The sequence below is a fragment of the Physcomitrium patens genome, chromosome 13 (assembly GCF_059467195.1).
Source record: "Physcomitrium patens ecotype Gransden chromosome 13, ASM5946719v1, whole genome shotgun sequence".
NCBI classification, from domain to species: Eukaryota; Viridiplantae; Streptophyta; class Bryopsida; order Funariales; family Funariaceae; genus Physcomitrium; species Physcomitrium patens.
Window position 1 is genome coordinate 7,720,723 of NC_143422.1, and position 72,089 is coordinate 7,792,811.

Sequence of the window (72,089 nt, forward strand, 5' to 3'; positions counted from 1 at the left end):
GATTTTAGTCTTAGTGATGGCTTACTCTATTTCAAGAAAAAAAATTACATACCTAATGATGCTATATTTTGGACGTGCATACTTCAAAATAGACATAAAATTCTAATATCTAAGCATTTAGGGCATGAAAAGACTCTAGAATAAATCTCAAAGATATGATTTTGAATAGGTTTGGACCATGGTATTCAAGCTTTTGTGCACTCTTGTAAATCATGTCAACATAATAAAGCACGCAATACAATAACTTCTAGGCTATTATAACCAATTCCACTACCTATGGCATATTGGAAGCAAGTGATTATGGACATCAATATGTATTTGGCACAAGTGCTTCAAAATCATATAGCAATTGTTGTCTTTATGGACCAACTCTTAAAGCAACTTCACTTGGCTAGGATGTAATCTAATATTGATGCCCCAATACTTGTATGGATCTTCTTTGATTATATCTTTTGTCACTATAGATTATCTTGTGTCATCATTTCAGATCAAAATCCACCATTTGTAAGAAGTTTTTGACAAGTCTTATTTAAGCTACTAGGCACACGACTTGCCATATCTATGGCCTTCTATCCTCAAATGGATGGATAAATAGCACATGCAAATTAAATCTTAGAGAACATGTTACAAATATTTGTGGTAGTTCTCCATAATGATTAAGATGAATATTTGATATCCTTGAATTTGCTTACAATGATAGTATTCAAGGAAGTACTAGCTATTGACCATTCTTCTTTAACATCGGTCCACATTTAATGATTCCAGCAACTCTTATTGAGACCAATAATCCAAAACCAGAAGAGTTTATACAACAACTTACAACTATCTTAAAATAAGCATAATATCATATTGTAATTATTTATAGTATATAAAAATTAACTAAAACATATAATATTTTTAAGTCTTGATGTGTATTATAGTAGTTAGTAGGTTAATGTAAAGAAAATTGATGTAAAAAAATTTATTTTGAGGTTTATTTATATTGATTATAGTGTTCAAATTATATAGGATTTAGATATTCAATATAAAATTCAAAGAAAAGATTGGAGCTTAAAAATAAAGATCCAAACTTCTAAAAACCTTATTTGGAGGGATGAAAGCAAGATATGGATGGATATAGGCAAAAGATAAAGATCTTCATTTCCATTGATTAAAGGTCTAGCCTAATAATTATTCAATAGGTTGTTTGCATCCATAACAAGGATTTCAGTGACTTAAGAAGGGGCATTTAAGAATCAACAGCAAGAGTTATAAGATTTAGAATTTGAATTATAATTTATTTATTAATTTTAGAAGATTTTAAATAAAGATAATGAAGTTATAACCATTTGAAGTTAAGGTGTCTTTTTAAGATATATTATTGGTTCTTTGAGGATACAAGGAGTTTTACAATAAATTTTGAAAATTGAAAGATACAATCACAAGGATGATTTCAAGATCTATATCTTATGTTAAAGAATTTCTACATTTGGAGTTTTTTTGAAGGAATTATAGAGCATTGAAGATAGTACATGTAAATTGAAGGTAGTAAGTGAGTCATTTTGTTGATAGTAATAGTTAGAGCCATATCTTGAATTTTTGGACGAATTTTTGGCTCAAAATTTCTAAAAGTGTTTTATTAGGTTAAAAAGCTATATATAAAAATTTTATAATATTTAAGTACTTACTTTGTGAAATATAAAGAAAATTATATATTAATATATATAAGTAAGGATTTGAAGCTATTATTAGAATTAAAGTTAGATTGGTGATCTATGTGGGGTTTATCACATAAAATCATAGAAAAATTAAATATAATTATTTAGGTGGGATCCACCTTTAAAACCTTTTAAAAGGGCAGTTACCAAGATAAGGTCCATCTTTAGAATCTTCTACAAGAGTAGTTATTTTGGTAAGATCCATCATTATAGACATTCAAATTTATAGAAAAAGTAGAATTCATCCTTAAGTTTTACCACAAAAAAAACAAATTGCAAATTCACTCCCAATCTTTTGGCATCTAAGAAACCCTAGCAGATGCTTTAAATCCTAATTTACAAGCACTCAAGCACTATTTTCTTAATATCTCAAGAATCCAATACTCAAATGCCATCAAATTTATATAAAAAGTTTTCTAATATGAATATACACATTTTCTGAAATTTTGAGCCAAAACCTTGTCAAATTGCTCAAGATATAGTTCAAGTCACAACCACTAGTAAATCATGTCACTTACTACCCTTAGATTGCATGCACTAACTTCAAAATCCAATACATCCTTCATTCCAACTTAGAATCCAGCAAGAAATATACAAAAAGTGTAGCCACAAAAGTGCTCTCTCCAATCATCATTGCCGATGCTCAATTGCCTTCTGTATACATGCATTATGTCAAAAAGGGTGACAGTAGCTCTCAAATCAATATCTTAACTTTGAGCATGTATATCTCCTTCATATGAACTCCAAATCATACAAGATTTGTTCCAAAACCATAGAAAAAAACCTAAGCTCTCCAACTCTAGTCTTTAAAATTTGAATGGCTCCAAAAAACTAACCCTAATCTCTAATATGGCCTCGGGCAGCCTCCTCGAAGCCCATTGTTCATGATTTTTGACCAATAGGAATGGAGATTTTCATCATCCATCTCCATTCATCTATATAGATGCCCTAAACTTTCTTTTTATTATCAAAATCCCTCTTCAACTCTTTTATTTATAAGATTTACTCAATATATGCCCTAAATATCAAATTAAAGAATCAAAATAAGACTTAAGGGTCACCAATGTCTAATAAAGATGGCTCTAAATATTTAAATTTACTACCAAAAAAATCAATCTCAAAAGCCACTATCAAAAGAAAATAAAGTTATAAAAATTTTAACAATAATCTTTTTAAACAACCTCTTTTTAAAGTAGTAATTTAACCACTCTACAACCAATTAAAATTCAATAACATGGCTTTCACCATGTTGTTCAGTAAATTATACATTAAATACATAATCATATTATTTTCACATCGTAGCTGAACCACAACATGAAAATGTTATGCAACACCCTCTTCCCATATTGTTACATAGTTCCTGGTGACTAAAATATACCACTTCTGTCTATGTCTTGATGCTGGTGCAATTGATCCAACAAAATCAATTCTCAATTTTTCAAATGGTACTTGGGCCAAAATTGGTACTAACAATATTGCAAAGAAAGATTAGCTAAAGACTATTTTCACTATGAATTGGAGAACATTTGCTTATTGAATTATGACCACAACTATTCAAGTGGCAATCATCCAATATCGAATGTACTTTACTTTGAAAGATACAACATTGTAAAATGTCATTCTTTCCTTACTTATACAAAGCATCACCAATCATTGTATATGATACACTTTTCAAAATTAAGCATTTCTTAAGCTTCTCACTAAATACAGGTAAAAATGTTTGAAATGTCAAAAATTAAATTATTTCACTATACTTTAGTAAAATCACATTCACAGTAAATAAATCAAGATCGGAAAAGTATATCAAGGACAGGTTTATTGCCCAGGATATTGGACAACCAAGATAAATGGTCAGGATTTGCATAGTTCCTTTCAAGTCTTACGATAATAGTAAAATTAAATTCCTGTAGTAGCAATACCCATTTGGCAATGCATCCACTCAATTGAGGTTTATTAATCATGTATTTTAGGACACAATGATCTACATAAAACATGAATGGATAATCCAGCAAATAATACCAAAATTTTTGAACCAAGTGTATCATACCGAAAGCTTTCCGTTGAGTAGTAGTATAATTTCGTTCAGCAGCCACCAATTGTTGACTGACATAATATATTAAATGATCCAAGTTCTTTTTATCCTTTTGACTTAACATAGATCCAATAGCAATATCGAATGCATCAACATACATATGAAATGGTTTTGTCTGACAAAGAAATACTAATACTAGTGCAAATATCAATTTTTGCTTCAATTCTTCAAATGCTACTATATATGCCTTAGTCCAAACTAGACTAGTACCATTCAACAATGGTTTTTTTAAAAGATTAGTCAGAGATTGACTAATAACTACAAATAAATGAATAAATTATCGATAATAATTGACATGGCCGAAAAAACTACAAACATCCAATACTGTCTCTACTCTTGGAAGGTTCATTATGTGCTAAACTTTGTCAGAATTAGTGGCAATACGACTTATGGAGACTAGGTGTTCCAGGAATTTTCCAGACAAAATACCAAATTGGCATTTATTAGAGTTCAACGATATCCCATATGTAATACATTGATCCAAACATTTTTCTACATATTTTAAATGATCTTGTTTTGTATTGAAAGTATAAAAGTTATCTAAAAATATCTCCATAAATACTCATAAGTAATCTTGAAATGCCTGAGTCATCACCCTCTGAAATGTGGCTAAAGCATTACATAACCCAAATATCACAATTCAATAAGCAAATGTTCTCCAATTCATAGTAAAAATAGTCTTTAGCTAATCTTTCTTTGCAATTTTAACTTGATTATAATCAAAAAACCTATGCATGAAAGAATAACATTCATACCTTGCTATGACATCCAATATACTATCTGTAAAAGGTAATGGAAAGTAATCTTTTTTAATAGCCACATTTAGTTTTTGAAAGTTCTAAAAAATTTTGATTTTTTCATTCTTCTTTGGCACCATCATGATTAGAGAAATCCACTCACTATTCAATATTGGATAAATAAAACCAACTTCAATAAGCTTGTCTAATTCTTCTTTCACCATTAAAAAATATTTTGGATTAAGTCGGTGTTGCCTCTGACGGACAAGTTTAGCATCTTCCTCCAAAATGATCTCATGCTCACAGACTTCCACGAGGATATCTTTTAAATCAGCACAAGTCCAAGTAAAAGCGAATTTATGGTGAATGAAAAATTCTTTTGAACATGTCAACTCTTGATCCTGAATACTTTTATAAATTTTAATTATCTGAGGTATTTCATTTGTTGCCAAGTCAATAATTTGATATAAAAGTTCAATTTCCTTTTTCTATTTCAACTCCCTCGTTGATTGTGATCCATTCATCAAGTCGGACATATTAGAGGTATTCAATTCTGATTTCGGTGCACTAACCCAATGCACATCATATTTGTTCATCCAATTTATAATAACATGATTAAAATTTTCCATATCTGATGGATATATCAAATATTCTTCTAGTCTTTCACATTGATACACCATTCTATGGTATTGAGCTATCTCAAAAGATGCTCCATTTTTTTGATGTGATGGCATCTTCATGAGAATTAAACTCATTGTTAGATGTCAATTCAGATACTGGCATTTGAAATTCTCCATGATAGTATACTGGGTACATTTATAATACTATCTTATCTCCACCTTTTTCGATCATCAAAGTACCACAATGCCAATAGTTCTTGGCTTTTGCTTAATAAAGCCAAGGTCATCCTAATAAAATTACATATGATAAAATTGAATGTTGTAACCAAAAAATGATATAGTCAATTTTGTATTCAATATCGACAATTATGGTTTGAATATTTTCCAAGATATCCATTGGTTTAATCCAGCTATGATCTGCCATCCATAATACCAATGTTTTGGGTACTAAATGTGCTAAGTCTAAACATCCATTGTATCTGTGTTTATTAAATTGACACTGGAACCACCATCTACTTGAACTCCAAAAATCATAATGCCATCTATTGATACATTGATGGTTGGCATGCCTAGATCACGATTCAAACTAACTTCATGAATTTCTTTGTTGTGTTGCTTATATCGTATTAATGATGAATTTAATATAGAATGATACTCTGGTACTACTGCTAGAAGTTTCTTCATTGAAATAGAAGGCTAAATAGCATCCAGATCTTTCAGAATGTCATAAAGCTCCATATTTAAAACAATTCCCAATGCCTTCTTTCTTTTCATTTGTTTCAGCTTTATTCCTTGAGGTAATATATTTTTCTTTCATAGACTTAGAATTAGAACAACTGAAAGAGCTGTCTCAAAATTTCCATTCATGAGAAGATCTTTTAATGGGTAAGACGTCTCTTGGAACTACATAAAGGATAGAACTGATTTAGGCTGAGCTAAGACCTTGGTGGTTGGAACCACATTGCTTTGCATAGATGGACCAAGTTTCATCATCGATAAGATGCATGTTATAGGAACTAGATTTGACGTTTCTATAATTGGATTAAATTGGTCCTTTACAACTAGTTCACCTAAGTATTGAATTGGTCTTTTCTCCTTTTGCTGGCTCTTGGTAAGTACTGCTTGGACACATTCCACCGGATTTATCAAAGAATCTTAAGAACCTCAATTATTATTCTTAATCTTATTTTATAGCTAGATTTGTTGATTCTAGTTGTTAAAATTGAATAAAACATTACATTGTTGATATGTATGCCAGACTGTTTATAATTTCCAAAAATTGGAGCATAGTCATCACTGACTTTTAGATTAGAATACTCACTAGCCTAACGACCAATTTGCCTACAACGATAACAACAAAGTAGTCTTCTTCCATCTTCATCAGGCATATTGGATGTCTTCACCAATATATACTAATTTTGCATGTTCTAAGTTGAATTGGTAAATGATCTCGGTTGTCATGTTGATACGAAAGAAACTAGAATGGATTGCAATGATGGAGAATATTGCGGATATCCTCGCTATTCTTTTACATAGTTATGGGAGTTCAATGAAGAAGCCAAATTATAATTTGGACCTTGAAGGTTATTAAAGGCTTGATTTTACCTATTTGAACAATTTCCGTTCCAACCAAACATATTTTCCATTTGAACTTCATTGACATCCCAGTATGTAGGTGGGATCATGGTCTGATTACCAATTAAAAAAACTATTGTTGTTTTTTTCAATTCCAATAATTAATTGTCAAATACTTTCTTCCATAGAATGTACATTATACCATCATTTGTAGAAGTGAGGGGCATTCTGTCATCAAATGACCTTGGCCTTTACAATTACTACATCATACATTGGGCCTAGTATTGATAGGTTTATGCCTCTTTTTTTTATCCTTTGCCATATTGACTACCATTTCTTCCATTTTTTTAGTCAAATTTAACAACAAGGCTTCATTAGAATCGTTCATAGCTAATATTATTAGCAACTTTGTCGTAGTCAATGGTTGTTACTAATAAGAAAAGTATGGAGACCACAATATTGCCATGTTTGATAGTATTGAATAGGTAAATAAACTTTGTGGTAAGTTACTGGTTGGTTATTGACAACCTTCAGAATTAGACTGATGGCTAGGTAGTTTAGTTGATAATAGTAGGTTGTTAGTAGAATAAATGGTTAAGAATTCAAAGAATCACAACCTTTGGAATCTGTTGGCCGACAGATCATCTTTTTGGTAAGATAAATAGGTTGAAGAACATAAGCTGGGAGCTAGACTGAGAGTCATAAGCCGAGAGCCAAACTGTAAGAGTCGTAAGCCAAGAGCCAGACTGAGAGTCGTAAGCCGGAGTAAGCTTGGTGCTACCTCTTTATTTTCTTTATTATTTGCTTGTGAAGAATTATGATTGAGAGAAATATTATTAAATTGGTAATTGTAGAATGGATTATGAGTTGAATTAAGATGGAAGTAGTAAGCCTCGGTGTTTTGTAGTTTGATACTTGATTTCAGATAGCCAGAATACAGTCAATTGTGACACCAACAGACCCAATTCATATAACTAGTCTTTCCCAATGTTCGAATCAACTTCTATTAGTTCAATTGCTTTGGTCTAATGAAGCTTGAACACAACGAGAACAACATTTTGGCCCCTTTGCGAAGAAAATGATAACAATATGAAATGTTAAAAATTGATTGTATGGGAGATGGAATTATATATTGAATGAGAACGTGAGAAGAATTAGTTTTAGGGTTACAAATATGTGAGTTATAATTCAAGGCAGTATTGATTTGTAAAGAAGAATGAAAGATTATGAGTGATAATCATGGGGAGGGAGGACTATCAAAGAATTAATTGACAAACAAAAGAAAGACAAGAGCGATTATGCATAAGAAATAGCCTATGGGAACGACAAGAAGGAATTGAAGGTCCAAGAAAAACCAAAGGAAAAAAATTCAAATTCAAATAGTAAGGAGACCAATGATAACACCAATTGCCATGGAAGTGCCAGAAGTACCAATTGCAGTACAAATGGGAGCAGTAGGAGACCGTACTACAAGTGTGGTACCATTACGTCCTTTAAGTGGTTGGCCGGACTTTGATCCCGATCACAATATATCTCAATTTTTGATAGCTTGCATGGCTAATAATGGTAGAGCTGAAGACGTTTGGTTGAGATGGTTGCCAGCAACTTTAAAAGATACAACTTTTGAATGGCATATTCGACAACCAGTAGGTAGATTTTTCAAGTGAGAGGCCTTGAGGAATGCCTTTCTAACCCATTTTAGACCAATTGGATTTGAAGATCGGCTTTGAGAAAGTTTTATGAATAGTAAGATGTTTGTGGAGGAATCCATAGAGTCCTATTATGGCTCGATCATGGATATACTTCATAAATGGTCAAATAATAAAATACCAGATGTATTTATATTGTCGATATTAATTAACAATTTGCATCCACCAGAATTAAAAATGTTTATAAAAGAGGCTCGACCAGCTACGGTAGAGGCATTGTTGGTACAAGCAAAGATGTGGAAAGAATGTCATTATGACCAATAGTTAACAATGGAGGCCACAATGATTCCAAGTCCAGAATGCCGACAAATACAACCGAGAAATGTATCGATGGATAATTGTAATTGCTCATTTTACTTATTCCGGAAGAAACCTCCCAGAATAAACTCATATAAGGGAATTCAAACACGGAGAATGACCATGTATATGAGCTCCAATTATTAGGATCACGCAATTAACCGCTACTACTGAATGTTTACCATATCGAAGAACACTTAACTTTTCCTCCTACTGTCCACTCTCTCATATCAATACAATAACATCTACGACAACGATTTCAGTATCCTGTATAATTCACGAACACACAAGCATATCCCAAACCCTGGAACGAACAACTTCCAATCCACAAAATCTAATCAAAAAAATTCCTTCGATTACAATCCCTCTCCACTAAACTTACAATCTTGCGATAAACAATGACTAGAAACTTCCATACGTCCTTAATCTTTCACAACAATTGATAAATAGTGATCCATAAATAACTTCGTAAATCAAACATTAATTCATTAAATCAATTCTCTTCACTAGAATCAACACTAATACAAAAGAAACAAGAAAACTAAAAAGAAGAGATAGTACCAAGCTTATCCCCGGCTCAGTACTATCGCAGTCTGGCCCTCGACTCACAACTCTCATAGTCTAGCATTTTCTTCCCCTCTCCCATCTTCCTTATACTACCCTGAGATACCAACTCCTATACTACAGATGATAACTACTTTTCCTGAATATTCATCCATTCTACCTGCTGAACCACTTTTTGAGCACTTATCTATCCTTGTTTACACTATACACTAGGTATCTACATTCTGAAAATAACTATTTATTCTACATAGCCCCACTCCTAAGTGTGCAGCGTCCTCGCAAACACTCAATTGATACCTATCTAAAAATTATCTAACAAAACTCTACAAAAATTGCAATCCCTCTGGCCTATCTAATTAATCAATTGTTGCAGTATCTGTTATTGGTTCCACCGATTTCGATTCCAACTGCAAATCTTCTTCCTCCTCCAATCCTTCCATCGGCTCCTACATCAATTGAGCTGAAAGGTCTTCATTGTACTCGCCAAGTTCACAGACTTGAGCTTTCAATTTCAAGATCTGGGCATCTCTCAATTCCAACTGGCACTAAAAGTGACTCCTCTCTTCTGGAACTTCGAGAACTGGCAACGTTGATACTTGTGCTTGACCAATATTGATTAAATCCTCTGCCAATCTTTTCACCTCGGTGTTCAAGGCCTCAATTTCAGCCCTTAACCACTCCGTTTCACATCTATATTGGTCACTCAATACCAATTTCTCTTGTGCCAATAACTCGGTCTTTTCTCGTTCCATTACCAACTGACCCTTCGCTTTTTCCAGTTCTAAGATTGAATGACCGCGAGTCCGGAATAGTTCTTGTCTATGAGTCTCCACCATGCGTTCTCTTTCTTGTGAGTGACTCTTCACTGTTAACTCTTAACTGGAACTACTACTCTCGAAAACACAAGAAATACAAAAAAATGGCACTCCAGCCAACCAAAAACAACACCACAGAATGACTTTAACTGGTGCCCTACTCCTATTCTTTTACTACCTAGTGATAATACCAATATATTACCCATACTGACCATAAGAGGTAATGAGAAGTAATCTTTCTTGGTGGCCACATTAAGTTTCCGGAAATCCTTACAAATTCGGATTTTCCCATTCTTTTTCCGCACTCTCACGATTAGAGAAATCCACTCATTATTTGGTATGGGATAAATAAAACCAACCACAAGAAGCTTGTCCAATTCCTCCTTCACCATGAGGAAATATTTAAGATTAAGGTGATGTTGCCTCTACCGTACCGATTTCGCGTTCTCCTCTAAAATGATATGATGTTCACAGACTTCAACGGGAATATCTTTTAAATCATCATAAGTCCAAGCAAAAGCGAATTTATGATGCAAGAAAAATTCGGTCCATCAAGTCAACCCTTATTCCTTAATACATTCATAGATCTTAATTATCCGAGATTTTGCTATGGTCGCCAAGTTGATAGTTTGACATAAAGGTGCAATGGCAATGTTCTGTTTCAACCCCCACGCTGGTTTAAAGTCAGTCGATAAGTTTAACATATATGAAGTACTAAATCTTGTGTCTAGGGCACTAACATGGTGTACATCATACTTGGTCATCCAATCAGTAGTAACATAATCTGAGTTTTCCAAGTCTGTCGGGTATATCAAGTACTCCCCCAGACCTCCACATTGGTACACTACTCCAGGGTATAGTGCTGCCTCCACGGGCGCCTCCATAATTGGTGCTACTGCATCATCATCAGAACTAAGCTCATTGTCTGATGTTAATTTAGATGCTGGCAATTGAGACTCCCCGTGATAGTGTACTAGGTACATTTGTAACACCATTTTGTCTCTGCCCTTGCCAATTGTCAAAGTACCCCGATTCTAATCATTCTTGGCCTTTGTTTGATAAAACTAGGGTCGTTCCAATAAAATTGGATACGATAAAGTTAAACGTTATAACTGAAAGACGATATAGTCGATTTCATATGCAATACCGACAATCATAGTTTGAACACTCCATAAGATACACATTGGCTTTACCCGACTATGATCCGCCATCCATAATACCAATGTCATGGGTACTAAGTGTTCTAAATCTAAAGCATCTATTGTATCAGCATTCATTAAATTGATGCTGGAACCACCATCCACCTGAACACCCGAGATCATAACACCATCAATTGAAACATCGATGGTTGGTGCACCTGGGTCAGGGTTCAAACTGACTTCACAAACTTCTTTATTACGGTGCCTATGCCGTATTAACGATGAATTCAATGTAGATCGACATTCTGGTGTGACCGCTAGAAGTTGCTTCATAGAAATAGAAGGCCGAATAGCATCCAAATCCTTTAGAAATCTTGGAACTGCGTAGAGATTGAAACTGCTTGGAACGGAACTGAAGCCTCCATAATTGGGACCTCATTGGGTTCTGCCACCGATTCAAGTCTCATATTGGGTACAGAGCCCATAACAGGACTTGGATTGGATAGTCCCGACAAATTGGCATGTGGAACCGAATTGGGTTCCTCAGTCTGTTGAGGTCTCAATATTAGGATACGTCCCAATACTGATATTGGTTTGTTTAGCCCCGTGGATGGCGCTACTTGCTCTCTTGCGATTGGTTCATCCATGTCCTGAATTAGATTCTTATCTTTTTGTTGGCCTCTGATAAGCATTCCATTCACCACCTCGACACGATGTACTGGTGAATCTCATTGAACAAGGCCTTTGTCCTCCGCCGGTTGGCTTATTTGCATTTACTGGTCCCAGTTATTATAATTAAAGGGCACATTGCACTGTTGATAAGTATGACCAGACTGCTTACAATTTCCACATATTAGAGCAGAGTCATCACTGGTCCTTGGATTAGGACATTCACTCGCATAATGTCCAATTTGTCTGCAATGATAGCAACGAAGTGGTCTCCTGCCAACTCTTTCAGGGATAATGGATGTCTCTACTAGTATATAACGGCTAGGTCTGTTCCATGTCGGATGAGTAAAAGATCCTGGTTGATCCATTGTTACTGTAGATTCTGGCATTGGCTTCGTCATGGGTAGATATTGATGGTATCCTAGTTGGTTCATTGCCAATTCGTGAGTATTGGATACACCTTCTTGATAAAATTCAGAGTTGACAAAATTAGAATAATTTTTGTTTTGTTTATTCACTCGATTTCTATTCCAGCCAAACCTATTTTCCATTTACACTTGATTAACATCCTATTGGGTTGATTGAGTCATTATCTGGTTACTGAGCTGTTGTTGCTTCCGTAAATTCCAACAGTTGGTGGTAATATGCTTGCCCCCGCAAAAGGTATATTGTACAGTCATTTGGGGTGGTGAAGGACATTCTGTTACTAAATGACCTTGCCCCTTACAATTATTGCACCAGACATTGAGACGCATATTGGTTGATTTATGCCTTTTTTCTTTATCCTTGGCTAGATTCATGGCCAATTCATCCATTTTTTTTGTCAATGTTAACAGCAATGACTCATTGAGATCCCTTGATACTAATGCATTTGGCAATTCCTTTATAGGTATTGGTTTTTGATACGTAAAATAAGGCGCATACGGGTGTGATGATGATGGTGATACAACTTGCAATGGAACGGCATCCACTATTCCCTGTGGAATTGTACCATAATCATTCCTTCCCAGATAACTTCCCGATGTGTCATTCCAATTTGTCATTTGATAACCTCCTTGAGATGGAATCATCGTGGCTCCAACTGTTAAGTTCTGGTCATAGTGACATTCCTCCCATACTTTTGCTCGCTCAAGAGATGATGCAATCGTGGCTGATTAGGCCTCCTTTACAAACATTTTGCAATTCTGGTGGGTGTAATCTATTAACCAATATGGACAACACAAATGATTTCGGCATTTGGTTATTTGGCCATTTTCAAAGTATATCCACTACACGACCATAATATGATTGTACCGCTTCCTTTGGTACCATTCTGTTGTTCATTAATTTTTCTCTAAGATGTTCTTCAAAACCAATTGGTTGAAAATGGACTAAAAATGTATTTTTCAATGCCTCCCAATTGATAAATTGTCCCACAGGTTGGCGGTTATATCACTCAAATGTTGTGTCTTTTAATGTCGCTGGCAGCCATCTCAGCCAAATGTATTCTGTTCTTTCATTATTGGCTACACACGCCGTCAAGAATTGAGAAAAATATTGATCTGGATCCGTACCTGGCAAACTCCAAAAAGTAGGTAATGGCGCGACACTAGTCGTTCAATCACCCATTGCACCCATTTGAACTGCAATCAGAACTGCTGGTCCTCCGGATGTCATTAAAGATGCCGGTGTTCTGCTCAATTTCTTATTAAAATAAAAAGTGTCTCCCACAAAAGTCTTTTTCAGACTTCCAAGCCTTCCTAATTGACTATTATTATCTCCAAATAATTTTATTGGTTGAATATGAGGTGAAAATGACAGGTTTTGATATACCTTGAATTGGTCGTTATTGGTAAGTGATTTATGTTGATCTTCAGAACCAGTCTTGTTGGAATCGAACGTATTTCCAATTGAAAAGATACCCAGTGGGGTACCTAATTCCTCTGTGCCTTCCTCGTTTTCCGTTAACGGCTTTGAGAGGTTTGCTGGACTATTAGCAGCGCTCCCCGCCAGTGCTCTTAGTAATTTCTTTAATAGTATGTACTTCTGAAATATTAGAGGTCGATTGTCTTCTGGGTACAATTGAATATACCAACAAGCATGCAACCACGACTTAATCCAATTTTGTCGATGCTTCTTTTTCAATTTGTGATCTCGCTCATTACGCAACAAATTTCTTGCTTGCGATCGCTGTGTTCTTTCCTTTGATTGCTTTATTTTCTTTGCTCTTAAATTCTCATTCTTAATAATCATATTCTTTCATTATTTCTACTGAGTTTGCTTCCTAATCTCCTTTACTGCTTCGATAGTTAATTCCTAACACTCAATAATGTTGTCAATCCCCGGCAGCGGTGCCAAAATGTGATTGCTCGTTTTACTTATTCTGAAAGAAACCTCCTAGAATAAATCCATATAAGGGGATTCGAATACGGGGAATGACCATGTATATGAGCTCCAATTGTTAGGGTCACGTAATTAACCGCTACTGCTGAATGCTTACCATACCGAAGAACACTTAACTTTTTCTCCTACTGTCCACTCTCTCATATCAATACAATAACATCTACGACAACAATTTCAGTACCCTGTATAATTCACGAACATACAAGCATATCCCAAACCCTGGAATGAACAACTTCCAATCCACAAAATCTAATCAAGACAATTCCTTCGATTACAATCCCTCTCCACTAAACTTACAACCTTGTGATAAACAGTGACTGGAAACTTCCATACGTCCTCAATCTTTCACAACAATTGATAAACAATGATCCATAAACAACTTCGTAAATCAAATATTAATTCATCAAATCAATTCTCTTCACTAGAATCAACACTAACACAAAAGAAACAAGAAAACTAAGAAGAAGAGATAGCACAAAGCTTATCCCCGGCTCAGTACTATCGCAGTTTGGCCCTTGGCTCACAACTCTCACAGTCTGGCATTTTCTTCCCCTCTCCCATCTTCCTTATACTACCCTGAGATACCAACTCCTATACTACAGATGATAACTACTTTTCCTAACTATTCATCCATTCTACTTGCTGAACCATTTTTTTAGTAATTATCTATCCCTGTTTAGACTATACACTAAGTATCTATATTCTAAAAATAACTACATATTCTACAATAATTATCTACAAATGACTGACTCCAACATGAAGAATGTTATGTTGCAACAACCAATTAATGCTACACCACTCCAAGTAATAGCACCAATAATGATGATACCTTATTTTACATCGCCAACCTATCAACAACTCGAGTTGTTCACAAATGCGACTGTTAAAGATCCAAATGAAGCCTTGTTATTAAATCTAACAAAGAAGATGGAAGAATTGGCTATAAATTCGGTTAAAGACAAGGAAAAATGACATGAGCCTTCTAATACGAGACCTAATGTATGGTGTAATAATTGTAAGGGACAAGGTCATTTTGATACGGAATGTCCATCACCTAGACTAAAGGGTGTTCAATGTACATTTTATGGAAGAAAGCACCCTACCCAAAATTGTTGGCATTTACAAAGGCAATAACAATTTAGTAATCAAATCATGATTCCACCGACTTAGTGGAAAGTCAATCAAGTTCAAATGAAAAATATGTATGGATAGAATGGAAATCGATCTAATCAACAAAATCAAAGATTCAATAATTTTCAAAGTTCCAATTTTAATCAAAGGTCTGCATCAAATCCTCAGAACTATAGAAAGGAGCAACAGAGGTATCAGCAATATGCTCCATCGGCATCATCAAACCAAGTATCCTCCGTACCAATGGGACAACCAGGATCATTTTCTAATCCTACATGGAACAAACCTAGTAGGTATATACTGATGGAAACACCCAATATGCCAGATGGAGGTGCAAGAAGACCACTTCATTGTTTTTGTTGCAGACAAATTTGTCATTATGCCAGTGAATGTCTCAATCCCAGAGCCAGTGAAATTATGTGCCAGTACATACGAATTGCAAGCAATCAGGACATACTTATCAATAATATAATGCTTCGTTCAATTTCAATAATCGAGATCAGCAAATCCAAAGCCAAGAAAAAATGGAGGAGATAAATCAAGGTCCTCAAGATTCACCAGTTCATCAAGTAGAAGTAGTCCAAGTTGTCGTTACAAGAAGTCAGCAAAAGGAGAAAGGACCAATTTAATATTTGGGTGATCCTGAAGCGAAGGGCCACTTGGATCCAATTACAGGGCCATCTAATCCAGGTCCTGACATGGGCCCTTTACTCAGTATAAGACCTGAATCAGTTGTGCAGCTCAATGAGGTACCAATTATGGAGGCTTTGATTCCATTTCAAGCTATTCTATTCTCTACACAATTTCAGGAAACATTCTTTCTGTTGAAAGATCCATAAGAGGCATGAATTCCAAGGAATCAATATCAGCCCAATTGAGAGAACAATCTTATCCGTTGAAAGAACCAAATTTACATGCTTCATCAAATTTAATTCTAGTAGCTTTACCAATTTCCAATATAGAGAAAATCAATTTACTTGTGACGATGTCTAGGACTGGAAAGAAGAAACGAACATTGGAAATTACCACTAATATAGAACCATATGATATTCTAAAAGATTTGGGCACCATACACCCCACGATCTTTATGAAGTAACTATTAGCAATAGCACCTGAGTGCCAAACTATCTTGAATTCGTCATTAATTTATTACAGATCTCGAAATAAAGAAATCTGAGAAGTAAGTTTGAATCCTGATGCGGGTGCACCTACGATTGATGTCTCAATTGATGGGGTGTTATTATTAAGAGTGCAAGTAGATGGAGGATCTAGTATAAATCTTATGAATGCCGCTACAATAGATGAGTTGGGTTTAGATCACTTATTGCCTACTACAGTAGTTTTGAGAATGGCTAACTCTAGTCGAGTTAAACCTATGGATATTTTACGAAGTATTGATACAGTAATTGCGGGGATTATCTACAAAATTGATTATATTATTTTTTGATTGTGAAGCTCTATATTGTCATACTCAATTTTATTGGGGCGATTGTGGTTGTATCAAGCTAAAGCTCGAAATGACTAGGGCCGTGGTACATTGATAATTAGGAAAGGTAATGATAAAATTGTACTTCAAATGTACCCTGTCCAATATCACGGAAAAACTCAAGTTTCCAGTTCAGAATTCACGTTGAATTATGAAGATGAGTCTATAGAAGAAGAAATTGGTACACTTGATCCAATTTATGCTGATACAAGGCAAGTTATCGAACACACTAGAATGAAATACCAGTGCAGGGGACCAAGAGAGTATTTAGTTCCTCCAGATGTTATTGACGATTTTGATCATATGATTGCATATTCGATGAATAGACGGAATGTTAATCATGTTAGTACTATGGAACTAGAATTGGAACGTTCTAATGTGTCAATTTTTATATAAGATTCTAGAATTGAGCAGAACATTAGTCTAGAGACTCTTGAAATTCCACGATGTCAACCAATTAATTTAGGTATAGGGGAGGCTCTCCAAATCATTCAGATTTATGACGGTATAAAACATAAGGAGAAAGAAATTTAGGTGGATTACTTTTTAATACATAAAACAACTTTTACATGGTCATATGCGGATTTGAAAGGAATTTCGGCTGAAATTTGTGAGCATCAAATTATATTGGAGGAGAACGCTACACTAGTACGCCAAAGACAACATCAACTTAATCCAAAATATTCACTTATGGTAAAAAAAGAACTAGATAAATTCTTGAAAGTTAGATTTATCTATCCAGTTTCTTTCAGTGAATGGATTTCATCAATTGTTATGGTACCGAAAAAGAATGGAAAAATTTGCATCTATCAAGATTTTTGAAAATTAAATGCGGCTATCAAGAAAGATTATTTTCTTTTACCATTCACGGATAGTATATTGGATGTTATTGTTGGACATGAATGTTATTCATTTCTTGATGGATTCTCCAATTATAATCAAATTAAGATTGCAAAAGAAGACCAATTAAAAACTACTTTTACTATGGATTGGGGGACCTTTGCCTATAAGGTTATGCCATTTGGGCTTTGTAATGCACCAGCTACATTTCAAAGGATAATGATGCAAGCGTTCTAAGATTATCTACAAATTTCAATGGAAATATTTCTAGATGATTTTTCTACATTTAGTACGAGAGCCAGGTATTTAGAATGTCTCGGTCAATGTTTAAATCAATGTGCCAAATATGAAATTTCTTCAAATTTAGAAAAATGCCAATTTGTTGTACCTTCTGATAAATTATTGGGTCATATAGTTTCGATGGCATAGGCCATATCGAGTTATTGAAAAATTTCCAAGTAATTCAATACAATTGGAAGATTTTATGGGTACTAAATTTACGACATAGATCAATAGTAATCGACTTAAACTTTACTATCCATAAATCCAAGATGGATTTTCTGTTACAAAAGGGAGAGTCAATCCAATTGATTGGACCATAATTAGAAGTAGGAGGGAGGTTCTTTACAAGCATCGTGTTTTCTTTTGTAGTTAAGGAGAAGATGGCGAACATAGTCTCTGAAAAAGTAAGGATGGAGACCGATTGGAAGGAACGGCAAGAACAGCTACAGGTAGAGGTTGTGATGTTGCAGACTAAACTAGCTGCATTAGCAAAGGAGGCGAATAATTTAGTGCAGACCAATACGCCAGTTTCAGTGACAACACCTTTGAAAATACCTTTGAAACTGACAAAAGAATGGCAGAAGATGTTGGAAGAGCGTGACAACCAAATTGCTCGACGTGAGTCTCAGGTATGGAAATTGGGTTTTTTGAATGAAGATCTAATGGCGCATTTGGATAGAAAACCCTTGAACACCGAGGTAGATGACGAAGATGTAAAGAAGAGAAGGTCACCAATTCAAAGGGTGGTAAGCCAACGCCATTGATTGAAGAAGCCAATGCTTCTACGTCTTTATAAGTTGAGGCTAAATAATGTTTGTGAGGATGCTGCACAATTAGGAGTAGGGCTATGTAGAATAGGTAAATAAACTTTGTGATAAGTTACTGATTGGTTATTGACAACCTTGAGAATTAGACTGATGGTTAGGCAGTTTAGCTGGTAACAGTAGGTTGTTAATAGAATAAATAGTTAAGAATTCAAAGGATCATAACCTTTGGAATCCATTGGCTGATAGATCATCTTTTTGGTAGGATAAATAGGTTGAGGAACGTAAGCTGGGAGTGAGACTGAGAGTCGTAAGCCGAGAGTCAGACTAAGAGTTGTAAGCCAAAAGTCAAACTATAAGAGTCGTAAGTCGGGAACTAGACAAAGAGTCGTAAGCCAGGGTAAGCTTGGTGCTACCTCTTTGTTTTTTTTATTTGCTTATGAAGAATTGTGATTGAGAGAAATATTATTGAATTGATAATCGTAGAATAGATTATAGATTGAATTAAGATGGAAGTAGTAAGCCTCGGTGTTTTGTAGTTTGATACTTGATTTGAGATAGTCAGAATACAATCAATTGTGATACTAACAGATCCAATTCATATAACTAGCCTTTCCCCGTGTTCGAACCCACCTCTATTAGTTCAATTGCTTTGGTCTACTGAAGCTTGAACAAAACAAGAACAACAAATAGTATAGCTTGCAACGAAGTGACATTAAATATTTCCTATGTATTGGCACTTGAATTGGCCCTTGTATCGAACATTCTTGGATAACTTACCATTGCTCCATTTCATATCAGAATTTGATAACTTCCTTGAACTGGAATCATAATAGCTCTCATAATTAAAAATTAGTCATAATGGCATTCCTCCCAAAGCTTGGGTCGATTAAGAGATGGAGTTACCATATTTGGTTGAGCCTCTTTTACAAATATTTTTAGTTTGGGTGGATGCAATCCATTGATTAATATGGACTATACAAAAGCCTCCAGCATTTGATGATTCGGCCACTTGCAGAGTATATCTACCACACGACCATAGTATAATTACATTGCCTCTTTTGAGCTCATTTTATTATTCATTAATCTTTCTCAAAATCGATCTTCAAAACCAATTATGCAAAAATGGATTAAAAATGTATTCTTCAATGTTTTTCAATTAGAAAATTGATCCATCGGTTGGTGGTTATACCATTCAAACATCTTATCTTTTAAAATTACTAGGAGCTATCGCAATCAAATATCTTTAGTTCTGTTATTATTGGCTACACATGCGATGAAGAACTAAGACAAGTGTTGATCTTGATCTGCATTTAGTAAGCCCCTAAAAGTAAGTAATGGAGCCGTGCTAGTTGTACGATCATCCACGTCATCCATTTGGACTACTATTGGAACTGCTAGACCACTCATCATTATTAAAGAGGACAATGTGCCACTTAATTTCTTATTAAAATAACAATTGCCTTCTCCAAATATCTTTTTTGAACTTTTTAATCTCTTTAATTTACTATTATTATCTCTGAATAAGTTTATTGATTGAATTGGAGGTAAAAACGATGGATTTTGAAGCACGTTGAATTGGCCTTTATTGACAAGCAATTTATGCCATTTTATGGAATCAATTTTGATAGAATCGATAATTTTTGCTATTGAAAAGGTATCCAATGGAGTACCCAATTTTTTTGTATTTCTTCTTCTTGCAGTTAACGAGCTCAAGAGATATGCTGGGCTATTGACAAAATTTTCTGCAAGTGCTCTTGGCAATTTTCTTAATGGTATATATGTCTGAAATATTAGAGATCGGTCAGCTTCTGGATATGCTCGGATATGCTGACAAACATGCAACCATGGCTTAATCCAACTTTATTGACGCTTCTTCTTTAACTTACGTTCTTGCTTATTTTGCAATAATTTTCTTGCTTGCGCTCTCTCTTGTCTTTCTTTTGACTTGCATGTTTTCTTTACTGCAATGTTTTTATTCTTAACAACCATAATCTTTTATTATATACTACTGAATATGCTTCATATCTCCCATCTAACTACACATTTTTCTTCACTTTCAAATCAATTTTGATTTTATAACCTCTTTGCGTAACATCCAAAACTACTCGTTTGGTAGTTAATTCCTAACACTCAATACTATTGTCAATCCCTGGCAACGGCACCAAAATGTGGTTATTGTTTTACTTATTCTACAAAAAAATTTTAGAATAAACCTGTATAGGGGAATTTGAACGCAGGGAAAGACTAACCGCATGACTTTTTACCGTATTCCAAACTACTAAAAATACCAAAGAACACTGCAATACTTTCTCCTACTAACAATACTCCTTCATCAACTGATAACAACAATATGCAATCTCGTACTCTCTCAAAAGTCCGCTTAAAAACACACATAAATTCCATCCAACATTGAAAATAACAGACTTCCACTTCAACCAATCTGGCTTCACATAATTTCTGTAATCATAGACTTCTTCAATCAAAACATACACAACTCTCAATAAACAACAATTATAATCTTCCATCCATGAATAATCTCCTAATATCTTCTCATAATAATTCAATCACACAGTACTCTAATTTCATATTCAATATCTTATAAATCAATCTCTGAATTATTCTACATATTTACTTCACAGTGATCAAAACCTAAAACAACAAAATAAACAAGAAACAAGAGATAGAACCAAGCTTATCCCGGCTCATGACTATCACAGTCTGGCCCCTCCAATATCTTCTTCAATTACTATATACTTATCCCTGAAATAATAGATTCTAACCAACATTCCCTACTTAACCATTTTTCATAACTAATTCAATCATCTGACCTACTGAATTGACTACCTTAGGAATGATTAATCTATTTTACCAATATCTTATAGAAACAAATTTCTATCCATTCTACATGTACAATCTTTGCTAATGCCAAATATATACACTTCTAACTTTTCTTTTTTTAAAATAAATGTCATATTTAATATTTTATAAATAAATAAATTTTACTTTATTATTATATTAATGAATAGTTGATACCATACATAAAATATCATTCTAAAATCGAGTTGATTTGTTTCAATTTTTATTCCATCTTCAAAGCTATTAGATATCCTCGTTATTATTGTTGTTGCTCTTTCTTTTCTTTTCTTTTTCAAAATTATAAATCTTATTGAACTATTATTTGAGTAAAAAGTAAAAAAGTGGAAAAACCAAAGGTAAAAAATTGAAAATAAAATTGGTGGCTTATTTACTTGAAAGCTTATATTTAAGATAATAAATATATATATATATATATATATATATACAAAGATTTTTATTGACATGATCAAAGAACCTTTGGTCTTATTTGTATTCAAACTTTGGTACTAAGGTTCCATAAAAATCTCTACAATAGACTTAAATAGGCTTTGAATTATGTCATAATTGTCGACAATCAAGCTAACCTCAACTATCCAAAATAAATAGATAAATAAATGGAAAGGAAAAGAAAGAGAGACACCTTTATTGCTTACCTGATTCTTGCATTGAATTTTACTTTTGCGCCATATTCATCAATTTTTCAAGTTTATAAAAATATAATAAAATAAAATAAAATGGATTTAATTCTTTGTTTTTATACAAAGTTACTAAAGATTTAGCAACACAATAATTTCAAACAGCTTCTCCACTCACAAGAAATATTATTTTGAAAATCAGCGATTTGTAATTTCCAATTTCATCATTCAAACAAGTTCATTATTCACGGAAAGTTGTATCACAATCTCAACTGTTGTCCAATAAAGAAACAGTAAACCCCAGCCAGGCGCATTTACAAACAGCCTGTGAGGCCCATCCACTGGAAAGAGGGGCATCAAGAGGCGAGCCACGTAAGAGCTTGCAGCCTGCATCTCATTGGCCGAAGCGTGAACTCGTCCACCGTGACATTGACAAGTCAGCAAATAAAGGCGCGCGCCTTATCTATAGGGGGTCGGGGAAAAGGCGTCTGGATGGTGCACGATGCTCGCGGGGCTATGACCGTGGTGATTGGACGAGGGGCCCCATATCCACATCCCTATCTCGGCCCTGCAGCTTCGCCATCAAGACCTTCCATCCTCACAGCTGTAATCCAACAGCACACTCCTCCTTGCTTTTGTGGTTGCTGTTGTTGTTGGTGCTGCCGGTGGAGCTTGTTCGAGGGTGACCTATCGACGATTCGCAATGGCTGCCGTCGCCGCAACTATGTCCGTCGCCACTGTGCGCCAATTCGAAGGTCTCAAGGCCACCACCAGCTTTAGCAAGCCTGTGCCAAGCTTGGTATGCGCTCCACTCTGTCCTTGTAGCGTTGCAATAAGTCGATCTGCTATTGACATATCTGGTCTTTAGGTCCGAGTGATTTGCTGTACAATGCGAGAGACCAGTTGTAAGAGTTTTGGAGCGGTGTGTAATCCATTGCTGGCGGACTCCTCTATAGGTCTTGAGCGTTAGTCTTGTCCACCTCGAAGCGGATGATCGTCTCTCCTGTCGGTAATCAGTGATTTTGAATAATGTGTGTTACCTTTTTCTGCATTTGTTGTTTTCTTGGGAATACAGTGCACCACTATCTGAAATCACTCTTCTTATCGATTCCAGGTGATGAAGAAGTCTTCAGGAAAGGGTGCTTTGGGAGCACGATGTGACTACATTGGATCTTCTACCAACTTGGTAAGCCTGATCCTTCACTAGGGGAAGTTTGCGTGAACCTGCGCGAGATATATCTTATGTGATAGACTCTCTTTAATGACATGGAAGTGAGAGAACCTACTACCTGACCATGGAGCGATAATACGCCTCATTACCTTGGAGAATGATCTTTACTCTGAAAGGAATCCAAGTGAAGTGTTAAGAAAATTTACTGTCTCAGTGGGTGTTCTGTCCTGGCAATGTACTTTTGGCTTATTCTTAGAATAACGTCGGGCTTTTTACTAATTGTCTAAGCAAACTTTTACTGCGTGTCTGGTGAATATGCAGATCATGGTTGCATCGACCACTCTGATGTTGTTCGCCGGTAGGTTCGGCCTTGCACCTTCCGCCAACAGGAAGTCTACCGCTGGATTGAAGCTCGTGGATCGAGACTCTGGCCTCCAAACTGGTGACCCCGCTGGATTCACTGCCACTGACACCCTTGCCTGCGGAGCCATGGGACACGTAATAGGAGTAGGGATCGTTCTAGGATTGAAGGCCACAGCTGGTCTGTAAATCGCTCAATTCGTCGGCATGACACAATGAAATTAAGATATTACCTACCACAGCTGTCTCACAATTTGTCACAATTGACACACATATCTTCCTTGAGGTGGTCTGTCCTAGTCGAAAACTCCCTTTTATCAAGTCCTGCCCATGCCCAAAAACGTACTGATATATTCCCTCTTGCAACGGTGGGATTTTCCTTCCAACTGTCAGAAAGTAATTTGCGAATTGCTTCAGATTAGAGTATCTCTTTCCCAAAGAATTGTATCACACGTTGCATTATTCACCTTCACCTTGTCAGACTTAATTACTTCAGGGATGAATGATTATGTTTTGCAAACGAGTATTCGTTGATCACAACTCTGACCCCCAGTATACATGACGTTACGAGAAAAGTTTTGCAATATTCAGCATTTGACAGGTCGGAGAGAAAACTGATATGCAACCCACTCACGTTGATGATATATAAACAACCCCTTAAACCAATATACAGTGGAGAAAGTGATCACATCACGAATGGGAAACCGCTTGCATTGTGTGAAAAAGGTTGTAAATGGTAGAAAGGGAACAAACCTCTGCCTTAACAATTTCCTACTCCGACTGAAAACAAGGCTTCAAGGGAAAAGTACATCCTGAACGCTGAATAATAATACTGGATGCGTAGTTTCCTGCTCTAACACACTCCACAATGTCTTTCCCTAACACCAACTGAGACAAGAATCCTCCAACAAAAGCGTCACCTACGCAGACAAAAAAACGTAATTAGACCACTACATTAGCGCTTTCGAGATCCAAGTAGTTGCGTTCTCCTTTCTCGAGGAGAATCATGATATATTGCACAAACGAAGAGCTCCCAGACAAAGCAAGATCCTGTGGAATTGATGGGGGATTAAATTAATGAGAAACTAACCAGCAGCATTAGTGTCGACCAACTTGTTCTTGGGGATGACGGTGATTGGGATCTCAGTCACCTGGGAGAAAACCATATACTACATATTCTCAACACCAGATAGCCCAGCATATAACAACGTGCATCTATCAGCGTGCAAATTTCCTTGAATATAAGATTAAATTAAGCAAATACCTGTCCATCTACAGAAACAATTGTGGGATCAGTTCCCTGAGTGATAACAGCAACACGCTTGTGAGTGCCGCTAGCTTTGGGCAACGCAGCCAACTTCACAGCAATAATCTTGGTGTCCTCTGTCTGCAGGAGGAGGCGGTAAGAAAGACTTAGGTCGTAGCCATCAGAATCCAACAATAGCTCAGACACCCACCAATTCAGACAGTGACGAGCAGGCACATGCAGTTGTGTCATCAAATGAATTACCTCCCAACCTTGAACTTGAGCAAATGTTCTGGCCTCGCTCTCATTGCCAAAAATGAAATCAACGTAACTGCAGGATCGCACGAACAATGTCAATTAGACCTAATTTTCTGTTTTCATCCCTGAAATTAGTGAAAGCCAAACGTGCTAAGATAATCTACAAGGTAGGTTGCTAACAAGGTGGGCGGAAATATTTACGGAAAAAGCTCCATAAGGTCTTTAAACTGGCAGATGAATGGAGCAGCCAAGTTTATCATGTAGTACTGGCACACACAAACATGAAGAAGTCGCTTCACTTAGTACAGCCATGTAAGTACTCCATTAATGAGGTCACTGATACTTGACATTCAGGAACATTTCAGTGTAGTACTGGAGAGATTATCCACTAAATCTAAAATAGAGAACCACCTTTCCAGTCTCGGCAGCATGCCTAGCCACGGTCATCATGGACTCCGGTGAAACAGCAAGGAAGAAACCAGAGCTATATATGAATTTTGCCCTTTCCACTGCAATTAATCAGACAGATACGAAGAGATAGTAAAAGAACCTATTAAGAATTTGCCTGGCTATCAAGGAAATATTGAAAAACGCAACTGCGTCCCACCTCCACGGAAACAACGGAAATAAATCTTGAGAATACAAATACGAAGGAGTAGCAGAGTCGCACCGCAAACCCAGTTTTCTGGTTTCTTCAAGTGATCGATCTTGTACTTCTTGGCGGCTGACAGATTAGCGACCAAGGATCTGCAGTAAATAAAAGGACGGCATGTGATATATTAGAATCTGCCGAACGAAGCTAAACCAACAAAATCCAGCATACATACAGAAAAAAATTATCTGAATGCTTTTGAAAGCCCATGATGATGGCGTGCGAGCACGTTGGGTTACACTACCTCTCTCCCTTGACTACAAGTACGCCACAGGTTCCAGTAGGGAGTTCCTCGTCCACATCATATTGGATCTTTAGCACAAGACACATGAGAACATCGACATCAGAGCTAAAAGATTAGAATTCATAAATATTCACACAAATTGTATATTCTGCAGCATATTGTACACACGTAAAGAACTTATGATCCAGACCGCGAGGTTGTTGGTCCTCGATACTCTGCAACTCACTATTCCGAAGCTCAACAATCAGAAGTATAATTCTAATAAACTATTCATTGTGGACATGATGTTCATACCCAGCACGAGAGACTTCAAAACAAAAAAAATAAAACAAGCTAAGAAGTCATCGTCGAAGACCCACACTTTCTCAGCGAAAAACATCAAGTTATGCACAATCTTGAGTACAAGCTTACATTGACGCCTCCCTCAGAGGCAAGCTTGTACATACGGTCTCCAAACTCATCCTTTCCAACGCAACCAATGTAGCTGGTTGCCTTCGGTTCGCGCAGCATCCACTGATCATTTCGAAAGAAAAACCAGGTTAAAAGATAATAACACTTTGAATTTGGATCTGTTACAGAATTTGAGGGAAAACACAATTTTACTATGACCTTTGTGCAAAACAGGGAAAATAAACGAATTCCACTAGTTATTATGTTAGAAAAAAAAAAAACGAAGCGACTTAACCGTCAGCATTAGCATACGCAATCAGCTTAATCTACTCGTGTTCCCGAAAAAGTACCTGAGCAATCCTGATGGTATTTTGAGTGGCACCTGTATCCAGGGCACGCACAGCACAGGTTAAGTTTTTTGTACCACTCATGACAGTGCCTAGTGAAGAGTAAGCAAGAGATCTCTCACACTACATCCCTACTCGGTATCCGAATTCTAAACTCACCTCCTGCAATGTACTCCACATCAGGTCTGCCAGCTAACTCCTTGTAACTGCAAGTCCAGAAGAGGTAAAATAAGCACACGAATATTTCACATGTGCAGATCCGCGTACATAAAGCTTTTGAAATATCATCTCAGGATTGTTACAAGAATGAATGCTTCCCCACAAACCATCCTCTCCCATCCAAATATTGCTGCGAGCAAATTTCTGTGACAAGCTATGGATGACCCCTGAAATCTCACTGTGCATCTCAATAATACCGACTTCCGAGGACTGACCGGGTTTTGTTCAGCTCACATGGGAAGGTGCTTGTCTTCAGCGAGTATGGCGTTGTTTAGGGTCAGTCCATACCTGCAGGTCCAGCGTCAAAGATCAGAACAAATAGACCAAATGCAAGAAAGATCAAATCTATCACTTAGTTCTGTGCTACGCAAATGTAGATTTCAACGCATATAGCTCAAGTTGACAGGTCGAAGATGATGCCTATTCTCTAGGACGATCTTCAATTACCATGTAAGAGAAGGGATGACACGTAATTAAGAAGGTCCACACGGACTGAACTTGCGATCGCTACTATTCCCGAACAACAGGGTTTTTTAGAGCAGAATCTGAAGATTCAGGTTGGGAAGAATACAGGAAACACAAAGTGCAAAATGCCCCAGGTCGAAAACAAGGCAAGAGGCGCATAAAAATAAAAATAAAGGTTCAAATAAAAAACTGGTTAAAAGAATGACAAAAAGGAATAGAAGGAAACATTACTTCTCCAGAAAAGCCTCGTCAACCACGCAAGAGATGTCAAGCAAGGGATTTCCCATTCCCAGAAGCACTCCTTCGGACGCCATAGCGAGAGAAGAGCGAGGGAACCAGATGGAGGAGCGGCGAATCTGATCCCCACAACGATCAAAAATTCTTGCAGACACGAGGAAACGAAAGAAAAGCGAACAAATTAGGGAATTGATAAGTCAACCCGTCCATCCTAACCATCAGCAAAAAAAATTGATTCTCCACTGCTGCAGCATCCGCAACCAATGGAAGAAGGAGCTCGAGAATTTATGTGCAGATATGTATGATGATGGGTGGGTCGATGTAGTATATGCATGTGTCGATTTAAAAATTCCCCAAAATAACACTCAAAAAAATAGTAACAAATTCCCAGAACTGCCTCCTCGACAACGCCAGCACCCAAAGAAGCGGCCGCAAAGTCCGCCTTTTATATCCAACAACTGCATGGATGACATTTTAGATGGAGGATGAAATGATAATCGTTCATCCCTGGATTCGATAGAGGGGGCTCGGGGGCCTTCCCTCGTCATCCAAATCTTTATCGACTTAAGAAAGAAAGAAAAAAAAAGAGAGAGAGAGAGAAAGAGAAAGAAAGAGACTGGTCTTCCTCAACTATAATGTTTTTTTACTTATAAAACATCCACATCAGCTTTGCGAGTCTACTATGGATGTTGAATCTACAACGTTAGCCAAACGCAAAAGCTCATTAAACGCAAAAGCTCAGGAAGGAAGTTCAGAGCCCACGTCTGTAAACCAAAGCCAAACCCAGCATAAAATGTAAATAGGAGCTGGCATGGCAACGATACTAACAAAGTGTGATCATCGGTCCGGAAGTTCAAAAGAAAAACAACATGATGATCATCATGTGAAAGTGATCCACAGTGGTCTCCTAAAATTTTGTCGGAAGGTTGAGAGTGGCGATGGAATTGAGGAAGATATTACCGCCGACGACCCCTCACATCTGTCGCACCCTTGTTAGAACGTTCTAGTACATCTCGAGACTCTTTACTCGTTCCCAACAGTACACACCTGTTATAATTAAAGAAAACCGATCTCCTCTTCCAAGCCAACATTTTCGCCTCAAGATCCTCCAATTGGCAAGCACTAATTATGATAATATCTGCCAAACTTAGCAGCCATTGAACACTAATCCTCACGTAAGAAGCCAAGATGATAAATGGCTTGACTCATGCCGTTGTACGCATGCACAATATCGCTGCCAACCACATTGATTTTTTAACTGGTAAAATAATGCATATCAACAAAACGAGAACCATGAAATGAAGTTGCCAACCATATATCAAAACGTTCCAAGTGTTCTAAAATCTAAACTCCACCTGTACGCAGTGCACGGAGGGAAGAAACGACGTTTCCTTCAGCATCTATCATGATACTACTAAAAACGGACCAGCTCTGTACACGCTCATTGATATGCGCGGAAGTATCACAGCACTGTACAAACAGTAATTAGCAAGAAATCAAGCCTACCTTATTTCTGAGGGCGTGACAGTAACTTACACTACTCTGCTGATGTACATCGAACCATGCCTTACCGTAACCGACCTATCTGAAACCATGCTCCTTTCACAACAAGATCCCGACTGTAATCAAGAAGTAGTCTGTCGGTTTCAGACCACTACGAGTGTTAGCAATGATTAACCTTGACAATCGTGCATCTATAGGGATTTTAGCAGCACGTCAAGTGCAGCCCTTCGACTATATTGTGTATCAAAGCTCCCATAACCTAATCTTGACATCGCAACTTCATGTTCACATTCATAGTGGCCAAAGGTAAATAAAAAGAAAAAAAAGAAGTCGGGCAGGTCCCGCCACCAAGTACACCGAGTGGTAACACTTGATTCCTAAAACAATGAGTTTATTGCAGAAAGGATGCAGGACATAATACAGAGGATCTTTAAATCCGGCTGCTCTGGGATAAGCACCAAGCAGAAAACCACACAGTTGCACAATTCAAAAAACAGTGTACAGCCGTCATCAATTCTCCCAAAGACCATCAGCGCCAACGACATGCTAATCTACTCTAAACTATTCTGCAGGAATCAGTCGTCGAACCTCCGATCTTTGCAGATCAATTAGGGGACCAGGAGCATAGAGTAGACCAGTCCCTCTCACCCTGTACATTAACGGTAACTATTTCTTCATTGCCTGCTTCGCGGGTTGTTTTTGCCCATTCACTTGGGCTGCCTTCTTCGCCATTTTCTCCTGCAAAGCCTTAGCGTCACGCTCGCGACGCTGCTCCGGCGTCAAGCCATCGTCTCGCGCTTTGGTCGTCTTGGCTCTCGCAGCGGCCCTTTCCCGATCCTTCTCCCGCTGGTTACCCCTCGTCATCCTTGCCAGCACAACCTCGCCGCAAACGCTCCAAATAACCGCAACCTACGCGACGAGTCCAGATAACAACTACCACACCCGGAGAGGAGTAAGATTGAGGCAAGAAGCGGCAGAAGCCCTCGGCGGATGGGAAAGAAAACACGAGAAGAACCAAAAAAAACACTACCAGAGAGCGGCAACTGGTGGCGAGAAGCAGCATACTAAGCTAACCGGAGAAGAAGAGCTTATCAGAAGTCTCTGGAAGTTCGCCGATGATAAAGCTTGCCACGCGCAAATCGATGAGAACTGGGCGACGAAACTGGTGGCGAGAAGAACGATGCCCTAACTTGGTAACGACGACGCGGAAATGACGTGGACGATGTCCACCACCGCATACGTTCCAACCCTTCGTTCGTGACGTGGAGGGGTTGGTTCCGATCCGAGCTGGACAGATCTGGCCATCATTCACTTTTCCGAATGCCTATGGCCCATGTTTCCATCTAACGCTTTGATGCGACTGTCATTAACATTCATGAAATATAAAATATTCAATAACTCGATTTTTAAGCCTTGTAAGAAGGAAGATTTATCTATTATTATTTTAATCTACATAATCACTTATTGTGTAAGGAGTTATATATAAATATAAATGAACAAAAAAAGTAACCAACAAAAATAACAAATTGTAAATTATATCACTATGTGCATAAAACAACTGAAAACATCTTTCAAAAATTACTTGGTCATAAAAGTGATATATATATATATATATATATATATATAAATGTGTGTGTGTGTGTTAATGTCTAAATAAGTAGAAAACCATTTTGTAATTAAAAATAGATATAAAATCACATGGCACCCTCATATGCAAATAAATCTTGTTAAGACCCATAACTTGTATTTCCACAATTTAAAATGAATGAATATCAAATGATTTCTTAGAAATATAATTTTCTGTTTATTCAAATTTACTTTGTGTGTTTTTGTAAAACTGTTGATCGTAATATACTTTATCTTTGATAGAAGCATTTAAGCAACAAAAAAATTCCTTGCACATTTTCATTTAAGATTAAGATTTTTAAAATATGTTATTTTCAGAGAAGTCGTATATTATTCTTTAGTGAAATGAACAATGTGTAACATAATTACTGGTGTCGATTAAAACCTACTTTTCAACCAATACAAATGCTTTGAATCAAGATTCAAAACAATGCATTTGACTAACAATTTTGTTGTTCCAGTATGAACTACTTTTGATTCTCACACAGATACTCAAATGAACAGTGAATAGATCTATAGATAACCTAAAAGACTATTGAATTACTGATTTTTCAGTTTAATTTGTTCAACGGGTTTCGGTCTCCGAGACAGCCACGGTCATAGGCGCGCAGGGGTAATGCCCACTGCCAAAAATTCGGTGCGGAGAGTGTTTTGCTACTGTTGTTATCGGTGAAGGTGTTGTTGTTATTGTGGTTGCAGCAACAGCAGACAACAGGAACAGTTCTCGAGCGGGGTCACAAATAATGCGGAAGAGGATTGTGTTGTGAGAAACCGGAGAGACACACCGTAAGAATGGCTATTAGGGTTTCGCTCCCCCCCTCAAACGTGGTCATTCCCTTGCGGCTTTCGTCCCTAGGGCGCCAATCCCATCCCGCAGCGTCGATATCAGGCGAGAAGTTCACGAAAACGCTTCTGAAATTGCAGTTGCCAGCTGGTATGTGGCTCACGAGTGGTCTCGGGGCGCTTGTTTGACTTAATGTGTGGAATTCTGCCAACGGCATTGTGTACCTGAAGGTTGCGGCGTCATTTTTATTTATTTATTTATTTTTATTTATTTTTATTTGTATATGTTTTTGTTTGTTCCCGCTTCTTCTTTTGTTTCAAAAAATGTGTTGAAATCTTTCATTTTGATCTAATCTTAAAAAATTGGAGTTAATTTTGTCAAGTGCACAGTGTTGTTGATGTGTAGTAAACATATAGCACTTAGTGATTTTTTTATTTTTTATTTTTTTATTTTTTCCAAGTTGCAACGCTTCACGTTGATGCATGCTCCTGGCGTAATTGTTTCTTGTTTTGATCTGTTTGTTTCTACCTTTTCACTTGGTGATCATGTAGGCTCGTATCAATACCAGTTGATATCAAGGCGACCGTCTTTCAGCCTCTCCGTCATTTGCCATTCCACTAATGGCAAGCCACTGAATGGGAATATGAATGGTTCCAGTGAGTCATTGCCAGATTATGAATCTTTTGATGTAGCTGGTATTCAGCCTTTAGGTGAAGGCTGGGATCCTTGGAAGCTATCAGGTGAATATTCTGGTTCTAGTGGAGGGGAGGGTGATACTTCTGTTAGGAATCCAGGGGGTGAGACGTCAGGAAGGGGTGGCATGGATGTAGTGCCTAGAAATACAGTGAACAAATACGGTGCCGTTGGTAACGAAGGAGAGGAGCCTTTTCGAATACTGGCAGATGGGAGGAAAGCATATTTGGATGAATTGGATGTTTTAACCTTACTAGTTCCACCCCCGTTTTTAAAGCCTATGTCGAATAAGAACTACAATCATGCAGCATTTTTGTGGTAAGTAAGAATCCCAAGAGCTCGCTAAGTGAACATACAAGATGTTAAAGCATCTTGTCAGCTATATTTTTCATGCAGTGGATTGTCAGGTGTGAAGCTGTCATTAGTTGCGAAGAAGTTTGTGGAAACCCAAAGTCGTCAAAACATGGAGATGTGCAGGAAAAAGATCGCAGCCATCCCAGAGGAGCGCAGGCATCGGTTACTTGACTTGCTGGAACCCAGGTAAGCTGGCATGCCTGTTTGTCTCCTACTGTATTTGTTCAGGCTTGTACTTAATTTATTTATTTATTGTGCTTGCTCGTCCTTAGAATTTCTTTTACGTCGACTTAGAAGTTGTAAACTTGGAGATGTTTATCGCCAACTCAAGCTTTAGGTTGCAGCTGTTCGCACAACCCTCATGGTGCGCATCTGCAGTATTTATCAGTATGCTCGTGCTACGTGGAGTTACTACCAGGCCTCTTTGTACACTAATTGGGAGCGACAGTGTGCACGAAACATTGACCAGTGGTTTACTTGATTTTTCCGCTATTCTGCGATCATTTGAAAATCAATCTGTATGCATGTTTGCACAAGCAGGCACATAACCGCAATGTGGAAGATGACAGAGCTCAGATATGAAGATCCGGGGCTCTATCTGCAGAATGCTTCACGATTTCTCCTTAATCCAGCTGCTGAACCCCTCCAGCCCTTAGTCTGGACGGGACAAGTAAATGAAGGTAGAGGTTCTAAATGCCATATCTATCTGCTTTGTACGTATTCCGGCGTTTTTGGGTTTTTCTCGTTGAGTAGATTATCTACAAAATTTTGTGTCGAGTTCAGAAAGTTGAACAGACGAAGATTTTTTGCCCTTGTCAAGTCACTGCAAAAAGAGCTGATTCATGGAATTGGGTGATTTGGCTGGTATCAGTGCCCTGGGTTTTCAACTTTTTGAGCCGATTTAAAAAGGTAATTTGTAGTGTAAAGAACAATCTATATATATATATATATATATATATTTGTTTTAAAGCAGTTCTTGTGAATGTTACTGTCTTACTCTGATTCACTTATGTTTACTGCTACTTTTGCTTGAACCCATTTTATATCGTTTAATATTAGCAAGTGGATGCTGCAGGCTTTTTTCTACAGTCAAGATAGAGAGTTATATGGCAGGGTGATTACAGGTGAGTCGGTCGAGTGGTATTGTATAGCTTTCAGGGTTGCACTGAATTCAGACTAGTGAATCGGTGTATATTTTGACATCACATCTCAGTAGTCATTTTGTTTCACACTTAGAGATCGTTCAACAAACTTGAGCAAGTTGGTACTGTTCGTAACAATCTTTTCTTGACTAGGCGTTCGTGGCGTTTTGCATAATGCAGGAGGCGGTGTGCTGGAGGGGCTTGGGAACAAAGTTGCACCTCTGTACTTCAAAGTCAGACCAATAAGAACTGTATTAGCCACAAATGAGCAGTGCGACTTCGCCTTTTCTTATGATGATGGGCATTTTGAATTGAAAAATGCTGTGCCGAATGGATTTCCACAGCCAGGTATCTTTGGGATATATTGACTTGTACAATACTGGTGCTGATGACTACAAAATTGAAGTGTTAGTCATGCGTTCTGATATTGTTGATTAGTGTTCTTGATTAGCGCATTGTGGATTGGTGCCCTAATTGTGATTTGTCATTTGACAGGAAAGCACCCATTCGCCTTTGGCAAGAAGTTTTATGACTATGTTCGTGTAGTTGGTCCAGGAGTTGTCGTTGGACAGTCATGGTATGGATCTGCATCCGGTAGTGAAGTTTCTAGGAATAGTGAGTTGGGTCCTCGTAAGTACTTAGGTGAGTTTTTGTTAATTCAAAACTATGCGAAAGTCTCATCATGATATGTGCTTAATTCTTGACACTCATGTCAATCAATGTAATGTACACGGCATGTCTCTTTATTTCATCTTGTACAAGTATGGGTCTGGTGCTGATACAGTCGTGATTAATCCCTACCAACAAATGTGTTTCCTGGTGCAAAGAACTTTTGGGATATGTTTCATGTTTTGCGCAGCAGTCTTCCATCTTTTATGTTATAATGAAGTACAATTCCAGGTCATGCCACGAGGCATTTTTGCATAATTGTACTCACTGCGGTGCAAAGTTCTGTAGTCGGCTTTACTGTGCCTCGTATCATGTACCGTTTACCGTGTTTTGTTACTTATACGAGAAGCGAACTTGACAGTAGGGTGTGTATACAAGTAGTATGAAGTGAAGAATAGTTATCTCTTTTTCGGCTAATTATATTTGTGCCTATACCTGCGCAATACGAACTAAAACTATTTGTTTTGAGGTGAATTGAAATGTAAATTGGAAACAACGCCATCAGCCTCGATTTGATCCGCTTGTGGTCTGTATCCCTGTTGCATTTGTCTTAGATATCAATGGTTCTAACAGTAAAGATAAATGACTTTTGTTGATTCATTCCTGTCTGTTTTGTCGATATTGGACTTGAAAAACATTTCCAACTATTTTTAGGAGCGTCGAATCCGTTTTGAACGAGAGACTTTTGAATGGGGAAACAGCATCAGGAAACCAGCACTTCCACCAACACATCTACTCTTTGAATGTGCTCTTTAAAGGTTATGAATGCAAGCTCTCCACGACAACGCCTTCTGCTTAGGATTTCTACAAAAACTATCCAGCTTCGTAGCGTGGTGCAGAGAAGCTGCAGAACTGGATTGCGTATGCTACCTCCTGTTCGCCGGAGATGGTTCTCAATAACCCGTCTGGACCCCGCCAGAAGTACTCCATGTTGCTGAATTCGAATCTCAGACTGCCGGTGGCTGATTTCAGATACGATGCTGCCCGTGTGCTCAAATAGCAACACATCACTCCGACAAATCAGCTCATCATTCAGACGTAGATAGAATAATGGTGACTTAAAGCCGAGGTCTCAAACTACCCAATTGGCAATGATTTTTCAAAACCCATGTGTGTTGATTGAGGGCAACATGAAGCATGGCCGTGAAAGCTTTCTGTGCTCCAAGTTGGCCACTCGTTCCTTAAGCAAGTTAACGACGAACACCGCAAACAACGATTTCTATAAATGCACAATCTCAATCGCGTGTTAACCCATTCTACCACCGACGGACCAGCCACCGGCAGAAGCGCAATAGGGAAGTGGAAACACGAGGTAAAATGGCGTCACAATTCACAGAGGAAACCTGGCCATGGCGGAGGCAAATGTTTGCGCTGTCGTCGTCAGGGTTGGTCATAGGCATCGGCCGTGAGGGAGGCGGTGAGAGGGTTCCACGGTATGATGGATGAATGTGATCTCTGTCCCAGCTGGATGGGCTTTTGTGGGTGGGCTCTGCGATTCCTCCTCCGCTTGAGAACTTTGCCGCGTGCGCAGCTCGCGCAACTTGTTCTGCTTCCCGATTCTTCGTGATTGTTGGTGCGTGTGCCAACTCGGACGTTTTTACAGGATTTCGTGGTCTCGGAAGCAGAGTATTATCCATAGCGAGTGTATCTTTGCTTGAGAGCATTAAGGAGCCCTTTCTCATGCGCAGGTGGGGAGCCTGCAATGGCGCTCGTGAGCTCGCGTTGTGGCGCAGGGGGACATAGTCTGTGTAGTCGTCAAGCGTTGGAGACGAACAAGGTTAATGGACGCTCCGGGAGCACTGTAATTGTGGGTGGGGCTCTGTGGAGCTCGATTGGCAAGTCGTGTACTGGAGCGGCTTGCTTTGTGCCTTCGGCTGTGTGTGTGAGGCGTGGGAGATTTGTGTGTCATGGCAATGCGTGGGTGCTGAGGCGAGATCAGAAGGGTGGCCCCCGTGGGGTTTGTCTTCATGGTGACAAGCATACTAGGGCTAGAAATGTCGAGATTGCTGCTTTGAACAGGAAGGATTTAGACGCGTGTGGAAGTGGTGTAGCGGAAGGATTGTTCGATAAATTCCTGGAGTATGCTGTAAGGGCAGTAGAGCAACGAGCAGACATCTCTCCGCTTCCCTGCCAGGTACAATTTTTCTGATCTAACGATTGAGTTAGCCTCGATCTAACTCTTGTTGACCTTCTACGGGGATAGAGGTTAGGGTGTGATGCAAACGTGTACGATTGTGGTTCACGAGTTTATACTTCCTAGAAACCGAATCGGTGTTCCTGACTTTATGTAGTCCTCATGAGAAGTGGTGGGGCAAATTCAAAGGGCCACCTGGCTGATTTGAATGATTTCTGTCGACGCCAATTTATCTTGTACCACCTTGGCTATTAAGATAGAAATCCCAAATTGGGCGGAGAGGAGGGCAGATAGGATGCAATTTTATAGTTTGCAACGAGATTTATTATGTGGACTCAGATGATAACGTTCACTGTTCCAGACGATAAGTCGTAAATAAATAACTTTTATTTTATAACTTTCCTACTCAGTTCTGGGAAAAGGTGAATTTTTGCACTCCACATTTGTCATTGCTCTCTCGTGTATTGTTTGTAATCTAATGTTTATGGGTCTAACCTGTTATGCAACATTTGAATTGTAGGGTGAGTTTCAGAATATGGTGGCTGCTGATGGACAGTCTGTGGTCAAGAATGTTGCTTTTGAATCCACGAAATTTCGTCTTTTTCGATGCGCAACTATAAATGGTGGAGATAACATGCAGGTCTTTTACGAGAGCCTTGCTAGTTTTCTTTAATGAGAGTTTTCGTCTCTTTTAGCTATGTAACTCGTTCTTCTTTTCGATGTGATGGTTTAACTGTAGCCTCTAACAGGGCGTTCTATGTGAAGCTGAGAGACTGCGTGGGTAGGGTGCAGGTGTTGAATGTGGCTATCTGTGCACGGCCTGAATACGACCTTCCAATATTTTGCGCCGATTTTTTCTCAACTGCAAGGATGAACATCGTGGTTCTGTAAGCATCGTGACACTCTTCTACATCTAGGGCTGATATAATAGAGTATAGTATAGTGTCTTGTTCTACTAGTCAAACAAAAATTTCTCTTTTTGTTGGCTCGGTGTTACACGCGCAGTTTTTGGAGTACGAAATATTATATATGTGTAACTCACGATTGCGACTGATTCGCTCTTGCTTAATTGTCATTGCCATTGAAGTGATGTGGTGCAACACTTTTTTTTTGTGTGTAGAGATTTGAACCCTTTATATAACACTGAGCAGAGGCCTGAATATAAGGAGAAGTATTATTCTCGCATATTACCGCTGGGCAATAAGTATGCAGAGGTAAGATATTGACAATATTGCTTTTGAAGTCCTGGATGTTCGTGCAAAGCAGATAAACATGTTTGGGCTCTTTTGAGACGGATTTTGTATAGACCACTAAGTCGATGATGATGTCAGTCTTCAACCATAGGCACTAAGGACTCTTAGTGCTCATTTTAAAGTTATGCAACCTTCAGACTAAATTAATGTATGCTCTTGTTGTTGGGATTGCAGTTGCTACCATGGGGTGACAAACTCACTGCAGAATCGATACAATTCTTTTCACCTATTGTTTTATGGACCAGACCTGCAAGCCGTGAAGAGATTCAAGAGACAGTGTTCCGTGCTTTCAAAGACTATCTTGATGTATGTTACCTTTTTCCATTTACTTACACTAGGGATTTGGAAATTTACCACTTTACATTTTAAGTCTTTCGTGTAGTTATTCAGCTAGCACAAATTATAGACTACAAAGAATTTAAATCTTTCCATGAATCTTCTGCATAGTGGCTCTTTTAGGTGGTGGTTCGAAACATAGCATCGAAAGGCTTTATGGCTTGGAAAATTTACATTCTGTTGAATGGTGGAGGAAGTTATTCGCGGTCTTATACTGAAATGTTAGACAAATGTTAGAACTTTTCAGACCAGACAAAAGAGTTAAGTGTAGTAATGATCGAGTCCTTTTGTAAATAATGGTAATCTCCAACTGCTACATAAGGCTCCCATACTAATGGTGCATCCAGTCCGGGAAATCGAGGTCACGAAGTTGCAGAATTTACGACAGCTTTGAAGAACAAAGATTGTAGGTATATCTTAAGCATGCGTTTTCTAGGAGTACTGGGGGTAGTGAATTTTTTTGCATCTCTAACTACTTGAAAATTGTGTTGTTTTGGAAATATATAGGCTTGGTTGGACATGGCGGACAAAGCAAATCCGTCTAACGATGCCTATGAGATTGCAGAAAACCAAGAGTCTCATCATCGGTATTTGATGTGGCGTGCTACGAAGGTATTTATCCAGATCGGGCTGCCAGTTTTTTCGACGAAAACTATACAAGTTTTTGCTAGTTTTCTGCTTCGAACAATCCACTATTGTTAGTTTACCGTTTCTTATTAAATTCTTGTCGTCTACCGGATATGCAGGATCCAGGAAGGTACCTACTGATGCGCCTCTTTGGGGAGCCTCTGTGCGAGGTTAGTACCTATTTTAACTCTCTTGGTCTCTCTGTACCACTTTCACGTGGTAAAATTCATATATTAATTTTGTCCGTGGGCCTTATAGGCGATTTTTCCTGTTAAGCCAATTTTCACCTTTCATCCCACTACAAATGGAAGTCCTAATAGAAGTGCAATTTAAGTCGCTAGGTGTGAATCAACTATAACATGCGGATGTTAGCACAGTTGCGTGAGGTCCCACTGGAAAAGGATATGTCAATCGTTGAAAACTGATCCCAATGAAGAACGACTTGGGTAAAGAGGTGCTGTGTGGTGTTTCAAGTACGACCTTGTAATGTGATACGTTCATCGTATCACTACTACCCACATACTCTTTATCCACTCCGGTTCTTTGGGATTTGGAGTTTTCATGTGATGCGTTCATCTTTGTTTGACCCCCACACTGTATGTTGTGGCTTCTCTTGCAGAGGTATATAACCGAGTTCTTGTTCAACGGGGTGAATACGCTTGGGACAAAAACATTTTTGGACTATTTTCCAGAATATAGAGGGGTCGATGGTAGCATCATCAAGCAGCGTAGCGTGGTTGGAAAGGCCTACGCAGAGCGTCCTTGGAATAAGGACGGGACCTTCGCTCCTATGCTTCATGAAGTGTAAAGTAAGAATCTTGGACGTTATAGTTTTGATCAATTCTCCTTAAGCTACGTCGTGAAGCACACTATTAGTTGTACATATGAGCTTTTTAAGATCAGTGGTTTTAAGATCAGTATTGTGCAGTATTGATTAATAGTAGTAGAAGTTGTAGTAGAATATTTTGCTGTGCTTCTAGTGCAACTAGGGGATGGGTGTGCCTCCCCAGATTTTTTGTTATGAAAGTTTCAGTTTCGGTTAACCCTTTACTAGCAGTTGTGCATTTGCGAAGACGATATGTGTCTGGGTATTCACTACTGCACCGTATGAAGATATTATTATTGGCCTTCATTGTTATCTGGAAACATTCCTAGTGATAAAGAAAGGAGAATACTGAGTGGGTACTTGCTTGATTCTGGTTCATGCTTGAGATTCGGTGTTTCTTTTCTATGATTTGTATTCACTGGGATGATTAACTAGTTTCCCCTATGAATTTCTGGGTCCCATAGTGCTCACTGCTAACGTGACGATGAAACATCATGTTGTGATTTGTGTATCAAGAATGTGCCAGATGGACACGAATTGTCAATGTCAAGAAAAAATTGAAGTCAAGGATATGTCGATTGATTGCAGGTCTAATGTCTTAGGTTCAACATTTGATTTGCTTTACAGAAAAATGATAATGTTTTCAATCAACATTCAAATGGCTAGGAGTCTCTTGAATGTGTACATGAAGCATTTTATTCTTTTATTCTTTTCCTTATCAAAAGCCACAACAATTGCAATCATCTAACAAAACAAATAATACTCTTTATTAGAGATATAAAAGAGCATATGGAATGGCCTATTAACACTGATGTGGTATAATTAAGTTTTTGGAACGAAAATTTTGAAAGGCAAAAACTTTACAAATTAATATAAAATTGTAGCACACTTTGTGGTTAAAGCAATTTGAAAAGCAAATATAAGGCTATACTATTTGGTTGATTTTTTAACCTTATTTTTAAACAAAAACTAAGAAAGAATAGAGCTTCTTTTAACAAGTGGTCCAAGACTACTTATTCCAAATATAAAAATTGCAACAATAACCAAGTAATAAAATTAGTAAAAAGAAATGTATTAGGAGAAAATGGGACCATTGAAAAGACCTTGATCATTGTGGTGATTGTGAAAACAACTTGGTTGGAAGGCAAGACCACAATTGCAAGTATGATTACCATTTGTTAGACTTCAATGTATTATACCTAAATCAAAATAAGGCCTTAAATGCTACTATGTATACAAAAGTTTAATATATGATTTTAAAATTTTAAAATATGTAAACATACTTAATAATGCATAAATATGTAAATAAATATCCATACATACATATGTATATTGAGTCATAAAATTATAAAATTTTGATTTAGAAAAAAAAAGAAAGAAAATCAACTTAAATTATTTTATTTATAATAAAAATATTTTAAATTTATAAAATTCTAAATATTAACACTTTATACAAGCAAAACCTTAAATTTTAAATCTAATAATTCTTCAAATAACTATCATTGTTATTATTCAACAATCTTTATAAATACTTTGTTAATATAGTAATATTGTTATTTAGCATTACTAATACTTTTTATTAATACATTAATATATTTTAGTTAAATAACTATTTTACTAATACATTTTACTATTTGAGTGCTTTATATATATATATATATATATATATATATATATATATATATAATATTACAAGCATGAGATACACTAAATATTTAGGAGTATATTCCAAATACTTCTAAGAGCCAAATTTGATGACTATTTAAATTGCATGACTACTACTTTAGTTAATTATTATAAGAAAAATATTTTAAAGTTTACTAATTAATTCTTTAATAAAAACTCAATATCTTGTAATTAAAGAACGATTTTTTTTCTTGTTCTTATATAAATATCCATCAAAATTATTAAATAAATTATCTTAATTATTAACTCAAGATATTATAATACCAATTTAGTCAATTTTATTTTGACAAATTTTTTAATAATTTTAGTAAATAAAATTTAAAATTATTTATATTTTAATATCATATAATATATGTATAAATGAATATATATATATATATATATATATTTAGATAATATTTATTAGTTTTAAAATATTTTTAAATAAATATCATTTTATATTAATCAAATAATACAAATAAATAAACTATGATATAGATGACAAATTTTATATGTGAATATTAACATAAATTAACTACTAATAAGAACCATGTTTATTTTATTAGTTACTATTTCATAAATTTTCATAATTTAATGTCATATAATAATATTATTTATATTTTATAATAATAGTAAAAATATTTTAATATATATTTTAACATTTTAAGTAGTTAAATCAAGCTATAATTTTTTTTTTCTAAAGCAATCAACATTATCCTTTATTCTCATAGACAGACAAAATTATTACATATTTGATTGCCCTTTTAGATTTTGTAAGATAGTGAATTTATTTGTAAAACTGTTTTAAAACCTTAATTTTTTTTAATATCTTCTATAAGATTCTAAAATATTTTTAGTAGTGTAAAGGTTTATAAAACCCTATAAACTCTCTATTCTCTTTTTAAAATTTCAATAAGAGAAACTTTTATATGTTTGGTATGTTAAATAATATTCATAATATCTTTTAGTGGTTTCAATAGAATATGGTTTCTATAATATAAATAAGAAAGGAAGACAAGAAATACCTCAATCTAAATGATATTTCGTTTTTAGTCTTATTTCTATGTAGTATTTTAGTACATTTGTACTTCTTGATTTCTCAGACATTTATCTTTGCATTGTTACCACTTTTTTTCTTTTCAATAGTTGGTGTATTTAGTTAGGATACAAATATACTACTTAAACAACTAAAAACACATTGCACAATATTTGTAGCTTTTTAAATATTGTTTATTTATAATTGATTATAAAAATACTAATATTCTACTTAACACATTCATTGATTTTTAAAATTAAAATACCAATAATTTTTTTAATAAATTTTATTACAATATATATATATATGTACCAATTTTATTTTATGATTTTTATAACTAAATTTTATTCTTTTAAAATTCTAATGTTATATATATATATATATATATATATATATATATATCAAAGATCCATTTAATTGATTTTAATAAAATAATGTTGTAAAAATAAATAAATAAAGCTTATATTTTTAAGTTTTGAAAAGTCTTTTAAAAAAATAGCCAAATAAATCTTAATTGTTTTAAATGTTTGTCGTAGGTGTTCAATGTATATCAATACTTTCAAAATTAACATAATGATAAGTTTTTTTATTACCTACATACTGCACGTAAATATCTATTTTTGTATAATCAAACAGATACATGAATCATTGATTGGTGGTAAATATGTGTTATGTGCAAAATGTATTATCAATTGTTCTTTGATTTAGATTTAGCACAACCGCATCCTATCAAAATTAGTTCATTTTCCACATATTTTGAACTAAGATTTAAAAAAGACATGGCCCACCACAACTTTTTACAATTATAGAACATTTCTTGCAGTCTGCACACTTTTTTTTTTTTTTTTTTTTTTTTTTTCCCTGCTCATTTTTCAACTTATATGTTCTCAAATTTTAGAAGACATTTGTGTAGTTGTGAGTTTACAGAATTGATGGTCAACCAGTGGCTTTGCAAAACACAAGAAGTCTAATCTTATAACACAAACCTTAATTATTATTTTTTTCCTTATTGAATGAACAATACAAAACAATTAATGAGTCACCTACCAACGGACAATTATTCCCATGACAATATTAAAAAGGACCAGGTACCAGAGATCAATGACAGCTGGTACGAGGTATCTATCAATTTTCTAGCAATTTTAATAACTCATTCTCTTTTAGGAAGAAGGACACTACTAATCGTAAATGGAGCCACATTAATTTCTTTTTATCTCTAAGACAACGAAAATAAGAAAAAATCGAATTAACTAACTACGTAATAAAAACAAAATCAACAACAGAATCACAAGTTTTGTTTCCCTCGGAAAAAAAAATTAAGGTTTATACTCGTGAAAACAACCAACACTAAAATGGTACGAAAGCTGCAAGATCTGCACTTTGTAAGAGGAGGCTGACTGGGCACCAAGAATGATAAACAATTAATTCACAAGCACAGTCGGTGGTGTGCAGAATCGCTTTAAATACATGATCTCTGTCCTTTATCCAAGCTTGGGTCCATTGCACACAGCAGATGCGTGATCACTGTCATTAGGCATGTTCCCCACTGTTCATGCTTTAAGCAGAACTCTTATGCTTACTAATAATGAAGCAGAGCCAATCAAGGAATTACGATACTGAAATGGATGAATTCCAATAGTAAGAACAAATGCCCTCATCTGTACAGGTTTGGAAACCCACCAGGTTGGAGATTGACGGCAGGATATTTTCGACGAAATTGAAGGATTAGATAAAAAAATTAAAATTAAAATCTACATAAGAAAACAGAAATGAAGCTTTGGATTGCTTGCGTTGTCTCCAAGTCTGTTTCATTGCAATACCCAGAGAAACATGTACGCCAGAGATGGGTGTGTACACCTCTCCAGTAGAAGTTCCAAAAACAGGGTGCATAGCCTAGTTCTATCAGCAAGGAAGACATTGAACAGTTTGGGCAGGAAAGAGGAGAGCACGTCTGTATATTGAATGGCACAAATCTTGCACAGGGCTAGGACTTAACGAAAACGCTAAGTGTGAAGTTCCAAATTTATATACAATAGAATATCAGCTTGAGACTTCTTCAGCGTTTATGAATTCTCTAATACCTAGTTCAGAAAGTACCGACTTATGAGCCAACTACAAAAAAAAACTTTAGTTCCTTCACTTACGAGCTTTCACCCATACTGTTCTATGCCTCCTGTCAACTCGTTTATACGATGGGGTGTCTTCGCGTAATGCAGAACCTTGTCATCAAGCGTATCACAATGGTCTGCACTGGCGAAGACACCTTTGCCTCTTTGCTCCAAGAGGCAATTAAGGCAATGACATGAACTCGAGTGCAATGCACGACGATTCTCCTGCCTTACTGCGATGCCTTCAATGAATCTACTTTCTGACGCATACCCTCAATGGCGAGGTCAAATGCATCGGTCACTGTTTGTGCAAAATCAGTACCAGAAGGATATCTGTACAATACATTGGGAATCATGGAGATGAGCTTCTCGCGCATCTTACGTACTTGAGCTGGAGTAATCTGCTTCAAGCTATCCTTAACGATGCATGTGCCATTCATTACACAATCTTCCGGAATGAAGACAGAATAAGTGTCAAGGTCGGAAGGAAGGTGCCAGGTGTATTGAGTTTCAGCCGTGTCTTTGTGGAAAAGGACAGGAATGCAGCCTGAAACGATAGAATCGATTGTTGATCGGCGGGTTGCAGTGTCCCCTCTGGGCTGCAAGCAAAAATCTGCCTGTAGAAGACTATCATAAATTGGCTCTGGGTTGTGACTGCACTTGATTGTAGCGCAATCAAGTCTTGAGCACTTGGTTGATGCATTGGCACATTGCTGTGATAACTGGTCACGAATGCTTCCCACCTGGCCCGGCCTTAGAGCCCCAGAGAACGAGAATAATGCAGTGCGCTTTGTATCCCGCACTCTATGGATCCAAAGCTCAAGGCTAGCGGAGGAAGATGGGTGGAAACCCACTGGATATGGGATAGCTTGCTCGTTTGGCCGCCATGGACGACGCTCTAGGACCATGAACGTAACATGCTTCATTGCATCCAAATCAAATAAGGACGTGCCCCAATCCTTGCCGCCTTCCTCCGGATGCGCAAAATCCCAGGCCGTTCTGCCAGCGATCATGAAATGATCTTGGCCTCCATACCGCCTCCAAGACTCCGTAGCATTTTGACGCAACCAATCAAGAAGCTCCAGACCTTGCTGTTGCAACCTCATCGACTCGTTATACAGGTAAGGCAACGCGTCCAGACCAGCGAAGAATGGCACATAAAATATGTCGGCATTGACTGGTGAGTCCGTCAAACATTGATAGGACTTCATTCTCTCGAAAAATATAACCTCCAGCATGTATGCATCAGTGCGATACCAATCGTCGCGAAACATGGAAGCACTGGCCATAACTCGCTCTCCAAATCCGTGATTCTGGTAGTGTTTACAGAACTTAATCCAATGCACTAATCCCCCTTCGCAGAATTGAAGTAGAGCAGTGTTGAAGCTTGGCGGAATGTCGTACATGTGTACTCTCCTTCCCTGACAACTCTCCGATTGAAGCATCAATTGGTGCAAGGAAAGAGGCACCCCAGAGCTGGGACACGCCCACCTTGTGAAGAGCACGATGAGGAACAACACGCAGCATTTGATAGCCAGCTTTTTCTTCGGAGGTGGCGACATCTTGTGTATTTTTGGGGTGAACTTCGCACTATCCTTGCAAACACCACACAAACCTCAGCTCTCGCACGTATCTCAGGCGGTTAACGACACTTAATGCAAATACGGATTCATTCTACTCCTCCCCACACCTTGTTTTTCGTGATAAGAAAATGCCGGTTGCCGAGGAAGATATAGCGATCGCATCTCGTAATTCGCAATTACTACTCATTCAGAATGTTCAATTTGCAATCCATCTGCAATTAACCATGTGCATTGAGAGGACCTAAACTGCTAGCATCCAAGATAAGTAGAATTCAGAAAGAGAAGGACCTAAAATTGAAGCTCGCTGCGTACCGGGGGGGAAATAGAGTACCTCATTGGCCAACTAGAACCGCTTTTCGAGCTCCCATCCCTACCACCGCTCACCTCATAATGCTTGAATGGATTCATCAACCTGAACTTCCTACTCCGTGTGTCCATACCCCTAACCCAGCTCGAAAGCTCTAACAAAAAAACAAACAAATATCTCTGACTCTGTCTCTCTCTGTCACACTCTCCCTCGCTCGCAGCTGCCCTCCTACAGAAGCCCCAAAATGCAACAAGCCAAACACAATAACCCGAAAATACCTCTCCCCCCACCCCCACACCCCACCCCCCGCGTTTCACAAGTCCCACGCCATTAATCAACAGCACCGTAGCCTTGGGATCCTACTATATACAGAGCACCATAACCGACGAGCCCAGGTTCAAAATGGGCCCCTAGGCGTGCATAGTAGACCTAAAGGTGGGATACGGAGGGAGCAGATCGGGGCCTAGACTATGAGAGTGCCGTGTGGAGATAGATGCACAATCGCAAGCACAGCAACACCATAGCCACCCAGCCAGCCAGCAATCAATCAGTGACAATCAGCAGAGGCAGAGGCATCATCGCCTGGAGCTGCAGAAGTAGTAGTAGTAAGTAGTGAGTAGTAGCAGTAGCAACAGAGGAGGGCCAGGGGCCAGTGGGCTCCAAGAAGCACCCAGCCTCCCCTTTCCCCTTGACCCCTTCCCCTTGGACCCGCCACCCGTCATTCCCTGCCACGTTGGATTCACCCCCATGCCGTGCTGGCATCCGGCCCTGCCACGAAAGCTCGCTGGTGCTCTCGTGTCTGCCCAGGACCCCCCCCCCCCTCTCCCCCCCATTGTGGAGTGTCTTGTTTGTTGTATGGGTTTGTTTGTGCCTTCTTGGCAATGGCTGCAAAGGATGCCTTTGCCTTTCTTTGCATTACCATTGCTTCTTTATACTCATTAACAAATTGCATGATCATAATAATAGTAATAATAATAAGAAGAATAGTAATAGTTTTTTTACATACCATCTATTATTCTCATTATTATTAATGTGCATAAACTATTATCTATCTTTGAGAATATACTGTTTGAGTTTTTTTGTTGTATTGAAGTAGCTCTAAAAAAAATAATTGAACGATTTGATGACTTGAGTGTGTTTTTCATTGAAACTATGATTATAAGCATTAACAACAACAATTGTACAAGAACTGAAAATAATAATAATAATAATAATAATAACCCACTTGATGTTTTTCATCCTCCATTTTTTTTTTTTTTTTTTTTTTTTTAAATTTTTTTATCAGAATTTATATGAAGACTCGTTTCTATTTTGTTAAGAATGAAACTTTAAAAAATTTCAGAAAGTACTTTTGAAATTTTGAAATTTTGAAATACATAAATATGATATCAAAAATTAAAATTAAATGTCATGAAAATTGACATTTTTTGAACATAATATGCTAAAATAATTATGTTTAATAATTATTCATTTTTTTACTGTTTAATATGGTTACTCTCATGTCGAATGGATATCATTTGGTTATTCTTACAATATAAAATTGTAAGAATGCCATACATTTTTATTATTTTTATTATTTTATTATATAATATTATTAAAAAAATATTAATTGATTAATAAAATTAAAAATTTATTGTAAATAAAACTGGGAAATTTTGAATAATACGTCTATAGTGTTAAATTTATATTTATATTATTTATGAATGCAACATGATATACTAAAATCTTGTATAGTATTATCTTTTTTATTTAAAGTTTTTACATATAAAATAAAGGTATGTTGTCGGCTTGATCATGTGTTGGATGTTATCAAATAATTATATAATTTAATGATCGTTATATCACAAAGATTAAAACTAATTCATTTCTTTAAAATAATTTTAAGAACTAAAATTATCTCAAAATTAGTATTTGATAGGAAAAAAAAATGCATTTACATAAAAAGTTTAAAACAATTTTTTTCCAATAAAATTACAAAGTATTTTTTTAATTGAAATAATTAAAATATCCTATTATTTCAATAATTATATTATTAAAGACATATTCTAAATAAAATCGTAATATAGTTATAAAACATAATAATTTATTAATTATATAAATTTAGATATTTTATTATATATGATAATATACATATGTTTTATGTAAAATTTTGCAATCTTGTATATTTTAGATTAAGTTCCTCTTAGATCCAACATTTATATGTACAATCTAAGAGATGGGAGAATTGGATTTAAAAATCAAAGGACCACAAACCAAGAAATATATCTAGCTAAGTTTTTATCAATCAACAAAAGAAGTTGTGATGCCCTTGTGATGTAATATTCTTATCTTTGCAAGAGTGTACATCTCTTCTAAACTTTTTCAATAAAAAAATAATGCTCAAATGTAGCTATTCTAGTCCTAATAAAATTTAAGAGGTTCAAACAAGTATTTTAGATTTTGCATAAAGAATTTTCATGATACAAATTATATATAACAATTTATGTCATACAAATTTCACTTAAAAAACTTTAATTGTTAAGATTCTTATATTAGGTGCATCTTCAAAGATGTATTATTAAATAAAGGAGTATATTCTAACTTATATTTAATAATTTATTAAAACAATACTCAACTCTTCTTATTTTACATCAAATTGTCTCTGATTCTAGAACCACCTAAAGATCTAAAGCTATTTTATTTTATTTTATTTTATTTTTCATATTTCTACTATTTAAATAATATGAATCATGAACTTGACTAATATACTAATACAATAAAAATTAGCTAAGGCCACACTATATTAACTAGATATAAATATTTTCAAGTGTAATGTTTATAAGATAGATTTATGATAAGAACCAATATAATAGTATGCTATTACACTTTAATTCTATTATAATTTAAACAAGAAAAGTTAGATATCTTTAAGTTTGTTATATAATTATTATTCTTGTATTATGTGAAATATAGTTTTAAAATATAATAGGAATTTAATTATGGAAGTTTTTGCTTCTAATCTAAAATTATTTTGTAACAACTAAAGTACTTAAAAACATCCTTTTTAACAACTTAAATCCTTTTATAAATCCTAAAATCTTATTAAATATTAAATTCAAAAAATCCTAAGAAATTCTAATAAATCCAATAAAAATCCTAAGAAAATTGTGATTTTATTCAAAATTCCAATTGGCAAATTAGAATACACATCAATTTTCAATTAGACTACTAAATAAGTTTCAATTCTTGAAAAATTCTTTCTTCTTAAGTGATATATGCATTCATTAATTTTAAAAGATATCAAAATTATAATTGATAAATTTTGTAATAAAACTTTTATTAATAAATCTTAGCTTTTTATTTTGAATTTAATAAAGATCTTATAGGTAGTAGTATTGGTAGTGGTTGAAAAAGTTTACAAGGTCAATGACAAATAATTTTTAATCTTGAACATATATTATATGATTGTATAAATTCTTTAATTAACTTCCACATTTGAAGCTACTAAAAATCTCTGAAGAAACTCAAAGGTCTTGTTGTATCTAAAATGTTATGTAGTTACAAAATTGTGATTAGATTAAAAATCTCATAATTATGCTTCACTTTTTGGAACAAATAAACATCTCTTAAAATAAAATAGTTTATTTTTGAATTCAAACTTAGAAGTATCATAAGACTTAGAAGATTTATTCTTAATATCATAAACAAGAGGATTTGAAGACATACTTAATTATGTTTGATCAATTTTCAATGTTGATTTTATTGCTCAAAGATGAAATTGCTTTAGCTTCAAAAAAGTGGTTTATTATTGATCAAAATTTATATTTTTTTCTTTTTGAAATAAAATAAGAAATTCTAAATAAGTCATCTAAAAAATATTTTTATTTTTTTGGTTAATAAATAATATTAAATTCAAATTTTGTTAAAGATATATACTACTATACTTAGAAACAATTTAAAGCATAAGTTTTTATAAAATACTTGATATTTTTTTAATTTTTATAAATAATTACAAGACTAGAAGTGATTTCTATATAACTACATTATTCTTTAAATGAATCCACATTTGCAAGAAGCTCTTTATTATGAATCTTATTGTTGATTTTGATTGCTAAAATACTATTGGATATATTTTGTTATTAGCTCTTATTTATGACATTGCGACATTTAAGGCAAAATTCAATGCATTTTTTTTTATAATAAATATCTAAAGGAAGTCAACAAAATATAAGTTTACTACATCAGGAGAAGTTGTCTTCAAAACTTCAAATATTACTTCAATTTTTTTATTCTTCTCAATTTTTTCTTTACAACTTAAATGTGTAAGTGAAGCTACAACTTGAAAAGAATTATTAATAGAAATCTAATAGCAGTTCAAAAAACCAAAAATAATTGGATGTATTTATTTTTTTTTAGAATCTTTTAATCTATGATAGTTTGAATTTTTTGAGGATCTATCATAAGACCATCATTTGAAATATATATCATAAAAAGTCAATTTGAATTGTATAAAATATATTCATCTCCATCTTAATGTATAGTCTTGTATCTCTAAGTTTTTACACAATACAATGAATACAAAATTTGTATTATTTTATGTTCTTATAATAGATTAAAAAAAATTAAATAATGAATAATAAAATTAGATTGAAATTATTAAAAAATATCATTTTTAAGATGTTGAAAAATAACCAACATTTTTGTGAGTCCATACAAAGTGACATTTTATTCAATATGTCCATATCTAATTTAAAATATATAAAGATAGTATTTATTCTTCAACCTAAATTACAAAATGGCTTCAATTAGGAGTTTTTATTATTATTGATGGTATAAAATAAGAAAAGAAATAATAAAAAGTAAGTGAAATAAGTATAATCAAGTAAGTGCATAATACAAAATTAATGACAATTTGTTCATTGATTTTTTTTTTATTAAAAGATAAAAATAAAAAAAGATAAAACTTAAAATTTAAAATAATTTTATCTTTTTAATGACCTAAAAAATGTGAATTTAATTTAAATTCTAAATTTAATGTAATTAATAAAAAATAATATATAACTAATATATAATCAATATAAATAATATTAACATTTATTACATATTATTACATATTGGTTATAAAATTTTAATTTTAACATTAATTATTCACTTTTATATTAACATTGTTTACACATTCTATCACATAAATTTAGATAATTTAAAAATAAAATATAAATAATAATAAAAAAATAAATTATTTTACCTCAATGATAGCTTGTTTGATAGATTAAGAGTTTGAGCCTCATCAAGACTCACAAGTAGTTTATATAAGTATCTTAGAGAGACCACAAGGCCTTAGTCTTATCCTTATACCTACATTGAAGGTTCTATAATCCATATTGGATATACATAACTCGATTCCTAAAAGGATAACTCTAGGTGCTGATCTTCATATTTTCTATTAGCAAAACTAATATTTTTGTATTTTTAATTATACAATGGTATCTAAAAATTTTAATTAACCTATCAACCTTATATAGTCTTCAAATCTTATTCTATTTCTTCATAATGGTGGTATAACTCATTTTTACCAAATTCATAAAAATTACTCCAAAAAATTATAATTTTTTAAAAATAAATTCTAAATAAATTCTAAAAATTATTATATATATATATATATTTGAAATTATAATATATATTTTTTATTTTGGTAATTTTTTATAGTAATAAAATTTATTTAAATAAATTATAAATACTATTTTTTATATAAATAATTAAAAAGATATGAAGTTCTTTTTTATGCTTCTTTTAACTACTAAATAATATTGATTAGTTTTTATTATAAATAATATATGAAAATAGAAATTTTATTTAGAAATTGGTCTTAATAAATAAATATTTATACTTAATAATAAGAAAAAATATTAAATTAAATAAGATAATTGCTCCTATGACTTATAAAGACTTTATTTTTATAAATTTTTCTTTAATACCACTCTTATAGCTAATAAACTCATTTCAATTCTAAATGTCAAAAAAAAATCTCTAAATCTATTATTTTTTTATTTAAATAACTAAAAAATATATTTTTCTAATTATAGTAATTAAAATCTATTAATAGAAGAGTAATTTATATTTAACATCTTTAAAAGACAAAAGAAAACCATCTTTGATTTCAACATGCACAAACTAAGTTTTTTTTACTATGTATATTTTATATTTTTTAATCAATTTTTCTTCTAAAAAAATAAGTTGAGACTTTTGAATCTAATAAAGTAGAGGCTTTGTAATTGTTTGATTCTACATAAATATCTATTATAAAATAAAAATAGGATTTAAAAAGAGAATAAGAAATTTATTAGGTATTATACAAGATTTCAACTGTATGGTTCCTATTATAGCTAGAAAAATTTATTTTACAATATATTGTGCTTCTTAACAACCATACTACTAATTTTGTAGTTATATTGCTTCTTTAAAAAAAATTGAGCAATATGCTTAGGTTTTCTATAATATTAATTTAATCTTTTTTTTGACAATGTTGAGTCTTTTACTACTCAATAAGAGATTTAAAATGCCCCATATTAATTTGCATAGGTTTTTGCTTCAATGAATAAGTTTTTGAAAACTTAGAGATTATTGTCATGTCTTAAATTTTTCTTCTTCAACAAAATCTTTCAAAATTTAGATCTAAACACTTTTAAGAATGAATTTTTATCATATAAGATTTTTGAATTATTTTTCATTAAAGATAAAAAAAAAATCTTCTAAATAGACATATATTTATTAATCTAAGTTGAATAAATCTATTAAGTTATTAAAGAAGATATTATTTTAAATAGAGCTTGATTTATTTGAGAATCTTTAAAATTTTAATCTAATTTTATCCAACTTCTTTAGCATACTAATCTTTGTATCTATTATAATTATAACAACAAGACTTTTCAAATTCAATTGTGAAGTTGATCTACTTGCTTCTCTCAACTATACAACGTTTTGGCACAAACACTAAACTCTATTGTTAATTTTTTTATAAGTATAAGAATACTACTTCCATAGTTGATATTAATAATATGTGAAATTCTTGCTCTTAGAATATTAACAAACTCGTGAAGATCTGCAATAGTTGCAAGTCTATTCTAATTTTTATTAAGTATAAAATCCATAATTTTTTCTTCCATCTTTACTAAATATTATTTTATAAAATTTACAAATCAAATTAAAAAATAATAATTTCTAATTTCTAATATCAAATAAAAACTTCTACAAAGAAAGATAATCTACTCTTTTTTTTAAAAAAAATCAATGTTAAAAGCTATATATATATATATATATATATATCTATATATATAGATATATAATTTAAAGCTAAATAGTTTGTAATTTTTTAATCATAACAATATAAAGTGAAATAATTTATTCAATTTTGAAATGAAACAATAATAATAAATTAGTAATACTATTATATTTTTTGAGACATAAATCTCAAAACAACCAAAGAATCAACACGCTCTTGTATCACTAAAAAAGAGCAAATATTCACTCAAAGATAGTTATTATATTAAAATTAGAATGACTATGGCTAAAGACAAGAAGACTAGAGACTCTTCAAATAAGACTAAGAACAAAGAAGATATTGGTAAGAATAAAGAAGGCCTCCCTCTTATCTCTATATATATATTATCTAATTAAAAATTACATGAAAATATTATATATGACTTCTAATACATATCAAACTTTGAAGATATATTGTCATGGACAAGAATTCGATGAAAAAACAATCCAGACAAGTGAGCCTTCACTCAAAGAAAGGTAAAAAAATATAAATAAATAAGTATGTATATTGAAAGAGAAACTAGAATGGCTATTGCCAAAAGACAAGAAAGCTAGAGACTCTTGAAACTAGACTAGAAGCAAGAAAGGAGTTGACAAGAGTGAAGAAGGCTTCACTCTTGTCTCTATATATACTTGTCACGGACACAGAAATACAGACTTGAGATCTAACAAGAAGTTCAAGAAGAACTGACAAGAACTAGATTAATCAGATGAGAACAACACCAGAGAGGTGAGCTACAGCTCCAAGAGATGTGTTGTCGAGACTAAAGAACTCTTCAGCCTCGATTCCAATATATACTTCTATTTAGGAAGCTTCTCAAGTAACTTCTACCAACTAGGAAGCTTCTAGAAGGTTCCAGAGACTCGCTTCTAGAAGGTTCTAGAAACTTGTCTCTAGAAGGTTCTAAGGATTATGTCCCTAACAATACTATCTAATTAGGGGCTACGTGGCGACGTTCTATAGAACCTCCAATATGTGTTGACTTTGTAGGACACATGCCTTGACTTTCAAGGCAAGTTTTTCTATGTGTGGGCCACATAGTTAGCTTGATCTTCAAATTAACAACATGTGTAGCACATGGCCAACTTGTTGACCATGTTTCTAATCCAAAAAGTCAATTAAAGATACCTATGAAGTCAAAGCAGCGTCTATAAAGCTTTTAGGAAGCTTCCATATTAAATACTATAGAATTAACTTATTTTTATTTATTTTTACTTACTTCTACCTATTTGTATATGTAATTACTAGCTTACATGAGTATGTCCGTGACATTATTCCCCCTTCTAGGGACGAGTTCCACAAGGAGCGGTCATCATATGTTGAAAAAATCTATGATGCGATGAATTGTATTCACCACATATTCTGATCTTTGTTCTCTTTGAAGATGAATGATAGGGCCTCTCAACCATCCGTAGTGTCCCATACCAGGGCGGGAAGACCACCCAGTTATTTGATCATTGTTGAGTTCTTCATAACTTCCTTCAAATAGAACATTTTGAACGTCATCAGGAGTTGTTCCTACCTCTAGCAAAATCACCAAACATCGGGAGTCCCTTCCCAAATCGTGATACCAAACGCATTGTATCTCACCATCTATTCGAGGAAGAACATGTCGTTCTTGAAGATCTTCATTTTGATTGCGTCGTCTTGAAGGTTGTGACAATCGTAATGTCTCATCCGACAGGTCAACAAATGAAGGCTCTTGAGTTGAATCCACTTGTTGTTGGTTCTCCATCTCCTTAACAATACAACTACAAAGAAGCTACGAACAAGGATTGAAAGTAGAATGTTATCTTGCCTAGATGTTGTTTCTTTTATAAAGAAGGTTTTTATCTTGATTTTGATGGATGTCGTCAATGAAAAGCCTCCACCGCCTTTGGTGCATTTGTAAGTTTCTTTATTAGCTCCCATGTGCATTCACTAATATCATATCCGCACCAATGGACAAGATATTCCAATTAATTTCGACGCCGCCTTGAATCTAAGACTTCTTCTACTTCAAACTCTTCATTATTGTCCACTTCTATAGAAGGAGGTAGAGCCTGTCGTCTTCTTGGTATGTCCACTATCTTGTATGGTTTAAGAAGAGATACGTGGAATACTGGATGGATTTTCATTGACTCCGGTAGATGTAAACGATATACAATTGGATTGATTTGTGCAGAAATAGAAAATGGTCCGAGCCTTTGATAGTCCAACTTGTCACAAGGACGAGTGGTCTTGATATTATGACAAAGTAGCCATACCTTATCACCCAAGAGGAATGGTGGTTGTTCCTTTCGATAGACATCCGCATTGACCTTTAGTTGTTCTTGAGCCTCTTTTAACTGCGCCTTCATCGTTGCATGTAGCTCTCATAAATGAATCGCCAAATCTTTCGTAGCAAGATTATCAACTTTTGAAAAGTCAAAAGTATCAAGTCGTGGATGATAACCATAATTAGTAAAGAAATGTATTTATTTTGTAGAAGAATGTACCGTGTTATTGTAAGCAAACTCTCCCAATGGCAAAAGAGTTGTCCAATCATCTTGGTGGTAGTTAATGGTACATCTTAAATTTTGCTCCAAAACTTGATTAATACACTGTGTCTGCCCATCAGTTTGAAGATGGAATGTCGAAGATAGTTTTATATCCACTTTTAGAATCTTGAAAAGAGTCCGCCAAAATCTTGATACAAATTGAGTTCCCCTATCTGATATAATATCCTTGGGTAATCCATAATAGCGATAGATATTATCAAGAAAGAGCTTGATTATTTCTTCACTTGTGATAGATTTTGTACATAGTACAAAATGTGCCATCTTGGTAAAACGATCTACTATCACGAATATAGAGTCATAAGAACCTGAGATTGGAAGATCCGTGATGAAGTCCATAGAAACAAAAGACCATGGTTGTTCTGGAATGGATAATGGCTGAAGAAGTCCAAAAGGTCGATGACGAGGAATTTTTGATCTTGAGCAAACATCACATGATTGTACAAAATCTTTAACTGCCTTCCACATTTGAGGCCACCAGAAATCCCTAGATATCAGCTCCAAAGTCTTATTATATCTGAAATGTCCTGCTGCTGGAAAGTCGTGACGAGCTTGAAGAACACGTAAACGTGCTTCTCCTTCTGGAACATATAGGCATCCTTCGAAATAGAGTAGGTTGTTCTTGAATTCAAATTTAGAGGAATCATGAGATTTAGAAGAATTGTTCTTGATATCATGAACAAGAAGGTCTGAAGACATACTTAACTGGACTTGCTTAAGAAAAGTTAAATCAACAGTCAATGTTGATTTTATTGCTCGAAGATGAAACTGCTTTGGCTTCAAGAGAACCATTCTTTGTTGCTCAAAAGCTGCATCTCTTTCTTTTGGTGCAAGATAAGAACGTCTAGACAAGGCATGGAACAAATCTTGTTCTTTTCCTGGCCGATAAGTGATGATGAACTCGAATCTTGATAAAGACATGCTCCAACGAGCTTGACAATGATTTAATACGTGTGCTGATATAAAATATTTGAGGTTCTTGTGATCCGTATATATGGTGACTGGACTAGAAGCGCCTTCTAGATAATGATGCCATTCTTGAAAAGAATCCAAAATTGTAAGTAGTTCTTTGTCATGGATCTCATAATTGATTTCTGTTGCTGAGAGTTTTCTTGAATGAAAGGCTACTGGATAAAGTTTGTCATCTCTTCTCATTTGTGACAAAACCGCACCTAGAGCAAAGTCCGATGCATCTGTTTCCATAAAGAATGCTTTGGAAAAATCAACACGATACAAGATTGGTGCAGAAACAAACGTTGTCTTCAAAGATTCAAAAGCAACTTCCGCTTCTTGATTCCATTGGAGTTTGTGTTTACAAGTCAAATGTGTAAGTGGAGTTGCAACTTGAGAGAAGTCTTTGATGAAGATCCGATAGTAGTTGGCAAATCTCAAAAAACATTGGACATCTCTTACCGTTTTTGGGATCTTCCAATCTATAATAGTTTCAACTTTCTTAGGATCCATCATCAGTCCATCATTTGAAATGATGTGACCTAAGAAATTGACTTGAGTAGTATGGAATACACACTTTTCTATCTTGGCATAGAATCCTGTATCTCTTAATTTTTGTAACACACAACGAACATGAAGTTCATGTTCTTTTGGATTCTTAGAATAGATCAAGATGTTGTCTAGATAACATACCACAAAATCGTCCAAAAACTCTCAAAAAATATCATTCATTAGATGTTGAAAAGCTGCTGGTGCATTTGTAAGTCCAAAAGGCATGACATTGTATTCAAAATGTCCATATCTAGTTCGAAATGCAGTCTCCCATTCATCTCCTTCTTTGATGCGTACTAGATTGTATGCTCTCCGAAGATCTATTTTTGTATAGATCTTAGCTTGATTCAGTTAGTCAAGAAGTCTAGATATTAAAGGTAGTGGATACCTGTTCTTGATGGTAATCTTGTTGAATCCTCGATAATCAACACACATCCGCAATGATCCATCTTTTTTCTTCACAAATCGAATTGGAGCTCCTGCTGGAGATTTTGAATGGCGTATGAAATTCTTGGCTATATTTTCTTCAATATACTCCTTGAGTTGAGTCAACTCATTTTGTAATAAACTGTAGATTGGTCCGAATGGCAGTTGTGCTCCTTCTTGAAGGTCAATTGAGCAATCATAGGGATGATGTTCCAGGAGTGTATCCGCATTCTTTTTTTCAAATACATCTTGAAATTCTTGATATTGGCTTGGAATGCCACTTGAAGTCTTTTCACCAGTAGGAACAGGTGTGGCATAAATAATATATGGTGATTCTTTCATAGCTGCATGCAAAAAAGCTTTTGCACCTATAAATACAGGTTTAATTGAACTGGACTTATGACTCTCTACTTGATTAACTACATTGTTAGCTATACTTTTAGAGAAAGTAAGAGTTTGGGAAATCCAGTCTATTTGAGCGTTGTATTTTTCTAACCACGATAAACCTAAAATGACTGGATTAGAGGGAGATCTAATGATATTAAATACTACAAAACTATTATGACTATTGATTATTACTTGTATAGGAAGGGTTTCATGAGTAATATTTCCAAAAGACAATGGATGACTATTTATGACTTCTACATGAATAGGTTTAGTTTTCTTTATTAAAGATATGCTATGTCTTTTAGTAAATTCTTCATCTAAAAAATATGCTGAGGCTTCCAAATCTAACAAGGCAAAGACTTTATAATGTTTAGGTTCTAAAATAATATTTAATGTAAAACAAGGAGAGGGCTCTGAGGAGAGAATAGGACCTTTTCTAGATATTGTGTAAGGTTCCAGCCGCACGGTCCCTATTGTAGCTGGACAAACTCGTTTTTCGACATATTGTCTTTTTTCACAGCCATACTCCTCATTTTGTGAATGCGTCATTTCTTTGGACAATGTTGAGCAATGTGCTTTGGTTTTCCACAATATAAACATAATCCTTCTTGACGACGACGAGTCTTTTTTTGTTCTATAAGAGGTTTGAAATGTACTGCATCAATTTGTATATCCTCTACTTTCGAATGTATGTGTTGAAGAGGTGTTTGTATTGGCATTGAATTATAGTAATGTTGAGGTCCATTTGTATGGTTCTCAGATCGAAATTCAAAAAGGCGATTGTCGCACTTCACAACAAAGTCAATTGCTTGACTCAATGTTTGAGGATCAGATAAGTTGAACATTAATTTTTTTACCTCATATTTTAATCCATAGAGAAATTGGCTAATAAGTGCAGCATCATCCCACTTGATATCAGTTGCAAGTTGTCGAAATTGTGAAGTATACAACGTTACAGATCGATTGCCTTGTTGTAAAATATGAATCTAATTGGTTGGAACACGAATTGCATCATGTTCTCAATATTAAAAATAAATATGGAATTGCCAAATGCATCTTAAGGATAGAAGCTTATTTTTTAGTTAATTTAAGTTGTGCATAGGTCATGTGGGATGTAATAATATCAATTAGAGATGTATCATTAATGATTTTATATATATATATATATATATATATATATATATTATAAAACTACTCCATGAATCAACTATTCTTTCTAATTTATATAAAAATTAATTCTATACTTTTTAGTCATGTTTATGTGAATCCATATTAATAATTATATTTTTTCCATGACTGCAAAATAATATATAATTGAGTAGGAAGATAAATGCAAATCCAATTCTAATTCTTGGTAGCACTAATCCTTAATAGAATCCTAATTTTTTTAATATAATAAATCTTAATAATCATGAAATAAAATTATATTAAAAGAAAATATTAGATTTTTTTAAAAAAAGATATCAAATTAGTATTATGTTGTAAAAATAAGTTCAACTATAGACACCAAAGATTACATTATATTGACATGTATATTCAAAATATATCTTCTATGAAATTTAGAATGCCACGACTTGAAGGTATAGACATAGATATTGTAGAAATGTATATAAATAAGAAGAATATGCTTATTTCTAAATAATACAAAGATATCTATTCAACTAATGTGGCTTGTTTTTGTTGTACATTCTTATAGACAAGATTATTTAAAAATATTATTTTTTTGTTAGAGCATTAATTTTGAATGTGACCCTTAGGTAGAAGCAATCTTCTTGTTGTTGGGAATTATGATGATGTATCTTACTAACACCAAGCAAATTAGAAAAGTGGAGTGTGTTCTTATGAAATATTCTTCATTGATAGATTATATTTTGTGATGTGAAGTAATCCCTTGCTAATGAAGTGGTTAATCTATCCTTAAACATACCAAGCTTCTTAGGAAATTGCAATTGTATCTATGTTAGGTTGCTTTTTGGACTTACTGTTAAGGTGTTGTTTCTTTTTCTTGGGCCTTTATTGTATTTCACGTGTTCATGTTATCTGTTTAATTACTAAATCCTTGTCCCTTCTAAGTTGTTAATTATTTCTTTTATCAATTCTTTTGAATTTTATTTAGCCTATTGATTATTGAGATATTCGCTTCACCTCCCATGTGTCGAGGTGGCAACAACGATCACCGGGATTAGGAACCGGCGAGTAAACGGGAAAGCGGCGGAAATAAGGCAAGCAGAGTGGATGGCAAGCAGAACGGATGACGCGCAGCACCGGATGGCGAGCTAAACGGATGTTGACCAACCCGAACGGTGAGCAAAATGGATGACGAGCAACGCAAAGTGCAAAGCCATTTGATGGCGAGCAGAACAACGAGCAGCGCCGGTTGCCGAGCGGAGTGGATGGCAAGTAGAACAGACGATGAAAAGCGCCGGTGCCTAACCGAGTGGGTGGCAAATAGAATGACAAACAGATCAAATGAAAAGCAACGCCAAGTGCTCAGCCGAGGAGATGGCGAGTAGAAAGAACCAATGGTAGTAACGACAATCTTAAGGAGGTTGACAACTGACGAGCGACACAAGGGAATATCGACCAACAACAATAAAAGAGGGGGGATTGACTAACTAACCTGCGAGCAGACGAGATGGTATGGACAACAGCAACAAGAAGGAGATTGACTCAATCAACTCAGAAGGAAGATGAGAGGTATCGACAATAGCAGCATGAGGGAGATAATCATAATTAGTCGACGAGCAGAACGAGAAAGAATCAATAAGGACCACAAAAGAGAATTGACTAACCGGTTGACAAACAGAACGAGATCGAATCAATAATGACCATAAAGGGGAATTGGTTAATCAAGCAACGAACAGAACAAGAAGGAATTAACCACCACTACAAAAGAGAAGCAACTAACCAGCCAACAAGGAGAACAGGGAAATAGCAATAGCAGCAAAAAGAAGAAAGTCAAGTAACCAGTCAGCAACAAGACATGAAAACATCAACCACCAGTTACAAAACAGAGGAGTCGACTAATCTACTGTCCAGTAGAACGAGGAGGTACCAATCAACAACAACAAAAAGGAATTGACTAACCATCCGACTAGCAGGACGAGGGGATATCAACAGCAACAAAAAAAAGGAGAGGAACGACTAACGAGCCGACGAGCAGCAAGGCAATTTGAACACAAACACAAAAACGGGAAGGCGTTTACGCTAGAGGCGATTGACAAGCAGCAAGGTGAATTGATACCAACACAAAAACGGGAAGGCGTCAACATAGGAGGAGATAGATGGGGGACAAGGCAAATTGGACATGAACACATGAACGAGAAGGCGTTGACGCTAGAGGCGATTAACAAGCACGACATGAAGAGGAGAGCCAAGCACAAGGACAGCATGCCATTGAGGGCAGGTCCGCCACTGGCAAAGAAACCAACTGCAAGGACCTCGTCAGGCCCCGAGGGGGTGAATCTCCAACGACCTTTGCCGCAGGACCCGACCTCTGGGTGATGCCCGAAAGGGCCAAAGGCAGCTCGCGGCGCCTTAAATGGGCCAGGCGGCTACTTTATTAAAAAAATTCGGACTGGAGATTAAGTTCGTCTTAGGTCTGTATTAGAGAGCAAAAATTGGATTAGGGTGCATTGGTCGACTAAGTAGACGGGTCACGGCTTTAGGTGGAGTAGTAGCATGTACTTGGATGTGGGCAGGGTTGAAGGCCACGGTTGCAGTCAAGGAGTTCTTAGGCATGACCATGGTTGAAGGCCATAGTTGCAATCAAAAGGGGTCTTGGACATGGATATGGTTATAGTTTTGGAAGATGGCTGTCAACAAAGAAATGGCACTATGGGGATTAAGATGACATAGCAAAGCCTCTTTCTATCCTAATAACCATCCTTCTAACCATGACAATGTGTGCTAATGGGGCCAAAAGTCCCTCTAACAATTCTCGAACTCTTCTTTTATAATTAGAATTTCTCCTTATTTACTAATACTTTGCTAAAATCAATTAATACCATGGAAGATATGATTTATTTGTGAAGTCTATATGAACTCTTTGAGCTATAATTTCAACTATGTTATTAGACAATCTGTTTTTCTAACACTTATTATATACAACTTGAGTAAAAAAAACCACTATATTATTTAAAGAGCTTAAATATTTCTAAATCAAAGTAATAATAAATACTTTTGTTAAATCTATAGCAAAGATTTTTAAACTAGCTATATTGCTAAAGCCAAAGTTGTTGAAAAAAGTATTTCTATATAGATTATTGTCTACTTTCTAGTAGTACTTTAATTATGTTTCTTTGTAGCAACTTTGTCAAAACTTTTAGTTGCAATTGAAAACTTCTTATTTGATATAATGATGAAATATCACTTTTATAATTCATTTGCTACAACTTTATTCTTAGAATTATAGTGCCAATGGAAGAACTTCTTTATTTCACAAGCAAATGCAAATGAGAATATTAATTGGTGATATGCAAGATCAACTATTAAGCACCAATAGTGATAGAAGTAGAAGTCTTATTTTTCTATGGTCAAGATAAAGATTGAAATTTTAATATACAATTATGAAAGTTTTCAATAAGACTTAGATTAACCTTCATTATTTAATATTGTTGTTCTAAAAATATTTATACTTTTTAAAGTTTTTTTCTACCACTTGATATCTTGATCAATATAAGTTTGACCTACAACAATAATGTTATAACTCTATCACTATATACAACCTCAAAAATTCAACGTTTTTTTTTTTTTTTTTTTTTTTTTTAAATTTTACTTTCCTTTAGTCATCTCTTCTACTACCACCTTCTCAAAACATCCTACTTATACTTGTACATATTCTTTTCAACAAACACATTCATTTATAACCTTAAAACTTTTAATAAGAAAAAACTAAATCTTTAAAAGATTATATATATATATATATATATATATATAATTAAAAATATTTAATTTTAAAATTTTTATAAATAAAAAATATTTCTATTATAATTCAAATAGAAGTTTAATATGATTAAATTTTATTTTAATACATAGATAAAAATAAAAAAATTTATATAGTTTCTAATTATCAATTTAATAGATATATCCTCATCAAAAAATATTCTTTTATAACAAGCCATTATACAAGCCATTATATAAGCTTCTTATTGTAGTATATAATACAATGATAGATGCTTTAATATTTGATGTTTGGCAATGAAGAGGTATTTGTTTTATGATTAGAATATTCCAAAATTCTATTAAATAAAACCATGATTTTTTTATCTTTAGAAGATATCAAACATACTTTAAATAATTAATCTATTTATATGAGTTTTTATGTAGAATATAAAAAATAGATTTTTTAATACTAGAATCTATTATAAAAAATAAAATTTATATTAAATTTATAATAATTTATATAATCAATAATATTATTAAATACTTTCTTAATAAATTACTCATTATTCTATGTATTTGAATTTTTCTTAGAATAAAAATTGTAGTTTTTACTTTATTAACATATACAAGTTTAATTTCTTTTTTCAAATAGAAAAACTATTTACTGATATTTCTATTCTTATTTCTTTTAATTCATTGAATTTCATCATATTATATTATTAGTAAAACTTAATTTCAAAACAATGGAACATACATAGGAAAATTTCATGAATATAATTATAATTTTGATATTTTATTCTTATCAAATTATTAAAAAATTTAAACAAAATTTATTTTTTAATATAATATTATTATTTTTAAATATCTATTGGTATCAATTATATTATAAAAGCTTAGATTTTTATTTTTAAATATAGTTTTGTGAATTATTTATACTTTATTCTATATTAATACTTTAATAACTTTTAAATTTTTTGTATATCTAATTCTTTTAAATAAATAATTAGCAAGGTTGTGCAAGTTAAAAGATAGCTTAAATTTTTCAATAGACAAATTTTTTATATGTAAGTAGAAAAAAAAAACTATGCAAAATTATCTTATAATATAAGAGATATAATAAAAAGATGAAAAAATTTCATACATATCTTCTAAATATGCCAAAATATCAAAAATATCCTTGTATTCTTGATAATAGCAAATCTACCTTCATTTTTGTGATAAGGTATTATCAATCTTTTTTCTAGGTATATTTAAGGCCCAACTACAAGCTCTTGTCATGATACACTTAATTTAAGTGTATTAAAGATATTTAAAGGATAATTAGTTTTACTTGTAAGGAAGGAGGAATATAATGCTAATATATTTATAAATTTGAGTTGGATTTAGAATATGAGGTTGTTGCCTTGAATATATTATTTAAGCTTTAAGGGTTTTGTCTCCTAGGGTATATATCTGGCTCTATAATGATTCAAGAAGAAAATTAAGAGAAGATTAGAATAGGAATTTTGACATCAAGTAGATTTTTTTTTTTTTTTTTTTTTTTTTTTTGAGTAGGAGTATATAGAAGAGGAGTCATTGGAGTTTAGGGTAGTAGAATTCCAGACTTGTTTGGGATTTTTTTTTGTTATTTATTGGATTTTTAAATTTTTTTTATCTTGATATTTTAAAAGAAATTAAATCTTGCTGTTAGCTTTCCAACAAGCTTTAGTATGCACGAAGAGGAGTTGTGATAAGAGAGATTCATGCAAACTTATAGGAGGGGAGTCGCTTGAATTTTCAAGGAAAGAAATTCAAGACTACTTTGGAATATTCTATGTCATTTTTCATATTTATATTATTTTATTGTAAAATTTTGAGAGCAATTAGATCTCATTGTTAGCTTTTTATTAAGTTTTAGCAAGCAAAAAGAAGAGCTATGACAAGAGAGATTCATGCAAATTTATAGGTAGAGGGTTGCTAGAATTTTTAGTGATAATATTCAACATCAATTTGGAGTTTATTATATGATTTCTTTTATTTTTATTTTTATTTTTGAAATTTTAAAAGAAGCTAAATCTTGTTGTTAGCTTTTTAATAAGTTTTAGCATATGAGGAGAAAATCTATAATAAGAGAGATCCAAGCTAATTTATAGATGGAGGTTTTAAGAACAATAGTGTTAGGATAGAAAGAAATTGCTTTAAAAAAGCTCTTGGCTTCTAACTCTGGTAATTGCTCAACTAAGTTTCAAGATAGAAAAGCACAAAGTTTATATATAAAATTGTCCCTACAAAGGTAATTCTATCAATATATAATCCCTAAGTACCAAAGATCATCTAAAATGTGATAAAAATATTCTAAAATCTTATATATCCTTAAAGTGAATTTTTTTCAAACTTTGACAATTCATATCTCACGATCAAATTGTCTAAAAAAACTAAATTTTTATATAAAGTACTAATATACTTTTAAAAACAACCATAACTAAAAATTTATTACATATCTTAAAAATATTATCAAAATCCTAAGAATAGCTTCAAATCCTTATTTACATTCATCCGTATAAAAATTTCTTCATATCTTACAAACTAAGAATTGAAATGCTACAAAATTTGGTATATATCTTTTTAACCTAATAATTCACACTTTTAAAAATTTTGAGCCAAAAATTCATTTGAAAATTCAAAATATGGCTCTAACCATTACTATTAATAAAATGATTTATTTATTACCTTTGATTTACATATACTATCTTCAATTTTCTATAATTCCTTCATAAAAACTTTAAATATAATAATTCCTTTATAAAAGACATAGGTCTTAAAATTATTCTTACAGTTGTACTTCTTAATTTCCAAAAGCTATTGTATAATTCCTTGTATCTTGAAAAGAGAAATAATATATCTTAAAAAGACACTTTAACTTCAAATAGCTATAACTTCATCATTATAATTTCAAATCTTCTAAATTTTTTATACAAATTTTAGCCTAAATCCTAGACTTTAAAATCCTTGCTTTTAGTTTTCAAATACTTCTTTTAAAGTCGTCAAAATTCTTGTTATGGTCGCAGACAACTTCCTAAGAGCCTATTGGACATGACTTTTGACCAATAGAAATGAAGATCCTTACTTCTTTCCTTCATCCATCTATACATTCTTTTTATTCTTTTAAATAAGCTTCTTTGAGATTTGGATCTTAATCTTTGAACTCCAATCTTTTTTTTAAAATTTTATACTAAATATCTAAATCTTATATAATTTAAGTACTTTAATCAAAATAAATAAATCTCAAAATAAATTTTCGTACATCAACTTTCTTTAAATTAACCTTCTAATTATTCTAATATATATCAATATTTATAAATATATTATAGATTTTAATTAATTTTTACATACTATAAATAATTATAATATAATTATAGTTGCAATAAGAAATCAATTTTTTTTTCCTTTATTTTTCTATAATTTTTTAAATTTTTTTATATATTGACTTTAAAAATTTAAAGTTTATAGCTTGAATTAAGCTAAATGAACTAAATGTTGCCTAGATTGGATTAATAATAAATAAATTATAAGTATTTTAGTGAGAAGAAATTTAAATTTGAAATTAGAAGTAGAAATTAGATACATTTTAGCACAAGAAAGGAATTAATCTAAAATTTGTATTCAACCTTTGAATTGTCTTTTTTATATTTTAATTCATTTGAATAACATTGTCTTTTTCACAACCCACTTACAATCAATGACTCCATATTTTCCTATAGACACTCGCTCTCTTAATATAAATTTGGAAGTACAAGTAGAGCACAATGGAATTATAGAGCTAAGATACGAGCTTAGAGTATGAAGAGGAGTTCAAGAATTAAAAAGAAGAAGTGAGAAATTTTGACATTTAAAGATGATGGGTGAATTTGGAGGAATGGGTGTAAATAGCAATAGAAAAATAAGTGCCAATGATTTGCTTTTGACTTTGAGTATGTTCATGGAAAGACAACAAAAGTTACAAGCAAGTGAAAAGAAGGTGACCAAAATATTACAAAACATGGTCAATAACCATTAGAGGTTTGATAAGAGAAACATTACTAAGTTTTTTTAAGCATATATGGAAGAGATGGAGGTATATCAAGTCCTTGAATCTTGCTATATTTTTAGTTTTGAGTTTACATATATTTCTAAAATTAAAAAGAAAGTGAAGGATTTATATGAAGATGATTTAAAAGCTTGAAATAACTTTGAAGGAAAGTTGAGAGATAAATTTTATAATAAAGATTTTAGTAGAATCTCCAAGAGATTATTTTTGGAGTAGATTGTTTAATAATTGGAGAGGTCTATGGTGTACAATGAATTGCTCATGGAATTTAAAAAAAATTCTCTCTATTCTCATCTTCAGAGAGTTTTTTATTAAATGTAAGGAAAATGGAGCTCTTTTTGAAAATAGCAAATGAAGCACTAGAAGATATGTTCTTTGTTCTTTTGATTGATAAGTCTATCAAAGAAGATTTAACTAAAAATTGAGAGAGAATGGAAGATGGAATGCTATTGGTGACCAAACAATGATAGGTGAAGGCAAGAGGAAGGACCTTGAAGTATGAAGCTCTACCATTTATATTGCCAATCATTCCATCAAGTGTAGTGATATATAATCCAATCTAAAAAATATGTAAGATTCTTCTTAAAGACAATCTTGAAGAGTTGATTAAAAATATGAGAAAATTAAGAGTAGACATGAGTAAGTTGAAGAAGAACTAAAGAGCTATCTCTTTGTATATATCTAAGATATGAAAAGAATTTATTAAGAAGTGCATGTATTGTAATAGTCTTGAGTATAAAATAAAAGATTGCTTTGATTATGATGAAGATTTTAAAATAGAATTATATTTTTCAAAGAAAATAGAGTCAAGTTTACTACTATGGAGCAACCTTTGGAGCTCAATTTTGAAAGAAGAGGTATGAAAAAAGCTTGTAGAGGATTAGACTACATTTGAGAGAGGTTGAGTCTTATCTCATTGAAGTAGAAATGTGGAGTACATTGGCTATTTCAAAGCTACTAAAAGATGCTATTATTAAAAGGGTCGAAGCCATTAGGAGGACAAAGCCTTTTTAAATGATGATAAGGCCTTTGAGGACCAAAATACTATTATAGAAGAGAACAAGATTAGGTCCTTTCAAGAAGATATAGCACAACTTTCTAATAAGAAGAGACTACTAAGGATTAGGGGATCTATTCAAGGAAGAAAATCACTTTTTTATATACAAGCTCAAGCAATGTCTTTATTTTGACTAAGAAATAGAATTGGAACTCAAGAAAGTTGAATAAATGACAAAGAGAAGAAAGGCTCAAAAAAATCTAAAGATAAGGGCCTTCCTATAAGCTTCAATTGGATATTGAAAGCTTTGTTGATATGAAGGAAAGGATTCTTGATGCAAAAATTTAATTCACCTTAAAAGAATTCTTGAAAGAAAGAAGGAGGTGACTACCTAAAGCCATAGTAGAGGCAAGAATCAAGAAAGAATAAGAAGTGGCAAAAAAATAGAGGATGAAATAGACATAAGTAAGATAAATCTATCTAATTGTACTTTTCATAGAAGGTTTGAGGATAATAAGATGATTGCTCAATTTACACATTTCTTTTGAACTAAAGCTACTATAGAGACTCAAGTGAGGCTTAGAAATTTCAAGGAGTATATCTTTGCATTTATTCATCATCAATCGAAGATCAATATCATATCATAGAAGGTTTATGAGATAGAAAAGTAGCCCATTGATATTAATTATGGATGGATGTTGAGAGCCACAAACAATGAATAAGGTGATTTATTTAGAACATATTTAGTAGTTAAGACAAGGATTGGACATGTAGAAGTAGAACAAAAAACTTTTGTGCAAAACTTTGCTATTTACTTGGTGATTTTAGAGCAACCTTACATCATGACTATGAGAATGGAGACCAAAGTTTTAAATGATGGCTCTCATTATACAAGGATTACTGACTATGATGAAAAAAAATCGATGTAATTTCTCACAATAAGACCGGATTACAAACAAAATAGAAATCAATTGAAAAAAACTCCTTTGAGGACTAATGAAGAGTTTTTGGATTTTTAAGGTGCATATGTATAGTATAGAGGTACAAGGATGGAAGTGGGTCTTTTATCTATACACTCTCTAATGTAGTTAGCTTTGAATGTGGATTTTTGGATTTAACAACTTTGAAGGTTTTGAGATTTCAAAAAGTTGGAGATTTAGGTCATGTATATAAGGGTTGGATAAAAAAATATGAAAAATATTTAAAAAATTGGATGTGATTTCAAGTGGTGAGTGTATTTTAGGTGTTATTGAAAAAAAAGGATTTAGAGATGATTATGTGAAGGTTTTAGACAGATTGGCTTTGCATATGGATGTAAGTAGAGCTAATGTTGTTATAGAGATTCACTGAAGGTAAATATATAAGAAGATTTTGAAGTTTTTAAAGAAACTTGGAGTAGTTGAAAAATCATGTGGTATTACAAGAAGGTATGATGTATATTAAATATCAAAGACAAGAACTTGATAAAAATAAATAAACAAGTGAGACTTTTTTCAAAGAAAGATGACAAAATAGAAATAACTAAATATATATATATATTAATAAAAAAATTGGAATGGTTATTACCAAAAGACAAGAAAATTAGAGATCCTTGAAACTAGACTAGAAGCAAGAAAGGAATTGACAAGAGTGAAGAAGGTTTCACTCTTGCTTTTATATATACTATCTACCTAGGAGCTTCATGGCGATGTTCTATAGGACCTTCAAAAATATGTTGACTTTGCACAATACATATCTTAATTTGTAAGGCAAGTTTTCTATGTAGGTGCAACATAGTTAACTTATTCCACAAGCTACCAACATGTGTGGCACGTGGTTAATTTGTTGATCAAATTTCTAGTCTACCAATTAAATATAAATACATGTAAAGTCAAAGCAATGTCTATGTAGCTTCTACAAAGCATCTCTAGAAGATACTATAAAATTTATCTACTTTTATCTACTTCTACCTATTTATATCACCTAGGTAATAATTATAATAAATATATGTCCATGATATTATCCTCCCTTCTAGGGACGAGTTCCACAAGGAGCGGTGATCACATATCAAAGAAGTCTAAGATGTGACAAATTATATTTGCCACATACTTTGATCTTTGTTCTTTTCGAAGATGATTGATAGGGCCTCTCAATCATTAATAGTGTCCCATACTAGGACTAAAAGACAACCTAGTTATTTAATCGTTATTGAGGCCTTCATAACTTCTTTCAAATAAAATATTTAGAACACCATTAAGAGTTGTTCCTACCTCTAGTAAAATCACCAAACATGGGGAGTTCTTCTAAGGTCGTGATATCAAACAAATTGTAACTTGCCATCTATTTAAAGAAGAACATGTTGTTCTTAAGGATCTTTATCTCGATTACATCATCTTGAAGGTTGTGACAATTGTAATGTCTCATCTAGTAGGTCAACAAACAAAGGCTCTTGAGTTGAATCTGCTAGTTGTTGGTTTTCCATCTCCTCAATGTCACAACTACAAAGAAGCTAAAAATAAGGATTAAAAGTAGAATGTTATCTTGCTTAGATCTTATTTTTTTTATAAATAAGATTTACATCTTGATTTTGATGGATTTTCTTGATGAAAAGCCTCCACTACCTTTTTTGTATTTACAAGATTTTTTACTGGCTCTCATCTGCATTCACTAATATCATAGTTGTGCTAATGGACAAGATATTCTAATTTATTTTGGCGCCGCCTTGAATCTAGGACTTCTTCTACTTTGAACTCTTCATTATTGTCCACTTCTATAGGAGGAGGTAGCGCTTGTCTTTTTTTTTGCATATCTATTGTCTTATATGGTTCAAGAAGAAACACATGGAATATTGGGTGGATTTTTATTGACTCCGGTAGGTGTAAACGATGTATAACTGGATTGATTTGTGTAGAAATAGAAAATAATTCAAGCCTTTGATAGTCCAACTTGTCATAAAAATGAGTGGTTTTGATATTACAACAAAGTAACCATACCTTGTCACCCATGTGGAATGATGGTTGTTCCTTTTGATAGACATTCATATTGATCTTTTGTTGTTTTTTAGCTTCTTTTAATTATGCCTTCATTGTTGCATGTAGCTCTCACAAATGATTTGCCAAATCTTTTGTGACAGGATTATCAACTTGTCAAAAGTCAAAAGTATCAAGTCATGGATGATAACCATAATTGATAAAGAAAGATGTTTAATTTGTAGAAGAATATATTATGTTATTAAAAGTAAAATCTACCAATGGCAAAAGAGTGGTCCAATCATCTTGTTGGTAGTTGATGATATATCTTAAATACTATTCCAAAACTTGATTAATACGCTCTATTTGTCCATCAGTTGGAGGATAGAGTGTCAAAGATAGTTTTATATCCACTTTTAGAAATTTAAAAAGAGTCCGCCAAAATCTTGATACAAACTGAGTTCCCTTATCTGATATAATATCCTTGGATAATCCATGGTAGCGATAGATATTGTC

The 72,089-nt window shown here is 34.1% G+C and overlaps 6 protein-coding genes across 12 annotated transcripts; 3 read left to right on the forward strand and 3 right to left on the reverse strand.

The window, feature by feature from the left end:
* The first annotated feature begins 22,920 nt into the window (after window positions 1-22,920).
* LOC112290531 (photosystem I reaction center subunit psaK, chloroplastic) lies at window positions 22,921-24,063 on the forward strand. The gene is made up of 3 exons (XM_024536880.3): window positions 22,921-23,092; window positions 23,408-23,479; window positions 23,786-24,063. Exons 1-3 carry the CDS (start codon window positions 22,997-22,999, stop codon window positions 24,011-24,013), a joined length of 396 nt encoding a protein of 131 aa, XP_024392648.1. The 5' UTR covers window positions 22,921-22,996; the 3' UTR covers window positions 24,014-24,063.
* Window positions 24,064-24,492: 429 nt separating this feature from the next.
* LOC112290530 (adenosine kinase) lies at window positions 24,493-28,270 on the reverse strand. The gene is made up of 13 exons (XM_024536879.3): window positions 27,877-28,270; window positions 27,415-27,468; window positions 27,121-27,167; window positions 26,965-26,996; window positions 26,636-26,737; window positions 26,225-26,292; window positions 25,999-26,075; window positions 25,740-25,837; window positions 25,530-25,594; window positions 25,335-25,401; window positions 25,089-25,211; window positions 24,915-24,975; window positions 24,493-24,744 (listed from the first exon to the last, which is right to left on the reverse strand). Exons 1-13 carry the CDS (start codon window positions 27,957-27,959, stop codon window positions 24,596-24,598), a joined length of 1,026 nt encoding a protein of 341 aa, XP_024392647.1. The 5' UTR covers window positions 27,960-28,270; the 3' UTR covers window positions 24,493-24,595.
* A 1,489-nt stretch (window positions 28,271-29,759) lies between these two features.
* LOC112290532 (uncharacterized) lies at window positions 29,760-30,525 on the reverse strand. The gene has a single exon (XM_024536881.3). It carries the CDS (start codon window positions 30,247-30,249, stop codon window positions 30,052-30,054), a length of 198 nt encoding a protein of 65 aa, XP_024392649.1. The 5' UTR covers window positions 30,250-30,525; the 3' UTR covers window positions 29,760-30,051.
* A 1,154-nt stretch (window positions 30,526-31,679) lies between these two features.
* LOC112290528 (uncharacterized) lies at window positions 31,680-34,730 on the forward strand. 3 transcript variants are annotated; one of them, XM_073538204.2, is made up of 8 exons: window positions 31,680-32,025; window positions 32,347-32,806; window positions 32,966-33,028; window positions 33,383-33,522; window positions 33,714-33,751; window positions 33,918-33,966; window positions 34,165-34,332; window positions 34,480-34,730. In XM_073538204.2, exons 2-8 carry the CDS (start codon window positions 32,439-32,441, stop codon window positions 34,668-34,670), a joined length of 1,017 nt encoding a protein of 338 aa, XP_073394305.1. In that variant the 5' UTR covers window positions 31,680-32,025; window positions 32,347-32,438; the 3' UTR covers window positions 34,671-34,730. The 3 variants fall into 3 exon arrangements, with proteins under 3 accessions (XP_073394305.1, XP_024392645.1, XP_090111405.1); XM_024536877.3 differs by having other exon boundaries at window positions 31,680-31,945; XM_090255279.1 differs by lacking the exon at window positions 31,680-32,025 and having other exon boundaries at window positions 32,048-32,806.
* A 1,558-nt stretch (window positions 34,731-36,288) lies between these two features.
* Window positions 36,289-40,046, forward strand: LOC112290529 (phytochromobilin:ferredoxin oxidoreductase, chloroplastic). Its single transcript, XM_024536878.3, has 8 exons — window positions 36,289-36,787; window positions 37,308-37,427; window positions 37,580-37,674; window positions 37,908-38,001; window positions 38,215-38,346; window positions 38,884-38,988; window positions 39,123-39,173; window positions 39,623-40,046. Exons 1-8 carry the CDS (start codon window positions 36,356-36,358, stop codon window positions 39,809-39,811), a joined length of 1,218 nt encoding a protein of 405 aa, XP_024392646.1. The 5' UTR covers window positions 36,289-36,355; the 3' UTR covers window positions 39,812-40,046.
* A 4,475-nt stretch (window positions 40,047-44,521) lies between these two features.
* Window positions 44,522-47,123, reverse strand: LOC112290185 (xyloglucan galactosyltransferase KATAMARI1 homolog). 5 transcript variants are annotated; one of them, XM_090255280.1, is made up of 2 exons: window positions 46,534-47,123; window positions 44,522-46,233 (listed from the first exon to the last, which is right to left on the reverse strand). In XM_090255280.1, the coding sequence occupies exons 1-2, from the start codon at window positions 46,657-46,659 to the stop codon at window positions 44,869-44,871; spliced, it is 1,491 nt and encodes a 496-aa protein (XP_090111406.1). In that variant the 5' UTR covers window positions 46,660-47,123; the 3' UTR covers window positions 44,522-44,868. The 5 variants fall into 5 exon arrangements, with proteins under 5 accessions (XP_090111406.1, XP_090111407.1, XP_090111409.1 ...); XM_090255281.1 differs by having other exon boundaries at window positions 44,522-46,228; window positions 46,553-47,121; XM_090255283.1 differs by having other exon boundaries at window positions 46,553-47,121.
* Window positions 47,124-72,089: the final 24,966 nt, after the last annotated feature.

Bases quoted from the DNA above. Each gene is read 5' to 3' on its own strand.
- LOC112290531 (XM_024536880.3), top strand. From the start codon at position 22,997: ATGGCTGCCGTCGCCGCAACTATGTCCGTCGCCACTGTGCGCCAATTC. The intron at 23,093-23,407 runs GTATGCGCTCCA...TATCGATTCCAG, and splicing joins GCAAGCCTGTGCCAAGCTTG to GTGATGAAGAAGTCTTCAGG. The intron at 23,480-23,785 runs GTAAGCCTGATC...GTGAATATGCAG, and splicing joins TTGGATCTTCTACCAACTTG to ATCATGGTTGCATCGACCAC.
- LOC112290530 (XM_024536879.3), bottom strand. From the start codon at position 27,959: ATGGCGTCCGAAGGAGTGCTTCTGGGAATGGGAAATCCCTTGCTTGAC. The intron at 26,076-26,224 runs GTAGTGTAACCC...TATTTACTGCAG, and splicing joins CTTGTAGTCAAGGGAGAGAG to ATCCTTGGTCGCTAATCTGT. The intron at 25,838-25,998 runs GTGCGACTCTGC...GATTAATTGCAG, and splicing joins ACCAGAAAACTGGGTTTGCG to TGGAAAGGGCAAAATTCATA.
- LOC112290532 (XM_024536881.3), bottom strand. From the start codon at position 30,249: ATGACGAGGGGTAACCAGCGGGAGAAGGATCGGGAAAGGGCCGCTGCG.
- LOC112290528 (XM_090255279.1), top strand. From the start codon at position 32,193: ATGTGTAGTAAACATATAGCACTTAGTGATTTTTTTATTTTTTATTTT. The intron at 33,523-33,713 runs GTAGAGGTTCTA...GGCTGGTATCAG, and splicing joins GACGGGACAAGTAAATGAAG to TGCCCTGGGTTTTCAACTTT. The intron at 33,752-33,917 runs GTAATTTGTAGT...TGGATGCTGCAG, and splicing joins TTTTGAGCCGATTTAAAAAG to GCTTTTTTCTACAGTCAAGA.
- LOC112290529 (XM_024536878.3), top strand. From the start codon at position 36,356: ATGGCGCTCGTGAGCTCGCGTTGTGGCGCAGGGGGACATAGTCTGTGT. The intron at 38,347-38,883 runs GTATGTTACCTT...GGAAATATATAG, and splicing joins CTTTCAAAGACTATCTTGAT to GCTTGGTTGGACATGGCGGA. The intron at 38,989-39,122 runs GTATTTATCCAG...CCGGATATGCAG, and splicing joins TGATGTGGCGTGCTACGAAG to GATCCAGGAAGGTACCTACT.
- LOC112290185 (XM_090255280.1), bottom strand. From the start codon at position 46,659: ATGGACACACGGAGTAGGAAGTTCAGGTTGATGAATCCATTCAAGCAT. The intron at 46,234-46,533 runs GTACGCAGCGAG...GGTGTTTGCAAG, and splicing joins GGTACTCTATTTCCCCCCCG to GATAGTGCGAAGTTCACCCC.